This window comes from Pinus tabuliformis, chromosome 7 (genome assembly GCF_031772625.1).
Source record: "Pinus tabuliformis cultivar Carrire ecotype Pingquan chromosome 7, CPIR1, whole genome shotgun sequence".
NCBI lineage: Eukaryota > Viridiplantae > Streptophyta > Pinopsida > Pinales > Pinaceae > Pinus > Pinus tabuliformis.
In genome coordinates, this window is record NC_142293.1 from 743,359,859 (window position 1) to 743,431,947 (window position 72,089).

A 72,089-nucleotide genomic window follows, 5' to 3' on the forward strand; every position below is an offset into this window, starting at 1 on the left:
GTCAACAAATTAAATAACACCATCAATATCATAACTGAAATTTTCAAAAAAAATATTGCCTAAATGTCATATGACAAGTGGATCCTGAGTCCAAAATATAACTATCTTGTGATGAAGAAAACACAGTGTTGAAAACATCATTAATAATAAAGTTATAGTGAGCAATGATGTAATGTGTAGATTCTGATGATTTTCCTTTATCTGGTGGTGGTTGAGTTTTCAATTGTTCTCTCCTCTCCCTGACTTCCCCCAAGGGATTTTATAGCTAGCTGCAGTATGACCAATTCTACCACGTCTAAAACATTTGAATGTTGGTCTATCATTAAAATTCCTTTGTTGTCTACCATTTTGATGTGTGTCTCCTTGATTATTCCCCCTTGCCCTACCTCTATAATTTCTCCTACAACGACCTCAACTACTTTTATCACCTCTAGAAGTTTCAGCATGAGACTTCTGATCCTTTTCTGCAAGGCACAAAGTTTCTACATTAGAATTAGGTGGAGACTCTTTCTTTCCAAAGGCCTTTTTCCTCTTAGCTATTTTGTTTACAAGTTTATCAAATGTAATGTATTTTAAATTCCCACTAGCTTGGGGAGATTCCAAATAGTGTGAATAGACAGGGTGAAGGAATTTTATAAAAGCTATAAGTTGTAAATCAAATTCAACTCTAGTGGCTTCTATATCATGAAAAATGGCTTTTATTTCAGAGGCACTCTTTAATGGATCATTATATTTCATCTCCAAATTGAACAACTTCAACAACAACTAGATAATTTCGAGTTTTGAGTGCGAACCATACAATTATTTAAACTTATTTAATGCTTTGAATGCAATATCACAAGAAACAATATATAAACTTACCTCTTCTGTTACCGATGTAGTTATCAATGCATATGCCTTGTTGTCTTTTATCTCCCAAATTGCACGGTGCTTCTCATTATCAATCGACTTCGGTGCAATTTATTTTTCATCTTTATCTGTTATGCCTTGAAAAAATTCCCACAAATCATTAAAAACAAGGGAACTTTTAAGATTTCTAAACCACTCTTGATAATTCTCCTTTCCACTAAGGACAACTTAAACTATGGAAACTATTGAAGTCATAATTGTTTTGCAGCTAAATAAATTATTCAAAAGAATCCTTTTCAAATTTTGAAATATGTGAAGTAGCCCTCTGAAAGAAAATATAAATCCATTTCTCCTTTTGTTTTAAATAAAAATTGGATTAGTGATTTGATGGTGGGATCTAAAAATAATTTCTTTTTCTATTGCTGGCAACTCTTGCAGTCGGTTTAAATCACCCAATCGAGCATGTTAATTCATTCCTATTCCAAGCACACAATTTAGATTAGACTCAAATAAATTGAAATAACCCCAAATCATACCTCATTGGTAGGTCGTCAATAAGGTACATTTGCAATCTAGTTCACTTCTAGTCACAACAAGTCAAATTATCATTTTTGACCAAATGAACATGTACAAAAATATCTCATTAGATTAGATCAAAACATAACCATCATAGACTGAAATCATAAATCACATGTAACCATCATAAACTAGAGTCATAATTCACATGTAATCATCACACACCAGGATCATAAATCACATGCATAATAAAACTGAAATAATATACCGATACTTACCCTTTAATTGGTCCTTACTTATGCCTTTGTTCTTATTTCATACACACATTGGATTGGTTGCCACACCCAACAAACGCCTAGTGCCTTGTCCTCAACCAGAGGCACATATACATAGTGTGCATCACACACATATGACCACATACAACATGCAACTCCATGCAATACATGCATCTACACCTGACATACAACACATACACCTACACCACTGTATATAATACATTACATATACCTACATCTAGTGCATAACATAATACATACACCTACACTTGTTGTACAACACAAAACAATACATCTATATTCGATGTACTGTTGAGAAATAGTAACAAGAAATTCCAGTTTAATTTGTCCTTGAATTAAACTGAGAATTAAAATCGAATTCTATTATCATGTAGCAACTTGTAAATAGTTAATTAAGTTTAATTGACTTAATTAGCTTAGTAATTTTGAGTTGGAAGTCTTTCTGTAGTCATGTATATGTTCTCCCTAAGTTTTAGGGGTCCAATGTGAGTTTAAATTGAGTTGGAAATTAGATCACTCAGTTTACTGAGTTAAGTTCAGTTAAATTAGGTCCAAACTATTTGAGAAACTATTAGAGAGTTAATAGCTAGTTGGTGCACTAGTGCATCCACTAGTGCTACTCCAGTTAACTGAAGATTCCCTCATCAGAAACTCATGCATGTCAATTTTGAGAAAGATCTAGTTGAGACTAGAGTGTAGGGACATTGTACTATCAGTAGTATTATTTACTGGAGTGTAAATATCATGCCTGCATCAAAGATTGATCCTATGTTTGTATTGCACAATTTTGGAAACATGAATTTCCTTTAAATACGGGCTATTAATCCTAGGAATTATGCAAGAGATTAGGGGCTTGGAGAGTTGCATAATTGGCTCAGCGTTGGCCAAGAGCCTGCTTGCGAGCTGAGCGAGTTGAGCATACTTGTGCATAATTGCTCTAGTGAGAACAAGCTTTGTATCTTCACTCATATTTCTAATATATGCAATACAGATAGCGAGGTTTTGAGCAGTGGCTTTCCCCAGATACATCTTGTGTTATGTGCCATTGATTTATCTTCTTTTTGTTCTTATTGTTTTGATCGATCTATTGGCTTCCACTAGTTGAAAGTAGAAGTAGATTTTTGTCCTGTGCTTTGGTACATTGCATGAGCTTGTGATTCTACAAGATTTTCTACTTGGTATCAGAGTTGAAGATAATACACTAGAGGAGATTGTGAAGTTTTGAGTTTTGGGTTATAGGTGAAATTCAAATTTGCAATACATACTTCAGGATCGACAAATGGCGTTTTACGATTCGCTGCTCGAGTATGCCTTGGAAGGAAACTCAAATTTTATAGCCTGTAAGGACAGAATAGAGGCTATGCTAGAGGATAATGGCTTGAAGGAACTCGATGATTAAGAAATTCCTAAGCCAAAAACATTGGATGCACAGAATTTGGCCGAATGGAAGAAGTTTGTGGCAAAGAAGGGGGGGTAATCCTTGAGGGAGTTCGAGACCACATTGTCTCAAATCTCCATGGCAAGGAAACTCTGTATGCTATGAGGAAAACATTGACGGACTTGTATCAGAACATTACTGACCAAAGGAAATTGGCACTAATGGACAAAATTCAAAAAATAAAAATGGAGAAAGGAGAGAATATTCCAAAATACTTGACCAAGTTCACTCAATGTCGTGATGAACTTGGAAGTGTTGGAATCACGGTTTCCAAGGATGATATGGTGAGTCTCGCTCTTCTAGGACTCCCAAAGAGTTGGCATACATTAGGGGAATTTTGAGGTCTAAAATGGGCCTCCTAAGAAAAATTTACAACCAAAATAAACTTTATAAGAACCAATAGGATTCAAGATGATGATGTCAACCATGGGGGATGATTCACCAGTTTTGGAGTAAAAAACTGAAAAGATTAAAAAGTAATAAAATAATAAAACTACTTTTTCAATTCATATTTTCAACTTCTCCCTAAGGTTTTACTCAAATTTTGAGCGGGAGTACTCATTGGATGTAAAATTCAATTCCTCATCCTAGGATTACCCATGTTGCATACTTTTGATGGACCCTATTAGATAGAATATGAGAAATACATGAAAAAACATGATTGCAATCACGTTTTTCATGTATTTCTCATTTTTCATGTAGAAGAACCCATCAAAAGTATGCAACATGGGTACTCCTTGGGTGAGGAATCAAATTTTGCATCCAACGAGTGTTTTCGCTCGAAATTTGAGTAAACGCATAGGGAGATATGTTGAAAATACGAATTGAAAAATAGTTTTTTCTTTTTTCCCTCTAAAATTTGATGATGTAATCTAATCTTATTTTATTATTTCCACTATTATTTTATAATTTCCTTAGGAGGCCCATTTTAGACCTCAAAATTCCCCTAATGGTTATCATGACTCTATCAATGGTCAGGAGAAGTTGTTAGATTGGGAATGATTGTGGTCAGATTTGATGCAGAGGAGATCAGGAGGAACAACAGGGATGGCTCTTCATCAAACACTGATGATGAAGAGAAATGTGCCTTAGTGATTAGGGCGAAGAAGGGGAAAGGGAAAGATTCCCATTCCAAATTGGATTCTTATCATGGAGGTAAGAAGAAATACATGACGAAAGTTAAGTGCTTCCATTGTCATGAGCTAGGCCATTTTGCTACAAATTGTCCACTCAAGAAGTCCAAGAAGAAGTCCTTAGGAGGAGCAACAGGTGAGGCTTTGGCATCTCAATTAGAATTGGACTCTTCCTTCATTGCATGCATGGTGTCATCAATGATGGGAAGTGTATGGTACTTAGATAATGGAGCTTCATTCCACATGACTAGCGACAAAGAGTTATTCAGTGACCTGGAGGAGAAAGATATCCAAATTCATATCGAGATGGGTGATGACAGGAAGTATAATGTTACTAGATTGGGCATGATTACTTTTCATAGGGAACATGGGGCCCCACTCACCTTGAATAATGTTATGTATGCGCTCGGGTTGAAGAAGAACTTGGTATCCATTACCATGCTTGAGAATAGAGGCTACGATGTGATCTTCTCGAAAGGAAAGGCATTCCTTCGACACATAGCCACGAGTCAAGTAAAGAAGATAAGGATTGAGGTGAAGAATCTCTATAAGCTAGAGTTAGAGGAGTGTGCTACTTTGAGCACAAAAGCAGAAAGGGTACAGAGCCGAGACGTTGGCGAGTTGTGGCATATGCGATTGGGCCGCTTGCATCATGGAGCTTTGAAGATATTACATTAGATCTCTATCGGTCTTCCTAAAGGTACGCTTGAGCAAGTTGATACATGCAAGTCCATTCGAATGTGTGTGGACCATTCTTGAAAGCATCCATGACCAAAAGCATGTATTATGTTATATTTGTTGATGACTATTGTCATAGATGCTGGATATTTTTCATGCAAAAATGATCAAACTTTCAGAAAGTTTTGTGAGTTTAAAGCATTGGTGGAGAAAGATTCTGGAAAGAAGGTTAAAGCTCTATGGAGTGATAACGGTGGTGAGTATGTCTCAAACGAGTTTAAGAAATACTTTGTAGCTGAAGGGATTAAACGCAAGTTGACGACACCCGATAACCTTCAACAAAATGGGGTGGCTGAGAGGAAGAACAATAGCATAGTAGGGGCAGCAAGGTAAATGTTGCATGATCAGGGCCTACCACTACACTTGTGGGTTAAGTCTTGCAACACAATGTTTTATGTTCAGAGTTGTACTCCACATCGAATACTTGAGATGAAGGCACCAAAGGAGGCTTATTTTGGTAAGAGGCTAGATGTTGGTCACTTCAAGATTTTTTGTCATCTGTATATTGCCATGTGACCAAAGATGCATGGAAGAAGCTTGAGTCAACAACAGAGTTAGGGATATTTGTGGGGTACACTGATACACCTCACAACTATCGGGTGTACTTGCTAACTAATAAGATGACAGTGGTTCACAGGGATGTTAGGTTTGATGAGGAGAAGACCATGTGAGTTTCCCTTGAGAGGGAGCTTGAGCTACATGTTGATGAGGAGCCTCAGATTGATGTGGAGCAGCCACATGTAGAGGATTTGGGAGTGGAGACATCCACTCAGGCAAAGTCATCCATAGAGGGAAGAAAGCACACTAGAGAGGTTGAAAGACTATTGGATGATGCACAAGAGAATGTGGGAGCACCCACTTCTCAACGCAGGCAGAGAAGGTCACCTGAGAGGTACACTCTATACATGGATCTTATGGGTGAATGTGTTGTGACAGAGTCATCTTCCTTTAAGGAAGCAATGCAATAGCCAGCTTGGGTTGATGCCATGGTGGAGGAGTATGACTGCATTGTTCATATCAATGTTTGAGATGTGGTCCCAATACTGGAGGACAAGTTAGTGGTGAGCTCCCATTGGCTTTACAAGGTAAAACAAGCTACAGATGTTAGTGTGGAGAAGCATAAGGCTAGATTCTTTTCACAGGAAGAGGGGATTGACTATGATGATACCTTTGATCCTATTGCAAGTTACTCGGCAATCAGATCTATGTTGGTACTATCAACACAGATGGGTTGGAAGATACATTAGATGGATGTGAAGACAACCTTCCTTAATGGCATGATTGAGGAATAGGTGTACATAGAGAAACCTGAAGGTTTTGAAACCTTTGACCATGAGTCACATGTGTGCTGGCTCAAGAGAGCATTGTATGGGCTGAAGCAACCACCCCGTGCTTGGTACACCAGGATAGATAGCTACTTAACCGGGTTGGGCTGCACGAAGAGTGAACCAGATGCAAACTTGTACTACATAGTGGTGGAAGGTGAGTTGTTGATCATTGTACTTTATGTTGATGATCTCATACCGACAGGTGATGATTAGCTAATCAAGTCTTGTAAGGAGGACCTTGCAAGAGAGTTTGAGATGAAGGACATGGAGCTCATGCATTACTTTCTTGGAATGAAGGTATGGCAGGGAGATGGAGAGTTATTTGTGTCTTAGGGAAAGTATGTCATCGAGATACTCAAGAGATTCCACATGGACAGCAACAAACCCATGGAGACTCCTCTAGCAGATAACTGGAGGAAGGAGGATGCCACTTTAGGGGAAGTAATGGAAACTACTGTTTATAGGTAGCTTGTGGGTTCACCCATGTACTTGGTGAACACATAACCAGATATGTGTTATGAAGTTAAACAACTTAGTCAAGTGATGGTTAGGCCTACCAAGATGTATTAGAAGGCAAAAAAACATGTGTTGAGATACCTCAGGGGAAATTATCAGTATGGATTATGGTACAGACAGAAAAAGGGAGTTAAGCTTCAAGGCTTGACCGATGTAGATTGGGTAGGGAGTCCATTCAACATGAAGAGCACATCAAGAGGGATCTTCAGTATTAGGCTAGCGACAATTTCTTGGTACAACAAGAAACAAATATCGATTGCACTCAGTTCGAAAGAGGCAGAGTACATGGCTAGGAGTCAGGAAAAATGTGAGGCCATCTAGATGTGGAAGATCCTGGTTGGTTTGTTTCATCAATAGATGGATCTAACTATGATTTATTGTGATAATCAGAGTTGTATCAAACTCTCTGAAAATCCATTTTTTCATGATCGGTCCAAGCATGTTGATATCCAATATCATCATCTCAGAGATTGTGTATTGAGGCGGATTATGTTGTTAGAGTACATTCCCACGGAGGAGTAAGATGCTGAAATTTTGAGAAAGGCATTGTCAAGATGTAAATTCAAGTTTCACAGAGACAGGATTGTGGTAGCTGATAATCCATTTCTTGTTGAGAGGGAGTGTTGAGAAATGGTAACAAGAAATTCCAGTTTAATTTTTCCTTGAATTAAACTAAGAATTAAAATCGAATTCTATTCTCATAGCAAATTGTAAATAGTTAATTAACTTAATTAGCTTAGGAATTTCGAGCTGGAAGTCTTTATGTAATCATGCATATGTTCTCCCTAAGTTTTAGGGGTCCATGTATGAGTTTAAATTGAGTTGGAAATTAGATCACAAAATTTACTGAGTTAAGTTAAGTTAAATAAGTTCCAAACTGTTTGAGGAACTAATACAGAGTTAACAGTCAGTTGGTGGACTAGTGCATCCACTAGTGCTAATTCACTTAACTGAAGATTCCATCATCAAAAAATCATGCATGTCGATTTTGAGAAAGACCCAGTTGAGACTAGAGTGCACGGACAATGTACTATCAGTTGTATTATTTACTGGAGTGTAAATATCATGCATGCATCAGAGATTGATGCTATGTTTGGATCAGTTTTGGAAGCATGGATTCCCTTTAAATATGATCTATTCATCCTACGAATTACGCAAGAGATTAGGGCTTGGAGAGCTGCACAATTGGCTAAGTGTTGTCCAAGAGCTTGCTCTTGAGCTAAGAGAGTTGAGCATACTTGTGCTAAATTGTTCTAGTGAGAATAATCTTTGTATCTTCACTCATATTTATGATATATGCAATATAGATAGCGGGTTTTTGAGCAGTGGCTTTCCCAAGATGCATCTTGTGTTATGTGCCATTGATTTATCTTCTTCTTGTTCTTATTGTTTTCATCGATCTATTGGCTTTCGTTGGTTGAAAGTAGAAGTAGATTCTTATTCCGTGCTTTAGTACATTGCATATAACTAGTACCACATGTCCTCAACTTAGCATGTATGACATGCACACAATACCATATGTGCACTAGTACCATATGTACCACCTCACCACCTACACAATGTGTGAACAACATCACATGTATACGGCACCATCTGCACAACATGTGCACAACACCACATGTACACTGCACCACTTGCACAACGTGTACACAATACCACATGTACATAGTACCAAATGCATGACATGCATGCGAAACCACATGTACACAATGCCATATGCATGACATGTACAAAAAACCATCTGCACACAACGCCACTTGTACAACATGTACACAACACCACATGCACACAAAACCACTTTTACAATCATGCACACCACACCATATGTACATAGCACCACATGTACAACATGCACGCAACACCACCTGTACATAACACTGCATATCCAACATGTACATAACATCATTTGTACACAACATCGCATATCCAACACGCGCAGAGCACCATATGCATACAACACCGCATATCCATCATGCACATAGTACAATATGTACACAACACCATATATCCAACATGTACATAGCACGATCTATACCCAACATTGAATATTCATACAATAATATCTGTACTAACACCATGTACATAATATTGCATAAACAACATGTACACTACTACATATGCACAATATTGCATGCGCACATTCATCACAGATGCAACATGTACAACATATACCACATATGCATACCAGTAATACCACACATCTGAAACCAAACTTCCCTTATCAAGAAACATTGCTTCCAGTGTCTTATTCTTGCCTATCCTAGCATGCCGTAGATCACACTGCTTTCATTCCGCTGATGTATCTCTTGGTATAACCTGTCCATAACATAGACATATTATAATCACATAATATCAACTCATAACCACATGATACCAACCTCATATATTTTTCATGACTACTCTTCCCAATTGATTCCTCCTAAGACCAAGAACCTCTTCATATCATTTTCCTACGTAAGCAATCATTCCTCCATAAGAATGATTCCTGATGACCCTGTCAGATAGTGACATAGATACATGTACACATACATACATCCTAAAATAATAATGATATCGGCAGTCAACGCCATACATACATACATATGTACATATAAACATTAACATAAAATAATCATGATTCATGATCACCCTGTCAGACATGACATACATACACGCCTACATGCATACATATATAAACATCAAGATAATCATGATCAAATTTTTTTTCCAGATATTATAAGATCAAGGTTAAGAGAACTTCCTTTATTCATGGAACACATGTGAAATATTGAGAACAACAGTCTCGAGATAGACAAGGCATTTGACATCTCATATCCATTTACTTTACCTTTCTGGTTACCTTTCTCATGTCTGTACTACCACCGTCACCTTGGACCCAAATAGTCCAACCGACTGTCATAGTCTTTACCTTCTGTTGCACTTACTCATGCACCAAGATTCATTCGTGTCTTACATTACCTGATGGATTTCATTCAGCTCTCCCTGAGCTCCACTAAATTTACTCTTTCCCAACCAGTTCCCAATAAACTGAAAACATAAAAGGAAAGCACAAAAAATAAACAAGAGAAAAACCATGAAAACCAATAACAAAATGAATCCAGAAACAAAGTGGTATGTCCATACACTTGACATAAACAAAGCCGAAAATCAAGAACATCAAATCAAGAAAGAACAAAAGCACAAGACTGACAACAAACACCATGACTCAATCCCCATGGTTCCCAGGGAAAGCTCAACCTGAGCTTTCTTCGAGATTTCATGGAAACCTCTATTGTCATGCAACTCCCTGCATCATGTTGTCATTAATGCTTAACTATTAGTGCATAAATAAACATAACGTTACACCAATTACCTCATTTTGTTGTGCCAAGCGCATTGCTTGCAACCGAACAAATCCAAACCATCTCTTAAGGGACTCCCGTCCTTTGACAGATCCACCTGTAACTAAAGACTAGCTAATATACCTGTCAAGTACATGTTCAAGAATATAACATGTATCCACATAATGTTAGACAAAGTCAAGGTTAAGAATACTTCTTGTATGTAGGGAACTCATTCATTTAGAATTAGGGTTTCCAAACATAAACAAAGGAATTCTTGTCCAATTCCTTCATCTTACCTTTTTACTTTGTTGGAATCAAGGCTTACTATGTGCTGTCACACCAACCACTTGTTAGTTATACAAACACATCAATTATTACCTTGTCATGCTAGTACCTAGCATGTTACCTTGCAACTGCTCACACATGTCAACCACATGTTCCAAATATCAAGACAATCATATCTATCAATTTGAAATCGACCTTTAAAAACAATCATGTCATAACCCATAGTCAACTCATAGTCATTAGACATAATGCTACAATTGTCACCTACTATACTCAAGTACATATCAACTATCTCGACACATATGTGTTAGTAAAATCATCTTAAAACAAGATCATTTGAACAAATATTCATATTATGTAATTCATCAAACATTCAACCAACTTGCAAACATACCATGTTAAATAAGTCAACTACGCCCCAAACACTCAAACACCAAATAGACGTCATAATCAAGAATGAAGCACCAAGTATACTACATAAGGAAACTCATACCTTGGTGTACCTCAGGGGAGGCTATCTTTGTGAAGCTTTTCTTCCGGATCCATCGCATTCAAATTCTTTTTATATCAACGTTTTGAACCTACAATGGTGGTTCATCTTCAGGTTGTGAAAGAATTAGTTGCAAGACTAGTCTTATTTGTTAAATATATATAGAGATGCAAGAGATGCTTAGCCGACACATTTTTGAATTATTTTTAATTGTTCTATTTAATTGTATTATTGTTAATTTTATTAGTATTCATTATTTCATGTTTTAATTCTATCTATTTTAATTATATTTGCTTTAATTAATTTAATTATATTTATTTTTAAATTAATTGTTTCTTTTAATTATTTTAATTTTAATTAATTAATTAATTAAAATTAAAATACATATTCATGTTCTATATATATGTATTTTAATTAATTTATTAATTAAAATTAAAATACATATATATGGGTTATACTACATTTATTTCATTATATTTATTTATTTTATTATTTTAATTGATCATTAATTTTAATTGTTTATTAATTTTAATTGTTATGATCCTATTTGTTTATGTTTTTTTTTAGTTAGTCTCAGGATGCGTTGTCCTATTCTAATGACTGATTATTTTAATTATTTTAATTTTAAGTAATTTATAAATTGAAATTAAAATACATATCCCTATTCTAATTAATTAATTCTTTAGTTAATTCAAATTATTTTAATTCTAATTAATTTATTAATTAAAATTGTTTATTTATTAATTAACCCTTTAGTTATTATGTTTGATGAATTATTATTTCAAGTAATTTAATCCTAATTAATTTATTGATTAAAATTATTGTAATTCTAATTAATTTATTAATTAAAATTAAAATACATATCCATGTTAATTTATTAATTAAAATTAAATATGTATATGTACATATACATATTTATTTATTAATTAAAATTAAATATGTATATGTATTTTAGTTAATTTATTAATTAAAATTAAAATTAAAATACATATGTAAGGGTTATAATTATATTTATTTATTTTAATTAATTATTAATTTTAATTGTTTATTAATTTTAATTGTTATGATTCTACTTGTTTTTGTTTTAATTTTTAATTTGTTTTAGGACGATGTCCTATTCTAATTGTGTTAATTAACCCTTTAGTCATTCTTTTTGATGAATTGTTATTATTGTAATTGTTTTTACTATGTTTATATCTTAATTATATTACTTTTAATTATGTGTTTTGATTGTTTATTAAGGCTTCCTATATATTGTCCTAGGTTGCGGATTTATTATTGTTAAGATATCTTCAATTGATGTTTATTGTTAAATTATATTTTAATATGGTCATGGTGTGTTGATTTAGTTAGAATGGATTAGATTTTTAGGTTAATTGGAGGAGGATTGTCGTTGGGTAGGGGTAGATTTGGAAGATAGGATTGGAATCCAGTTTTCGCTTATGGTCCATCCATCGTCTCTATTGAGGTTATTAGGGTGTTTGCTAATTTCTATGGCTTCTCTGAATTTCCTTATGAAGTAGTGATCACTTCTAGCTAAGATTCGGGTATCCTCTATGCATATTTGGTGCTTAGTTTTTTCAGAATGTTCAGCAAGGGCTGAGGATTTGGATCGATTGTGTTTAATGTCAGCTGAGTGTTCCTGGATTCTTGTGCTAAAGGATCTCCCAGTCTCACCTACATAGGGTTTTTCACAAGAGCAAGGAATTAAGTAGACACCTTTATGGTGTTTGGGATCAATTTTGTATTTGACTGGATTAAGGCAGTTGTAAATAGTGTTTAGGGGTTTGAAGGTGGTTAGGATTCCATTATTTTTCATGATGAGGGAAATTTTGCCTGTAGTCCCTAATATGTAAGGGAGGTTGACTTTTCTTGTCTGCACAATCAATCTAGTTAGCAAGATATGACTTTACAACATGTCAACTCAAACAAAAATAAGATCACAATATCCATAACACTAACTAACTAACATGTTCTCATCATAAAGTCATAAGCATTTATCGTTCATGCATAACAACCGCGTGTGCAAATTCATCACAAATATGTTGATTCATACTTGAATATCGTAACCATAACCATCTGCATAGTCCAATCCAATTTAGCATGATACATATAACATCAAGATATTAATGTTATAACCTTACTGGTCAACTTAACTAACATATAACAACAACAAGTTAACATATAACATACTCATCAACAACATATAACATGATCATCAAGTTATCTAACATAAAAAAAAATAGCAATGCATACAACCACAGGTTACTATCATTCTTGATTATCTGACACGTGCATATGACTACACTAATCAACTATCATCTATCATGTATGTAACCATAAAATCCAAATACGTCTACATAAATCTAATGTATATAAACCTAATGCATATGACAACCCTTACATTACATACCTACATGCCAAACATACAATACCTGCATGACGATCTGCTCTTACCCCAAAGTCTATTGCTGCAACCTCATTATGATGATATGCATATCCTGTTCTACGTCATTCAACACATTAGCATCATAACATACCAATAGCACCATGATGGCCTAAATTGCATACAATGACTACACAAGGCATATTTGACCTACTATTCAAACTATAACCAAGACCATACATGCATAACAACTACATATAAACATGAGTGCAAAACCATATACACACCATTTTAGATAGAGTCCAGCATCAATGCATGACCATATCAACTACACACACCATGACCTCATGCATGACAACAATAACCACCTCAAGTGCACTTGATAATATGTGACCACTAACATGCATAACAATGCATAATCAACCATACACACATGAAGACATACTCCATGACAATACCATCGACCTTCACATGGCGACATCACTACAACCATGATCAACACCATGCAAATGCAACAATCACATTAAATACATGCATAAGGAACACATATGCAATCAACATGAAATCATAATCAACACACAACCCAAGGAGAGCAGAACCATGCTCTGATACCACTCTGTAACACCCTCCTCCCACATCCAACCAAGTAACAATGCTAACCGGGGTAAACATGAGACTAGAGGCTACTATGATCAGATTCGACCTCCAAGGTGACCATAAGGAAGTGGAATTGATGGAACATCACATATAGTCATCCAACATCATTAAAAAAACCCTCAGGAGATAAGTCAACCACTCAGACAACCTATCCCTGGGTCCCATTGTTGTTATGGACCTCTTAGGCCATAGTCTCTCTCATGCTATGGGCAATGGAGTGACTAGAAACCCAGACTCGCTCTCATAGGCCTACATGCTAGTGAATTTGGACCAAACTTGCCAGTTTTGTGCCAACGACCCCAGGATTAGGCCACTTTTTCAGGCCTAGAGCCTAGGCCACTGCCCAGAATGGAATGATTGCTTGAAATCAATGAAAGTACAGGGAAACAATGCGGCAAAAGAAATAATCTCAATAAGCCCTTAACCAAATCCCTACTAGCCATGACAGGCATTTCATCAAACATATTGTCAACATGTAACTTACATGTGTAAACAACATAATTAAGTGTAGGGATCTCATACTTATCTGAGAATTTCTATGAACCATTGTTCCATCATGTCATTTTCTGCATTATCATCTATTAGTCCATATATACATTATCCATTCACATACAAGTAAAAACATGCTGAGAGCCAAACATAACTACTGTCACAAAATGTAAATATAACCAACATAATAGGAACATAAATACCATAAACATATCAGCCATCAAAATCCATATATACATCAGTATATTTTCACATGAAAATCAAGGGAATGAATTTCCCATTAATCAATGTAATGAACCAACAGGAGATGGGACTACCACATTCCATCCGACCATAGAATGGATGAGCCAAATATCTCTTCAACCATTCACCCTCGTGCCATATTCCAAGCATGAATGTGAGACTCAAAGAAAATGAACCAACCACGTCATACCAGGGCTAAACTACCTCACCCTCATCAACATAAACTAGGCTTTACAGTAATCCATCCGGGATCACTAGGCTAGCACAATGAACACATCATAATAGACTTTATCGTGATCTCCACCTGATCACTAGGACAAAAAAGCATGGATGCCACCCGATTTCTCCACCTACACCATGAGGATTTTTCCTATATCCTACTCTCTCAGGCTTTATCGCAATCCAAACCCAGATCACTAGGCCCTAAACTGAGACCCCAGTCTCTTAGGCTTTACTACAATCCACACCGGATCACTAGGCCCTAAAACGAGAACCACTCTCCAAGCTTAATCATATATCCTAACCCGAGATTACTAGGCCCAATAGAGAGAAAGCCACCTCTAGGCTTTGCTGTATATCCCACCATTCACCGGTAAGGATTCCTAGGCCTTTTGAGGCACCACAATCCTGGCTTTACCGCAACCCACAGTTTAGCTCAGGGGTCATTAGGCCAGTGGCTTTACCATTATCCACAGTTCAGTTCAGGGGCCACTAGGCCATGTGCTCTATCATTTTTTAGATCCATCTCACTTAGCTTTGAATCCATCGAACAATCCATCTTAACCAAAACATGAGAACCCTATCACACCATGGCTATCTGGAAATGGCAAGGCTACGCTGAAAACACTGTGACACCTAGAAAAAGCTAAGCCATGATAGAGAAGAACCACACACAATACCATGCATGCCATATCTAGAAAGGAAAATAGACATGTAAGTCGATGCCTGCAATGAAGCTTACTGTAGCTGCTTGATTTTGCCTTTCCCTACTTGATCCTTGCTTCCTCTTGCTTTCTTTTCCTTTCTTGTTCCAATGCCAAAGTGCTCCATGAAAAACTCTAAGTATCCAAGAGTATGAGAGAGAGAGAGAATAATGAGATTGCTCCAAAACTAAATTGATCAAGTCTTTCCCGGTGATCCTAAGAAGCCTTTTTATTAATGAGACCTCTATTTTCTTCATTTTCCATTATTTTCCTTCATTTTCCTCTTCACATGCAACCTGTGACCTTTCACCTTCCTTTTCTCCTAATTTCCATTATTTTCATAAATAAAATGCCAATAGATGCCTCATGCGTTTCCAAAGCTTTAGCCATTACCTCTGCCAATTTCCTTAGCCATAATAAACCGAATGAACACCCCCACTAGGATGTCCCATCCAACATTCAACTTGGAATACGTGTCCCATCATTCGTGGTATTTATATATTTTTACATAGAATTTTCACCAGTGATGTTACATTCTACGTGATGTCTATTGATCCAACACTAATTGCATTATGAGTGAGATATCGACCCTGAGCGAGATATCAACCATGCGCTGATCGTGATATTTCGGCAGATTAAACCGTTTTTTTTTTTTTCCAGTGGCATAGTACCTAAATTTACCAACCATCCACCAAATCCTGTAGCCTTTTGACTCGAAACTTCTTGAAGTCCTCCTCATTTCACTTGAATGACTTAGATTACACTAAACGTACAGGCTCCATAGAAGGAAAGGACTTCTTTGTGGCTAATTACACCTGATTATGGAAGAATAAAACATTCTCTACAACAATATGCAACACATAGACTCTACAATGATTTTATGAGGATTACTATAGACATATGGCATTCACTAAGTAGTGAGACCAATGTAAGTGTTATATGGCTCGAGTTTTCCTACATGTTAAGTTTATCAATGAATTAAATTTCCTATTTGATGTGATTTTGTAGCATGATAGGTACTGAGTTTTGTCATCAAAACAATATTTATGCGTAAAGGTCAATAAAAATCATATAGAAGTACCAATTTTGATTTCAATTCTAGGGGTATTAAGTCATAGAAGGTGTGGCTCACAATTTAGAACTGAGTTGTCTAACTATTTAAGTTCTTGGGTTTTTGGTTGGAATCTTGCCAAATATTTTTTGGTTAAATATTGATTTTTTTTTATTTGAAAAGTGTTTTTGATCACATATATGGATTCAACACTCATCACTATGAAAAACCTTGGGGCAATTGGGTTATAGAGAATTCACATCTCAAAATTGTAGTTTAAAAAAATCTATGCAAAATTCTAAACAATTTAGACGTGATAATATGGCTAGAAAAGCTCCAAAATGTCAAGTAGACTAAGGCATTAATAGCACCATGCTTCCTTTCTTTATTTGTGCAGATTTTACTACTGTCTTTAGTTACCTCTACTATTTTTGGCCTATGGTTCTATATCATGGTAGAGGCAATATTATGCCTAGATAAATATATATTTTAGAACGTTATTTCTCCACGAGGAATTTATTTCATAAATTTTGTCTTCAAATATATATCTCCCTAAACAAGTTAAATTATATAACATATATCCACATTACCTTATCTACCAACTTGGTCTTTTTCCATTTTGTCTGCGACTACATCTACATCAAGAAAATAGAATTCCACTGGAATTAGTCTTATGTTCCTTTTGATTTACGACAATCTCTGTATGAAGTAATGCTCAATAATTTTAGGCCTTCCTTTGGTTTCATGGCATCATCAATAGTTTATTAGTCTCACACCTTAATATCTATGCAATATTTGGTACAATGTCGAATGCATTGGTGAAAAGCAACTCGGTCGATTATAATTGCTATGATCTAGTTGAACCACTCAAGAGGAATGCATGGGTTGACGTTCATTTTAGCTTATAAGTGGCTGAAGTTTTGGATTTTATGTTTCTTGGTTCTAGGAGATGTTGTACATCTATGGCATTTTGACTGATGACTGTGTTCACAAACAAATTCAAATGATCAGAGCACAATATGGGAATTACATTTTCTTGTCAGCGACTATGTTGTGGGACATTATACTTGGAATACTGCTTACATTAGTATATAGGTAGGATTGGGTTGTTGGTTTTTGGAGTTTTGTTGAGAGATTTTCTCAATAAGCAATTCCTTGTTTGGAATCCGTTGGATCCAATGAGCACTATTTATGTGGCTTGTAATTTGGCTTTGTGTGCAATATATGAATTGCTTTGAGTGATCTGTCCACAATATTTGTTTTACCAATTTCTTTGTGTTATTTCATGCAAAAATTCTATTAAGTAATCTTGTTCCCAACTTGATGTTGGGTATTAGTCATTTTGGTGGATCAATTAGCTTGTATGAGATAGAATCTCTCTTTTACGGTTTGTTCACTAATAACTATAATGATACTTGTACGAGATTGAGTGATGATGCTCCCAAGTAGAAGTTGGATATTAGTCATTTTAGTGGATGAATCAGCTTGCACAAGATGTAGAGAGTTTGTTTTATAGTGTGTTCAATACGAGCGTTATTAAAATAGTAGCTGATCTATTGGTATGGATTGAGGGTTTATTACCATCACTTATGTAAATCATACTTTTAGGTTTTTATGGCAAGCAATGTTCACTTTCATATAATTAATTAATTGGCATAGGATATGATGTTGATTTATTTTATGTTATCAAAATTTATTTTATTTTAATCATTAGTGTCTTGCTCGATCATAAAGTTCGCTAATACAGAGTTTCCATGTGCCAAATTAATCACATTTTGATTTGGATCTGTAATAGTGCCTTTAATATGTAATGTTGTAGTAGTAAATATATTTTCATCTAAGACATCATATATACCACATCCTATGTATCATTATGATATGCAAAGCCACAATTAAATTATTCCAAAGATTTTGGTGCCAATTTCTCGAAAGGAAAATTATAATAATGTTCAGTGATGGGACATTGCATGCCAACATAATCCATTAACATGGTTGCTACCAGCTTCCACACAAATGAGGCACCACACAAATGAGGCACCAAATAGTCGTATGGTTTAGTTAAGTACTTCATGATTAAGTTGTACAACTATGCAACTGTTTCAGCTTAGTGGATTTAATAATGAATTCAATTATGGGTGCAAGAAATTTATCTCCTTAAATTGATTGAACTTTAAAGATATTTCCAATAGCATCAACTATTCATTGCATTCAGTGATGGAAAATATGAATATTAAAGTAATAGTACTTCATATTGATCAAATTCATCGGACTCGAATCCTAATTTTGAGCTGAGTTGCCTATCTTTATGCATAATCTTTCACGTTTTTCTTTTATTTCAACCTGCCTAATGTTTGAAGTGAATTGATTTCTGCAAGTACGAGGCTTTGAAGACGACAAAGGCTTATATATGATTCTAAATGACATAAAAAAATTCAGCTCATTATTGTTGAAGGAGAATTGGAAAATTGATCAGTTTTCATTGATTGTTGAAATATGATATCATTTAGAGATGAGAGTGTACGAACGTTTTCTAAATCTGGCTTGAATTCAAATGTTATAATTTACAACGTGGTTCAAGTATTCCAGCTTACCTTTGGCTGAATGAAGCGTTAGTATGGTCTTACATTTGTGAGTTAAATACATTGAATAGGGGCTGAAAATGAGATCCCGAGGTAAGAAATCACTAGCCAATGGATATTACGTGTCCTCCGTATTAGAACGATCAAATCACAAACTCTACGATGAATTCCATTCTCCGTTGTCCACGCTATGCAGAGATATATAAACAGGTGTTTCTATGATATCCACTGGAGGTGCTATTGGACATTTGTAGAGAAGTAGCCTCCCACGTTTTAAAATAAAATAAGCACATCATTCTACCATTTTATCACAATAAAGTAGCATATATGTATTTAACTTAATTTTTATTGGTTCATTATATAAAATATTGAGAATATAAAATATTAAAAATTACAAGCTGTAGGTGAATATATCTCAAAATATCTCAAAAAAGGTGATCGTGGTTAATCATGCTGCTAGAAAATATATACATCTCAAAATATCTCAAAAAAGGTGATCATGGTTAATCACGCTGCTAGAAAATTTATCAAATATGATAGGATAGATCAAGTATCAAGTCCATGAGAAAATCATAAAAAAATACATATGTTATGAGTCTAAAATAAATTACATCGGTATATCAAAAAATACAGATGCTATTAATGTAAAATAAATTGCATCGGTATATAAAAAATAGTAACTGTAGTGAATTTGCATGTGAAAGATCATGTAGGAGTTGCATCTTGTGTTTGGTTTTCATAAAAAGGTCTATGATAACACTGATAATGATCTACACCATTATGTTTTATGATCATCCAAGTACCAAATACCTATTGTGTTCCTTCCTTGGATAGATTGTTGGAAAGTTGGTTCCTTTCCCTGTAAATGTGATTACATGAAACATAATCAAAATGAGTTTTTAGTAATGTATCTTCGTCCAACATTTCTGAGTGTGTGCACATGATGCACCGACTCATGATTGAACCACTTTATGATAATTTTAAAATTATCAAAGCTCTGTAGATGCCGACACCCTTTTTCGATGGCAAAAATGTGGAGAATTTTGAGACAGTATAGTTCTGCATAATTATTTGTTCCCTTGCCTAGTCCCATTTTCATTTAAGTACTACACCATCGTCACATCGACCTTGTTGGAATGATCCATAAAAATATGCCCAAGGAAAAGAATGATCAATAGTTTCAGCAATTACATTTCATGTATTCTGATGTTGGTCTTCATCAAGAATCAAATTATAAATAACATTTATTTGGGCACCGATAAGATCCCAATGCTTGAATTATTCTTTGAAATTTTTGTGATTTCTACCTAACCGATGCCCCAACAGACCAATAGAGGAACATTGTTGAGTTTTGGAGGTTGAGCCACATCCCACCAGGTTTTCTAGGTTTCTCACTGAGAGAGTCTCGTTGCCATCTAATGCAAATTTCCATTGACTGATATAGTAAATTCCATATTTGTGCAGAGAAAGAACAATGTAAAAATAAGTGGTTTACTATATCCTCACTGTTTTGGCACATCACACACCAAGATGGGCCCTGAAAGGATCTCCACTTCAAATTTTCCCCAGTCGGAACCTTATTTTTTAGCAGGGACCACATAAATAGTTTAGCTTTAGTTATGCTTTTTAATTTCCATAATGGTCTCCACCACCAGGAAAACTCTTCAGGTTCGTGATTTGCATATATAAATTGATAACCTTGTTTTGGAGAATATCTTCCACAGGGAGAATGAGTCCAGATAAGTTCATCATCATGATCAAGGATTCTAATATGAGATGCAGATAGATAATTTTATATTGAAGCCATACCTGATGCCAATGATTTGGAAGCTAAAGCTCTTGTGCTGATAGCCATTTTTGCTCGAAAATAGTAGAATTTTCCCTATCAGTGACTTGGTCCAATGTCTGTTTCCCAATTTCTGCTAGGATTTTTTTCAATTCTAGAGGAAGAAGATGAGCAGTGCCACTTTTGGCCCATGAACCAATTCCAATTTAAACCTTCACTCCAAATCCAACCCGCCAGGCCAATCCTGATATGATAAAGCCAAAGGAATTTTGAGCCACCCTCCAAATCATCAAGATGATTGATTTGTTCCTATTTGGTAGCCCAATCCATTACGCCATAGAGAGAGTGTCAATATACTTCATTTTTACCAATTCAGTACAAAGGCTATTCGATGTTATTAGTTGCCACCCTAATTTCATGGCCAGAGTTTGTGAAAAACAAAATAGATTGTTCATCCCCCATCCTCCCCATTTCTTTGGGAGAGAAATTTGATCCCATTTTACCCATCCTTCCTTCTTACCATGCCAAGGAAACATAAAACATATTTATTGTATTTTGTGAAGGATGTCCTTTGGGATCCAAGATAAGGACTTTCAATAAACAAGGGTGGCCTCCAAAATAGATTTGGTAAAAAATGTAATTTAAACTTTATTATATTTATATAAAATAAAAATAATAAATAAATAATTATATTTATATAAAATAAAAATAATATATAAATAAAATAGTTATTTGGATGGGAGTGTTTTGGAATTCTGTTTTTATAAAGGATTCTGATCAGAAGTAGTAAAATATAATAAAAATATTTTTAAAAATAAAATATTGTTCTTTCAATTTGAAAAATATAATATAAATATTTTTTCCTTCTCATCACTTATCGACCTCTTAAACATGCAGGGATAAAGGGTTCCTATTGATTTCAGAAATAATTATGGTATTTTAGTTTTTCAATTTAAAAAATATAGGAAAAATAAAATTTTCTTCTCACCCTGCCCACTTCTTCACCATCTATTCTCTTCCCTTTTAACTGCATCCAAATCTGGTTCAAATTCATTGCATCTAATAATTAATCTCTTTAGTGGCCTAGGTAAGGTTTGAGGCTGATTATTTAGGAGTTGTTTAACTATTAGACTTTTGGAGATTTTGGTCTGAATGGGACATTTTGTTTTTGTCATTTTTGTTGTTGTTGTTGTTTAAACTCAGTTTTTGATTGCATATATAAATTCAGCACCTTAAAAAACCACTACAACACTTGAATTATGGAGAGCTCACTACTTAAACTTATAATTTCAGCAAATCTTGCTAAATTATGGAAAATTTTAACTAGAAGTTAAGGTGTTGGAAAACCTCCACAAAATATAACAAATATACTACCGCTATTTGTTATGTGCCAGATATAGAGTGTTTTTCATAGAGATATGCAACAACCTTAAGATTTGATAAACAATAATCCTTAGTGTCATCACGTGGAGCTAAACTTTTAATTTTTTCTAACAAATTTAACTAGACACTTGTTATTTCGAAATTCATTGTGTGTCCAAATGTCTTGTAGCATCGATGAGAGACCTCTCAATAAATGAAAAAATCTTATATTTTATATCTTGAACGCTCAGTTATATTCTCCCTAGCTTTCCTTTGCCATCCAGAAGCGATGTAGTCACTTACCCTCATTGCTCCCTACCTTTCCTTTGCCATTCAGAAGAGATGTGGCCACTTACTCTAAGCAAATGATAGTTGTAGGAGGCCAAGGTTTGATTCTAGGGAACCAATACCCCTCATCTTTACTAGCAAATCATTACTCTCTTTTCTTTTTGTAGCGAACACAGAAATTTCCTTTTTGAGTGAACAATAAAGTCTTATATTTTCCTTCAGTTGCATTTAGTCACAGTGAATACCATCTAGGAGAAACATCTAGATGGTTCTTGTCATTTTCACAGAGTTATTGTTTACATTTTGGTTTTGATTGGAGATGTCACCATGGTTTGAATGTGAAAGCCTTTAATTTATTTTTTCTTGGAAATAATGCTTACATTAGTAAATAGGTAGGATTGGGTTGTTGGTTGTTGGAGTTTTGTTGAGAGATTTTCTCAACAATATTCTCCTTGTTTGGAATCTATTGGATCTCATGAGCACTATTTATGTGGCTTGTAATTTGGATTTGAATGTAACGTACAAATAGTTTTTATGTAGAATTTCTATACACCAAGTTTGCTCCTCCATTTTTCTTGTTGGTATCAGAGCCTGTATGGGCTTGAATCCCTCAAGGGAGTGCCTAGAAAGATGAAAGAGATGTGTTATTTGATTATATGTACATAAATTAGAATAGATAAATGTTATGAAACTAGCTCACAAAATAATACAAGAGGTATATCAACGACTTCAAAATAAGCCTCTTCGAGGGGGCAACCTCCTTTACATTACATAAATGAACAATTCTTGGATGATACAAATGAAAAGACCTCCTCTATATATACGAGTCTAAGGGGTCACAATATAATCAAAGCTGACATGCCCCTCTCCTTCAAAAAGTGTTGTCCTCAATGCTTGGGCATTTTTGGATGCTTCTGTATAAAATTTTCATCCTCCCATGCACAATCTTCAGGAGTTAAGTTCTTCCCCTTGATGATATACTTTGAAATTGATCGATTTCGTAGCTATCAAATTCTTATTTCCATGACTGCTTCAGGGTCCAATATGATTTTTCCTTCCTCATCAAGTTCCAACAATATCGTTTAAACTAGGAGATTTTCACCTATAACTTTCTTTAAGCATGAAACATGGAAAACTTGGTGCACTCGGGAAGACGCAGGAAGCTCCAATTTGTATGCCATAATACCAATCTTTTGCAACACCTTGTAAGGACCATAGTACTTTGGTAATAATTTGTTATCCTTATTCGCTTACTTGCGGGACACTCGTTTGTATGGGTGTAGCTGTAAAAATACCTAGTCGCCTACATCAAAACTTATTTTGTTACGATGTTTATCTACCTGTTGTTTCATTTGATTTTGCGCCAAAGTGAGGTTATCCTTTAAAAGTTGGAGAACTTGTTGTTAATGCTTGATTTGATATTTCATTGCTTGAACCTTTTTCTTCTTGATATGTCCTTCTATCTTGAGAGTTTGAGGAGGGACAATTCCTGCCAATACATTATAAGATATGGTTAGATTCATTTCTTCTTTCTCTGAAGTTGGTTCCTGGTGTATATCCTCCTATTTTGACGTTTCTTGATCCTTTTCTTCCCCCTCTTCACAATCTATGTAAAATAATTTCTTCTCAGCACACTTATGACCTTTAGTGTATTTTCTTTCACAACTGTAACAAATCCCTCTTGCTCTTTTTTCTTCCACTTTTTGTGGTGTCACCCTTGTAGGTTGTGGGAGGATAGGAGAATCAACACTTCCATATTTATAGCTATGAGTGGTCAGATTCCTTTTTGCCATAATTTTTGTTTCAATTTTTCTTGCCAACTTGAATGCCTTCTCCAATGAATTAGGTTCCCAAAGGCGAACCTCATGCTGGATGCTATCCTTTAAAGTCCCTATGAAGACTTAAATCCTATGCTTCTCTGGAATATCATTTACCCTTATATTCAATTTTTGGATGTCCTCAATGTGCTCTACCATTGAACTCTTTTGTTTGAGATTTATCAATAGGCTAAAGAAGGTGTTGCTCTTTGTATCCTCATAATGTGTTATCATTTCCTTTGTGAAAATTGACTAGGCGAAAAGTGGTTTACGAGAACAAATCCCTCTATACCATATAAACTGATTCGGTTCTAAATATAAAGATGAAATACATACCTTTTGTAGCAGTTTCACATCATGTAGATCAAAATATTGCTCTATTTATAGTATCCAAGTTACGAGATTCTTGCCATCAAAATTCCTCATATCTAGCTTTGAAATATGGTGGGTATTCAATCCAACATTAGATTCTATGAAATCATGATTACCATTTATTTTATTCTCATCATGAGTTTCCTCTACTACCTTTTCGCCATGACGAAGCCTTTCTTGTAGAAACTTTGTCCCACCTTCCTTCAAACCTTCCATGTCTTTCTTCAAATCTTCCATGTTGCCTTTAATTTTTTCTTCTAAACCATCATTCTTAGCTTCCATGCCATAGATATAGACATTTATCATAGCTTTGATCACATTCTTCAAATCATCCATCCAATTTTGCTTACAAGATGTTTCTATTTTCTTGATTCGAGTCATTCTTTTTCTTGCTTTTAGGAACTCGATATTGAAACGATTGTAACTCTATAATTTTAGATCTCCAAGTTCTGCAATATCATTCTATGGTATCCCTCTGAGTCTTCTTTTCAATGCCACAAGTCTGATCGAGATTGGATTCTCCAAGAAAGCGCTATGCCTAATCTCCCACAATGATGTGATTATAGACAAGTTCAATAGAGTAAACTTGTATGAAGTACCACGTGTCCCTGTTTCCACCTCTAACCCTGAAAATGATACCCAACGAACTACAGTCCACTCTCTTTCTATCAATTTTTATTAAATTTGAATCTGATGCTCAGAGATAGATTTATGATGATTTTCCCAAGGTCACTTGTTTGAGATGGAATTCTAAATCCTACAAAAATCCTAATGTCCTCGGCTCGTATCTCTGAAAATATAGCAAAACAAGATCTGAAATGTGTACACAAGGTTCAGTACGATTTCATCTCAAATGCATTTTAATTTCAATTTCTGAAGTTTCACAGAAAAAAAGTTATAGAGAAAATTCCACGATGGCCTGTTTGAAGCAGCGAAACCCTAGCATCCAAAGCTATGATACCAAATGTTATGAAACCAACTCACAAAATAATAGAAGAGATAGATCAATGAATTCAAAATAAGCCTATTCGAGGGGGAAACCTCCTTTACATTACACAAATGAACAATTCTTGGATGATACAAATGACAAGACCTCCTTTTTATATATAGGAATCTAAGGGGTCACAATATAATGAGAGCCAACATAACAATAATAATGTAAGCGCACAACAATAACAATAGTGGGCTTCTATGTGGCACAATAATAACAATATGGGGACTACATGGGCACAAAAATATAATAAGGGGGTTGCACTAATAACAATAAGGGGCTACACTAGTAGTATAGGGACCTAACATCTGTGGAGGTGTGTCTAAGTGTTTTGTGTGGATGCAGATATATTTATTATTATTTCTTTAATGTGATGCTGTAATGAGATTTGTGTGTGAGAATGTGTTATGGTGGTCATATGTTTTCTCCCACAAAAATATGGTGAAAATGGGACTGTAAAATCAACTTAAACCAGAAGAGACACTTAGTGGTCTCTACTCTGGAAGCCTCTACGATCCCTGCCCTCGTCATGGACCGAGGTCACAGGATCGAATCCATCCCAGAGTTGCTACTCATTCTCAGTGATGGCATCGAAGGGGTCGAGAAAACCTCGACTGCTCTGAAGGTTTTGAAGAAGGTGGGTGCTTTTGCTGACGTGGAAAAGGCCAAGAAAAGTCAAAGTATTCGTGCCGGTAAGGGTAAGATGAGGAACAGACGTTATGTTTCACGCAAGGGTCCTTTGATTGTTTATGCCACTGAAGGGGCTAAACTTGTTAAGGCTTTCAGGAATATTCCATTTGTGGAGATCGCGTGCGTTGATAGATTGAATTTGCTGAAGCTTGCTCCCGGTGGGCATTTGGGTCATTTTATTATATGGACAAAGTCTGCTTTTGAGAAGCTTGATAGTACTTTTGGGGGCTTTGAGAAGGAGTCTCTGTAGAAGAAGGGATATGTTCTACCTCATGCGAAGATGGTCAATTCAGATCTGGCAAGGATCATAAATTTTGATGAAATCCAGTCTGTTGTGAAACCCATCAATAGGGAAATTAAGTGGAAGCCACTGAAGATCCAGACTATTTGTTTCAATTAATTTTCACCAACGAACCAATTTTGAAGAGATTTGTTCGCATTGTGTAGGGTGGAATAGAGGAGAGTAGTTATGGAGTGTGATTGGTTTTGTTGTCTTCTTTGTTAAGTAGTTTATTTATTTGTAAAAAGTGCAGAACCAATTAATGAATAGAAGAATATAATTAAACTAGTGGTTCTCAATGTTCTGCGGTGCCGAGATAATGTATCGCTAGTTTGATTGTATGAATTTGTTATATACTGATGGATTTTGTTGTGCTTTGGGTTTAGGGGGCATCAATTACATGTTTTTTTATGAGATCAATGTGTGTAGAAAGGTTAGTTGCATAATTAACTACTGGATACTGTCCTGTATCGAGATTTTCCTTTGGGAGATCGAGAAGAGTCAATTATACAAAGTTAACCAAATATGGTTAGAGGCGATTATGTCTTAAATAAGTTGAATGGAAAGCTCGAAAATTGTGGTGGTGAGAAGAATGTTGTCCAGGATACTTTAGAATGGGGATAAGTGCTGAGGAACACTAGTTAGATAGATGAGACATGTGAATTGTAATTGGAAATTTTTGTATTAATCTTTGTGTTAGTGTCAATCTTTGCAGTTTTCCACCAGTGATCGAATATGCTCTTATAAAGTGTTCTTGGGGTGTTGAAATCAAATTTTTGTCATTTCAGTGAGTCTTCAAGTAAAATTTGGTCACTAGGTATTAGGTCTAGGATTGTTTTCACTCCTTCCAAAGTTTTCCAAGTACTGGTCCATGTCACCATTCGGCTGAGTGTGCCATCATTCAAAAAGTTGTCATCATTATTTCAAGTTCCAATGGGTCATTTTACACCTTGTTTGTGCTTCAATTGTGCTTAGGTAAGGCTCATTTCCCTCTCCTATGGTTTTGAAGGTAATTTTTCTTGGATGGTCAAATCATCAACAAAACTTGTATCGTGATGCTTATACACCTTCCCCTATCCTAAATATACCTTCTTAAACACTTCCCATCACTTATATCCCTCAAATTCATCATTTTCCCACAAACCCTAGCCTATTGATACAATTTGACACTTTTCTAGGTTAGGCCTATGTTTTGCCCTTTTTGACCCCTTCCCCTCACTAAATATTTGAAATTCCACTTTCCCCTGCTTCCTAACATTCCTCCCTACTTCCAAATTTTTTTTCAAGAAATTAGAAGCCCCTCATCCCCTTCATTTCCCTTCATTTCTAAAAATCCCCTGTTCCACACATCGGGATAGGTTTTATTCAAATGATGTTTCTGAGCAAGAAAAGATAAATTTGACAAAAGTGAGAGAGGTTTTTTTCCATCATAGACACAAGAAGAAAAACTCCATTTTTTCCACGGGTCTCATGGTTTGGGAGAAATGTCCAAAACATTATTTGCCTTAGGAGAGTTGCTGCACTTCTGGAGTGACTTTGAGAAAATCAAGATTAATCTTAGCTGAAGTGACCAAATGACTTTTTTGATGAGTGAAATGATAACTAGACACTGACAATGTTCCAATGAGATATCATGAGCTCAATTTGGAGTTGAGGAAGACCTTCAAAAGTTGACTGCAACATCACTTTGCATTTTGGCAGCCTCACTCTACACATTTTGACCAGTCTTGGGAAATTGCGCTTTTGATAGGGAAAATGAACTCTAGATTGAAAAATTCAAGATGTTCTCAAAAGGCGACTCGACAAGCTTTCCAACAAGCTATCCCTCACCCAATTTGGACATCGGGAAGGCACTCAAAAGTTGATTTGAAGTCTACGCTACGTGTTTCCATAAGGTGCTGCACATTTGTCCAGGAGAGGCACTGCACGTTTCCTTAAGGCGCTCCACACTTGACAGGCAGCCAAATTTTTCACTGTTTCTTTGGTTTTTCACTTTTTGCCTCAGGGATTTTGGTTTTTCACTTTTCACCTTAGGAATTTTGGTTTTTCAATAGTGTAATGTAAAATCATGATGTAATTAAAGTGTATTTATGTTACCTAGGGTAGATACATTAGATGAAAAGCTTAAATGAGATGAATGAATCAGTTTGCTTCATACTAGGGATGTTTCAATTTCAGCATCGTAGTCTTCAGCTGTCTGCTCAACTTTTTGTGCAACTAATTCCTCCTCTCATGGATTTGACCCCTGAGGCTTGGATTTGTTGTTTTGAAGCCTATATTATGTATTTTGTTAGACATTTGTTGGGGTTGGACTCACTTGGATGCTCAGTGCTTGATTGTACATCATTGTAAGCAGTTTGGCAAGGAACTTAATAAGATTTGCAACTATTTTTATGGGATCCCTGTAGTATGAAGTTTTAGTACAGTTTCTTCTTTCATGATCATTTGTTTAAATGTTTTATGTATGCCATCATTCATTCCATTACTTCTAGTTGAATGTTTTCAAGTATGATAGGTAGAATCCATTGTATCAGTGCTCTGCCTTAGAAAATCAGTCAACATTTCATGTTTTCTACTGTTTAAGAAGGATCCATGATTTTCACATGCCCTTCTTAGCTCCTCACCAGTATTAAACACCTCACATGATCAAGCCTAAAATGTTAAAGCCTATGCCTACCTTGCCCCATAAAACACCCTGCATTTCTGACCTAATTTCCCAGACCTAAACTACCTAGCTCCATCTGATCTGGAAAAACCCTTACAAAATCGAGTCAAAAATTTCGTACTACTATATCTAGCTTAAAACCCTTTACCTGATCCAGTCATCTTGATTGAGATCCTTACGGAGTGAGCCCTCTCCTGGCCTAGTAAGGCTAGCTACTTGGCTAAGCTTGGTTTGTGGTTACCCTGGCATTGCCTCCCTTCAGCCTGAGGTCAATCTAGGTGATAACATAGTGACGACCATACTGGGGAACGTAGTTTTATGTTCCCCAGCAAAATGTATCAAGTTCAGATCTGATTATTGATGGTGAATAGCAGGGAAAATTTTAAGAACCCCCCCCTAAATTTATAAATATAATAAATGGGCGAATCTCCATGGTATATAGGAAAAATGGAAGGCGATTTTATCAATAATATAATATGTATATATAATTTTTTGGCGAATCTCTCACCAGGCATGGAGAATATTTTACTCAATTATAAAATCTTGTAAGATCTTGGCGAGTCTTTCACTAAATAATAAAACTTTGTAAAGTCCTAGTGAATCTTAGCATAGGCTACATGCTGGTTTAATTCCCCCATTTAAATAGGCTACATTCCACGTGAATACCATGGGTCAATACCATGTGCCATTTTGGTGAATACCATGGGTCAATACCATGTGCCATTTTTATTTTTATTAATTCTAATATTAGGGTTAATAATGGTTTTTTGCATGGTATTAATAACAATCCTATTTGTCCCATGGTATTTTGGCCATAAGTTTCACCTAAATATAACCCATTTTTTGAGTGTTTGTAATTATAAGGTGACTTATGGAGTAAATATAAAAAAAAGTTTTATTTGTTTACCATACCTCTCGTTTATTTATATTTTTATTAATTTACCATACCTCTTTTACAAATATGGTATTTGGCCCATAGGATTCACTTAAATAAAACCTCTTTCTTGAGCCTTCATAAATAGAACGAGGGTTATGGACTAAATATAAAAAGAGGTTTTATTTATTTACGATACGTCTAGTTTATTTATATTTTTATTTATTTACCATACCTTTTGAGTAAGTATAAAAAGACGTTTTATTTATTTACCATACCTCCACTTTACTTATATTTTTATTTGTTTACACCCTTACATGTATATAAGGTGACTTATAGAGTAAATATAAAAAATGTTTTATTTATTTACCATACCTCTCATTTATTTATATTTTTATTAATTTACCATACCTCTTTTATAAATATGGTATTTGGCCCATAGGATTCACTTAAATAAAACCTATTCTTGAAAATGGCGAATGGATTCACTTAAATAAAACCTATTCTTGAAAATGGGTGAATGGAAGGTTGTAAGTTCTAATTTCAAGGGCTAAATTTACCTTTTTTACCCTCTCCCTTAAAATAAGGTGGGCTATTTGAGGTGATTTGTAAAAATGTACTATGATACAAAATATTCGCCCACTAAAAATTTAAATCCCCTTAATTTCGCCAAAGGGCGAACATTCACCCCTAAAATTATCCTTGGTGAATAGTAGTTAGATGCATGCGAAGGTTGAAATATTTCACTTGGCGACTCCAGTGTCGAAAAATCCCAAGGTTCAGAATTTTTATGGCAACTCCACTCTTCAAGAACCAGTAGCTTGAAGAATTTCTTGGTGAATTCATTGTTATCAAAATGGATTTGTTTGCTTGAAGGTATGCTCCCATGAGCCAAGATCACATTCCAGGTTTCCCAAATAAAATTCCTAAGGTAGATTGGCAAAGGAATTTGCCTATGTTTAAAGATGATGATAGGAATGATGCTGCTTTACATCTGGTTAGATTTCACATGCATACTCGCAAGTTGAAGGTTGATTTTCCTCAAGACTGCTTGATGATGATATTCATGGCCACTCTGGAAGGTGAAGCCTGATCTTGGTATGAAAATTTGCCGCCCGCTTGTATTTACTGTTTAGAGGATTTTCATACCATGTTCTTTGAAAGGTATAAAGAATCTTGTCCATCCTTAATATTAGTTCAGAACTAATGTAAACATGTTCATAGTTTTATTGAAAATCTTGAGAAAGTTTATGAAGATGATGACTTCATGGACGATGAGATCATGGAAGCCCTGTATGAAAATCCATTTCAGCCGCATAAAGAGAGCTTAGAGGATACTTATCAAGATGCTCAGGAAAATTTGCAGTAGGTTCAAGATCTTAGTACAATGGAAAATGATGGAAGACAATGTCTTATTTCAGATCTGCTCATAGCAGAAGATAGTATGCAGGAAAATCAAATTCCAATTTCAGATTGTGATAAAGTCAAGTTGGCTATTTCAGATCTAGATTCAGATTATGATGATGAAGAAATCATTGAAGTCTTCTTTGTTTTTTCCCTCAACAACAGTCTCAAAATGCCAGTCACTTCGTTACACAAGATCATAATCAACATACAGTAGCTTCTTCTTTGCTTGAAGATGAAGGGATTTTACATCTTGATAGTCAACATGAATCACATGAAATGAATCAACAGTTTGAGGAAAATTTATATACTCCTTTGCTTGAAATTAATGAAGATATTCGACATCCTTGTCAAACATTAGGAGGGAAAGAAGACAATTATTGTTTTAGCAAAAGAAAACAAAAAGTATTATCTCCTCTATCTGAAGATGAGATAGATCAACTCCTGAAAGGTCATGTTACAGCCCAAGCTAATGCAGGTTTGCAGTGTTCACATCGTCAAGAAGGTGTTAGTGAAGCTTCTTCCACTTTTGAAAATGAGGAAAATATTGAAATTAGATTTGTAGATCAGCGAACAGATATTGTTTTCTTTCATGAAGATGATAGGGCAGACATGTTTGATAATCTTGAAGAACGTTTTCTATTTAAGAATGACTTAGACTATGAAATTAAGGAGTATGAGCCTGAGAGAGACATTGTGCCAGAAATCAAGTCAGAATTTCTCATGCTCGAGGAATTTATAGCTAACACTCAGATAGAAGAAGCTTATACTTCTCTATGCCTTCCTATCAATCAGCAACCAACTATTCTTTCAGATCAGAATGAAGGGAGTACTTGTATTTTTGCTGCTGGATCTCAAGACAAGCTAGTGCTTCAGGATTTTCAAGATCCCTTCGCCATTCTTTTGCAAGCATTGGAGAAGATGAATGTTGTCTGGTTTGTTAGCATAAGCCTTGGTTTTAGTTTTTATTGTGAGTTTCCTACATGTACATTGTTCTGCCTGCTCGGGGAAAGTGAGAGAAAAATTTCAGTGAGTAGCCATCTGTTGGATTGGTTACATTGGAAGGTTCACTTCACATGATTGTACATATTTCTTCAGTAGGCAGGTGGTTGTCATCAGTATTTGAAGCCCTCAAATCTCGATGGTCTGCTGCCATTAATAAGTTTTGTAAGTACTTGTTTCAACTAAGTCTTGAGTCATTTTTTTAGTCAATTTCAAGTCAGTTTTAGAGTTAGTTTGTGTCATCAAGTCATCATTTTTCAGTCATGCATTTCAGTTTGTGTTTTTGACTGTATTGGCCCACATGGTTAGGCACTTGGTCTACGGTGTTCTTGACACCTCCAAGGAGCTGCCATCCCCAATAAGGCCAATGTTAGTGTCAGTCTTTGCAGTCTTCCACCAGTGATCAAATATGCTCTTATAAAGTGGTCTTGGGGTGTCGAAATCAATTTTTTTTCATTTCAGTGAGTCTTCAAGTAAAATTTGGTCACTAGGTATTAGGTCTAGGATTGTTTTCACTCCTTCCAAAGCTTTCCAAGTATTGGTCCATGTCACCATTCGGCTGAGTGTGCCATCATTCAAAACGTTTTCATCATTATTTCAAGTTCCAATTGGTCATTTTACACCTTGTTTGTGCTTCAGTTGTGCTTAGGTAAGGCTCATTTCCCTCTCCTAGGGTTTTTAAGGTAATTTTTCTTGGATGGTCAAATCATTAAAAAACCTTGTATCATGATGCTCATACACCTTCCCCTATCATGAGTATACCTTCTTAAACACTTCCCATCACTTATATCCCTCACATTCATCATTTTCCCACAAACCCTAGCCTATTGCTACAATTTGACACTTTTCTAGGTTAGGCCTGTGTTTTGCCCTTTTTGACCCCTTCCCCTCACTCAATATTTGAAATTGCACTTTCCCCTACTTCCTAAAATTCCTCCCTACTTCCCAAAATTTTCTCAAGAAACTATAACCCCCTCATCCCCTTCATTTCCCTTCATTTCTACAAATCCCCTGTTCCACACATTGGGATAAGTTTTATTCAAATGATGTTTTTGAGCAAGAAAAGATGAATTTGAAAAAAGTGAGAGACATTTTTGTCCATCATAGACACAAGACGAAAAACCTCCTTCAGTTTTTACACAAGTCTCATGGTTTGGGAGAAATGTCCAAAACATTATTTTCCTCAAGAGAGTTGCTGCACTTCTGGTGTGACTTTGGGAAAATTAAGATTTATCCTAGCTGGATTGACCAAATTAATTTCTTGATGAGTAAAATGATAACTAGACATAGAAATATTTCCATTGAGCTATCATGAGCTCAATTTGGAGTTGAGAAAGACCTTCAAAAGCTGACTGCAACATCACTCTACATTTTGGCAGCCTCATTCTGCACATTTTGACCAGTCTTGGGAGATTGCACTTTTGACAGGGAAAATGAATTCCAAATTGAAAAATTCAAGATGTTCTTGAAAGGATACTTGACAAGATTTCCAAAGAGCTATCCCATGCCCAATTTGGACATTGTAAAGGCACTCCAAAGTTGATTTGAAGTCGGCACTGCGCGTTTGCTTAAGGCACTGCGCGTTTGACAGGCAACCAAATTTTTCACTGTTTCTTTGGTTTTTCACTTTTCACCTCAGGGATTTTGGTTTTACATTAATGTAATGTAAAATAATGATGTAATTAAAGTGTATTTATGCTACCTATGGTAGATACATTATATTAAAAGCTTAAATGAGATGAATGATTCAGTTTGCTTCATACTAGGAATGTTTCAGTTTCAGCATCCTAGTCTTCAGTTGTCTACTCAACTTTTTGTGCAACTGATTCCTCCTCTCATGGATTCTACCCCTGAGGCTAGGATTTTTTGTTTTGAAGCCTATATTATGTATTTTCTTAGACATGTGTTTGGCTTGGACTCACTTGGATTCTCAGTGCTTGATTGTACATCATTGTGAGTAGTTTGGCAAGGAAATTAATAAGATTTGCAGCTATTTTTATGGGATCCCTATGGTATGGAGTTTTAGTATAGTTTCTTCTTTTGTGATAATTTGTTTACATGTTTTATGTATGCCATCATTCGTTCCATTACTTCTAATTGAATGTTTTCAAGTTTGATAGGTAGAATCCATTGTATCAGTGCTCTGCCTTGGGAAATCAGTTAACATTTCATGTTTTCTGCTGTTTAAGAAGGATGCATGATTTTCACATGCCCTTCTTAGCTACTCACCAGTCTTAAACACCTCACATCATCAAGCCTAAAGTGCTAAAGCCTATGCCTACCTTTCCCCATAGAACACCCTGCATTTTTGACCTAATTTCCTAGACCTAAACTGCCCAGCTCCATTTGATCTGGAAAAACACCAAAAAATTCAATCAAAACCTTTTGAGCTACTATACCTAGCCTAAAATCCTTTACCTGGTCCAGTCATCTTGATTGAGATCCTTATGGAGAGAGTCCTCTCCTAGCCTAGTAAGGCTAGCTACTTGGCTAAGCTTGGTTTGTGGTTACCCTGGCATTGCCTCCCTTCAGCCTGAGGTCAATCTAGGTGATAACACTTTGTAATGATGTGAATTTAAGAATTAAAGGGGGAACTTGGAAATAACGCTTACATTAGTAAATAGATAGGATCAGGTTGTTGGTTATTGGAGTTTTATTGAGATATTTTCTCAACAATATTCTTCTTGTTTGGAATTTTTTGGATCTCATGAGCATTATCTATGTGGCTTGTAATTTTTATTTGATTGCAATGTACAAACAGTTTTTGTGTAGAACTTCTGTACACCATGTCTGCTCCATTTTTATCATTTTTTGATGAAATGAATGGTAGGTTTTGAAATCAGATTACTTTGTGTGAGAGATGGAGTGTCTGTTACAGAGAAACAACTTCACGATTTGATATACACATCACACATTATTAGTTTGCTCAATTTTCTAGGGGATTTTACTACAAACCCCCCCTTGTTCTTGAGGTTTTTCTTTTCCTTTGAAATTGGACTTAAATTTTTTGTCTAAGCAGTTAAATTCATAAAGCTTGGGAGAGTTTCTCACAACGCATCTTGCTGACACATCACACACTATAAAGAAAAAACATAATTTTCATTGCACACTATTCGCTTGCTCAAATTTTTAGGTGCTTTTACTACAAAACCTCTCCCATCCTTCAAGTTTTTATTTTAAAATTGGACTTATTAGTTTTGTCAAGGAAGTTAAATTTAGAAATATTGAGAGACTTTATCACAACGCATCCTCCTAACACATCACACACTATTTGTTTGCTTAATTTTCTAGGCCCTTTTACTACAAAACCCCTCCTATTATTTTAAATTGGACTTATTTGTTTTGTCTAGGTAGTTAAATTACATCCTCCTGACATATCACACACTATTATCTTGCTCAATTGTCTTGGGCCTTTTACTAAAAAACCCCTGCTATCTATTAGCTTGCTTAATTTTCTAGGCGCTTTTACTACAAAACCCCTTTTGGTCTTGAGGTTTTTCACTTCAGCTTATTTATTTTGTGGTTTTTTCTTTTTTCAACTTTGACTTATTTGTTTTGTATAGGTAGTTAAATTTAGAAATCTTGGAAGAGTTTCTCACAACATTTCCTCCTTCAAGGCCATGATAATTCATCTTTTTTTTTTTCTATCTGAAGTAAGTCATGGTGAAGCCCTTCAGTGATAATGATTTAAATACAATTTGTATCCCAAAGAAAAGTGTAGCAAAATACCAAATTAATAGAAGAAGAGTGATTAACTATATCTAAAGTCAACAAGAGTGATCATATTTATGTGGTTATAATTTGATTAATTTTTATGATTTCATTCATCTTGGTAATGTGAGATGTATCATGAAATGTGTGTTTTGATGCATATAATATTTAACAACTATTTAATTTTTATGGTTGTGCTAGTAAAATTTTTATTATATAAAATTATCACCAAAATAAATATATATTCATATTTTTTCTTTTTTGGTTCTTCAAACTCATGGGGATTTTTTTACCTTGATTCTCATAGTTTACATAGTACTTTATAACATGACAATCACCAATTGAGCTGCCCCATGGATTTATACATTCATAACTTTGATTTTATTTATTTGAAAGATATTTGTAATGTACTTTTTTTGTAACAAACAATTTTATGAGAAGAAAGTAGGAGCATATCTATGTAATAATTTATTTCAAGAACAATAACAATCTTAGTTATTTTGATCTATATTGTAGATTTGGAGAATATTATGGGAATTTCATGACTTCATTTATGTTCGTTATATTTTGGAATGTTCCTAAAATATACAATCCACTTAAATTAAACTATTAATAGATATTTAAGAAAGCAATAATAATTTTTCGGGTAAACATAAACAAAAGCTGTAGAACATCTAGTACCTCAAAGACTTATTTCTCAAACTAGTACAACTAATAATCGTGTTCACACCTAATCCGAAGGCGGTTGGGTAAACTGGAACGTGAACAGTCATCAAGAAGATGAACTGTTCCGTCCACTTTGTGTATATAAACAATTGTTCTCTTATGAAATAATATCTCAGTTTTCCTTTGTTCAATGTGGAGTTACCCTGGCCTGACATGGTATCAGAGCACAGGTCCCAGAAATAGTTGTAACTCCTCTGCTCTCTGGCGCACTAGCGCTGCATCTGCCTGAGCGTTTGCCTGACATAACGCTCTCTGCTCTCTGGCGCACCAGCGCTGCCTCTGTCTCTGAGAACGTTGAAGATTCTTCCGTTGAGGAGATTTGACGCCGATTTGCAGCACGTTGCTCTCAGAAACATTCAGGTACATTCCGCTGGTATCATCGAAATTCCTAGGATCAATTTTACCCAAAAGAGGCTCCGGTTCTCCTGTGGGCTCATGCGTATTTCTGGTTCTAGAGTCTGTAGTTAGAACTAAACTGGAATTTGCTCTGTATTCATACTGCTTGAAACGGGCGTGAGCCTCGGCTCCTCCCCCAAGATGTGCCATTGACTGCAAATTCGTAATTGCCTTCACCTCTTGATAATCGCGCCCCACTTGCACAGCCTCCCCGACTTAAATATCGTTCATCCCTGTGCTTCCTCACAGCAATCGGTTTTCACTTCTCGCCTATTTGTGTTTTCACCTTGTGTTTGTAACAAGCTATCGAGGTTACTGTGGTTTGTTCCTCTGAATCCAAGGGAGCTCGCGTCTTTTTGCTGTGTGATAGATAGAGAGCGTTAAAATGGCTTGTTCTTTTTCTTGGCTTCGACTGTCTGCCTTGCAGCTTTGTCCTCGGTGTGATACCTCCGGAGCTGGGGAAACGAGCAAAGTTACAGATTCTATTTGCTCGTTCTTGTAATCTAGTGGGTAATATTCCAGATTCTGTTGGCAATCTGTCGTAGAACGAGGCTCATTCCTGTCTGCTGCTATTTGGAAAGAGTATTTTTTTTAGTCTAATGTAAACTTCGCAGATGGATAACTTATAAACTTCGCAGAGTCTGTACAATATCTTATTTCTGATTTTATATAAAAAGGGAACGATCATATCCCTTGACGAAGGATGCAAGATGGTATATTTCAAACTTGATAGCATATAATCTCTAAGATACCACTGAAAGGACATCTACATAGAATGAGGCTCATTCATGTCTACTACTGTGTCGTTTTCCATGCTGCTGGGATAGTTGAAAGTGTTGAGTATTGCGCTGTATCATTCAAAGCATTCAGTGTATTACGCTGTTTTTCAAAGCGTTTATATATATATCATTCAAGGCAGTTTTCAAAGCATTCAAGTTATATCAGTCAGAGTGTTTATATTTCAAAACATTTGTAGTGTTGCATTGATATATTGAAGTGATATATTAATACATTAAAGTGATATATTGAAGTGATCCCTTGCGCTTTTTTTTCAAAACATAATAGTGTTGCAGTGATATAAGAAATGCTGATATAAGAAATGATGATGCAAATGTTAGAAGAAAATAAAGTGCATAAGGCTATGGCATAAGGATTTTTTTTTTCAGCAGAAGTCTTTTATCAACAGAAGTTTCTTTGGCAGAGATATTTTTTTTACAGAATGCATTCAATCATTTCTATGGTAGGAATAGTTCTCACTGGCAAGGAGAACTATTCAGAATGGTCTCGAATGGTAAAACACACCCTCATCTACAATGAGTTGTGGAAAGGAGTGTGTGTCGGAGAAGAAGACAAAGACCCTGTGCAACCTACATCAGATAAAGAACTTGTCATTTGGGAAAACAAGAACAACAAAGCCTATGCATTGATCGCAACATCTGTAAATGAAGAAGTAAGTCGTCATATTTCATCCTATTCCACTGCCTTTGAAGCTTTACAAAAGCTGAAAGAACTCTATGATACACATTCTGCACTTGAAGTTGTTCATCTCATGATTAAACTCTTCACTCTTGAACTGAAAAATAATGATCCTCTTGCTCTTGCATCTGAAATAAAGTCCATAATGCATGATATTAAATCCACTAAGGTTGAGCTGGATATCTCTCTTATTGCCTTTCTCAAAGCACTCTATCCTACCTACTCCAATTATCTTGAGTCATTACAAGCAAATGGAAATCTTAAAGATATAACCTTTGACTCTCTTGTGAAAAAGTTTGCTGAAAGAGAGAAAGCCTTTGGAAAGAAAACAGTCCCTGAATCTTCTGAAGAGACTGTTTGCCTTGCTCATAAAGAAAAGCATCCTGCTCAAGATTCTACAAGAGGAAGAGGTGGACGAAGAGGAAGAGGAAGATACTCCAGAGGCAGGGGGGCAGACATTTTCAAGCAGAAAAGGCAGATCTGCATTGCATTCGCTACAAACGAAATGGATCACATGATGCTTCTACATGCAAGCTACCATGGGACAAAATTGAGCAGAGAAGAAATCAGCAGAAAGGTAAAACTGATGACACAGACAAAGGTAAAGCACCTGAATCCGCTCACTATATTGAGGCACAATGTAACATTGGAGTAAATGAAGATTTGTTTAATGCTTCACTTGCTTCTTCGAAAAATGACTGGTTGCTTGATTCAGGAGCAACCTGTCATATGACTCATAGGAAAGATTTTTTTGAAGATTTCACTGATAATGTTGATGGAGCAGTATACTTTGCAGATCAGTCAAAAATCAAGCCATCAGGGCTTGGCACAATCAGGCTTAAACTGCCTGGTCTTCCAGACTTTCTTCTGGATCATGTTCTATATCTCCCACAGCTCAAGAGAAACTTGCTGTCCCTGGTCTACATCCGCCAGCAAGGTCACTCCATTCACATGTTTGATGGCAAGCTTGAGGTAAGAAAGGCATCTGACCACTCACTTGTCATGAGGGGTATAAAAGAAGAAAGACTTCTTAAACTGCAAGGAACTTCTGCTCATGCACAACATTTCTCATATATTTCTCATCATGAAGAAGGTACACTTCCGTCAAGTTTATTATGGCATGCTAGATTTGGACATTTAAACTATGATAGTCTCCGCTTGTTGAAGAAAAATGGTGTTGCTGGTTTGCCTACAATTCCTAGAAAACATAAGCAATGTGATGCTTGCATTCTAGGAAAGCATAGCAAACAGTCTTTTCATGATTCACATTCAAGAGCACATAGGAAGCTTGAACTCATTCATTCAGATTTATGTGGTACAATGCCTGTTTCTTATGCAAATGGAAATAAATATATCATGACATTTATTGATGATTACACCAGAATGTGTTGGGTTTATTTATTGAAGAACAAATGTGATGCTTTTCAAACATTCAAGAATTTTCATAAGTGGATTGAAAATGATGCACAATCTCATATTTGGTCTATTCGCACTGATAATGGAAAAGAATATACATCAAATGAATTTGAACACTATCTTCGCCAACATGGGATTAAACATCAAACAAATGTACCTTATAATCCCCAACAGAATGGTGTAGCAGAAATAATGAATAGAACAATCTTGAATATGGTACGATCCATGCTTTTCTTAAAAAATGTAAAGACAATGTTTTGGACTGATGCTGTTCTGTGTGCTGCATATATAAAGAATAGATGTCCATCTAGTGCTATAAGAAACAAGACTCCTTATGAATTGTGGTATGGACATGTTCCTTCGGTAAAACATCTCAGGATCTTTGGTTCCACCTGTTATGCTTTAATACCAAAGGTACATAGAAACAAACTTGGTGCTAGAAGTCGTAAGTGTATCTTCCTGGGGTATTCAAACACATCTAAAGCATACTGCCTCTATGATGAAGTAAATAAAAAGTTTGTTTTATCTAGAGATGTCATTTTTCTTGAATCATCCAAATCTGACAGTGTTGTTGAGCGGCAACTTGATCGCTTGGATAGATTCACAAAACCGAAATCATTTCAAGAGTTTGATAATCAGATTCCACATCTTGAAGGGGGGATTCCTATACTAGATCAACATGTGGAATCTTCTTCTGAAGAACAATCTCCCTTGCATGACACTCCAACAATGGATGATGCTTTAAGTGATGTAATTGATAGAATTGGGAGACTCAATCTTGATTCAGACCCAACTCAATCAACAGAGTAGCCTGGACCATCTCAGAAAGGTCCCCCAAAGTGGCTGACAAAGACACTTGAAAGTGTTCATCCCGATGAAATTGGAAAAACAGGAACCATAAATACAAACCGACAAGATGGAGGTGATGTAGATAACTCTAATTCACCTATTGATATGGATGTTACTTATGATTGTGAATTGAACTTGTCTACAGATTTTGAACCAACTTCCTTCAAAGAAGCTGCTTCTCATGATGAATGGAAAGAAGCGATGCAGAAGGAGTATGATGCCCTCATAAAGAATGGCACTTGGAAGCTGGTTGATCCTCCATTTGGAACCAAACCAATTGGCTGCAAGTGGGTCTACAAGAACAAGTACAAAGCTGATGGCTCACTTGACAAGCACAAAGCTAGGCTTGTGGCAAAAGGTTTTGCACAGAAGGAAGGGGTTGATTATGAGGAAACTTTTGCCCCCACATCAAAATGGGCAACCATCCGGACACTCTTTGCACTAGCTGCTCAGAACAGTTGGAAAGTCCATCAAATGGATGTAAAAACTGCATTCTTGAATGGAGATCTAAAAGAGTATGTTTTTATGTCCCAGCCTGAAGGATTTGCTGTGAAAGGACAAGAACACAAAGTATGCAAACTTGTGAAGTCCTTGTATGGCCTCAAACAAGCACCACGAGCCTGGTATGAAAAACTAACTGAGCATCTTCTGAAACTCAACTTCAAACATTTTGATCTTGATGATGCAACTTTATTTGTCAAGAAAGTTGGCAAAACAGTTGTATATCTTGTGGTATATGTAGATGATCTTTTAATGACAGGGAACAATGAAAGCTATATTGCATCCATAAAGAAAGAATTAGGAAAAAGTTTTGAAATGATTGATTTGGGCTATGTTCATTACTATCTTGGCATTGAAGTAACCTAACATCCAAAATCCATATTTCTTTCTCAAAAGAAATACATTGGAGGTTTGTTAAACAGATTTGGCATGACAGAGTGCAATCCTCTTTCTACTCCAATGGAACAAAACTTGAAGCTCACATCTATTGAAGGAAAGGAATTTGAGGATGCAACAAAGTATAGACAGCTTATAGGAAGTCTCATCTACCTCACTACTACCAGACCAGACATTTCATTTGCTATTGGAATCCTCTCCAGGTTTATGCAATAGCCTTGTGAGGGACATTGGTCTGCTGCAAAAAGAGTTCTAAGGTACTTGAAGGGAACTCAAGACCTTGGAATGAAGTATACACAGGTGGACGACTTCAACTTGATTGGATACTTTGATTCAGACTTCGATGGAGACAAAGAAACTGGGGTATCTACTTCAGGATATGCTATGAGTCTTTGATCAGGAGCTGTCTCCTGGAGATCACGCAAACAATCAATACCAGTAGATTCCACAACAGAAGCAGAATACGTGGCAGCAGTTGAAGCAACGAAAGAAATTGTGTGGCTCAGGAAAATTCTTGAAGATTTGCAGGTAAAACAAGTACAATCAACTCCACTCATGATTGATAACACCTCTGCAATAAAGTTGGCCAAGAACCCAAAGTTTCATGATCATACTAAGCACATCAATACTAAATATCATCTGATCCGACATCATGTTGAGGCTAAAACAATCCATCTCCGTCATTGTTCCACAAATGAGCAAATTGCAGACATCTTCACCAAAGCGCTTGGAAGAGAAAAGCTTGAAAGATTCAGAACGATGCTTGGACTCACCAACATCCCTTTAGATTAAGGGGGGGAATGTTCACACCTAATCCGAAGGTGGTTGGATAAACTGGAACGTGAACAGTCATCAAGAAGATGAACTGTTCCGTCCACTTTGTGTATATAAACAATTGTTCTCTTATGAAATAATACCTCAGTTTTCCTTTGTTCAATGTGGAGTTACCCTGGCCTGACAAATAGAAAACAACATATAACCAATAACATACTACTCTTAGATTCATTATAAGCAATATAATCTATATCAAGTTGTGATAAATTCTATTTCATTGGCATATGAAATAAATGACATTTCTCTAATAATTGTCATGGTGCTTTTTAAGTAATCACTAACCTTGTCTTTTTGGGTGAACTTACATCTATATCAAAGATATAAGTATGAACACTAAAGTCCTATAAAATGAAATTTACCATAATTTTATATAGCTATTTTTTATGACTAAATCAAACCAGGTGCACTTAATTCCCCTTGGTGAAACTGTTTATAATATTCGACCTATGTTTCAAGCCTCCCATGATACCATGAACATTATGTTGAAAATGAAAAGAGCTCAAAACAACTGTGCAATGAAAGTGATCAAGTTATGCTCCTTCCATGTCTTTTATGCTCTACATTATAATTATCTATCATCCATCATTATGACTGGTGTAATCATGAACTATCCTTCTTCGGAAACATTCTTTAATGGTGATCTCTATTGGTTTTGGTTGAGTCTCTAGATCTATGGAGGAAGCGATCAAGTAAGTACCTTGATATATGTTGGACCTAAGGTCCGTGGTATGAAAAAAATGTTATTCTACATCACAATTAATCATTTTCTTGCCGCAATTTCAAAAATACCCTCCAGAATGCTTAGATCCCTATCTTGGCTCCATGAAATTTTTTGAAAATGAGGTAGGGACTATCTAATTTTCATTTATTTCCCTTATTCATTATATAATTTATGACGAAGAAATCACATTTTACTTTCACTTATTTTAACCTATAAAATAGAAAGCATAAATGGTAGTAATTTAAATTGATTATGTAATAGAGTAAGGGATTTGTGTCAACTAGAAGGATTCACCTTATGCAAAATTTGTGTGGGAGAATGATTGAATGGAATGGGGAGACAACACAGAGGTTGAGATTGTGAGTGGATTATATGTTGTGACTACCCTTGGTATGTATTCTATTTTCTATTTATTCATAATTTTGGAGACAAACTCTTTAAGAGTTCTAGTTTCTTATTTCACCCTAGCTTGGAATGGAAAATTTGAAGACCTATTTTGTTAGGGAAGTGAATGAGATATTGGTGCAAGGAGACAATAGAAAAAACAATACATAAATTACATTGAAGAAATGGAGGCAAATATGAGGAATTGTGGTGCATCCTCCCAAACCATGAGCGTTGAGGAGGAACTACATATAGAGATTGGTTTAATGAGCATAAATGTTGACAGGTTAAGTGTTTAGATAAGCTTTGTAACAAACATCCTAACATCACACTACCAACAACTACATTATCTTAATACTGAACTATGTTGCCTTCAAGCTTTGCTACATTCTATTATTATGTCAAGGTAGGAGGGAGAACAACGCTTGGGAACTTAGGCTTCTTTAGCGAACCAAGTGAAACTATCTCAAAGTGGAAAATTTGACCTCAACCAGGAAACTTTAGCAAGAAAATTCATAATAATAGATGATTAGTAGATGTTCACTATTTAAAATTTTGATATATGCCCTCTAAATGTGGATTTGTACTAGGAAACTTCTTCAATCTATATCTTTATAGGCATATATGGAGTATAAATCTAAGATTCATTGGGAGCTTGAAAAGACAATATTTTATTAACTTTTAAAACATTCGTTATTTGTAGTATCAAGAAACTATGGATGCATTTCTTAAGTTCCTTGGCACATTTTTGCTAGCATATACATACCCTGAACTTCTCTCTCTCTCTCTCTCTCTCTCTCTCTCACTCACTCACTCTCTCTCTCTCTATATATATATATCTATATCTATATATCTATATATATATATATATATATATATATATATATATATATATAGGTAAATAATTTTACGAATCAAAAATCAAATGATATTACAAAAATGACTATCTTTGAGTTTTAAGCCAAATTTCCAGTTCCTTATTTTCTAAAAACTTAAAATACTTATGATCAGAAAAATATTATTTGTATATTTCTTATATGAGTAAATGATTAAAGACCATTGACATAATAAAGACCAAAAAAAATTCATGACTAAGTTTTCTTATGGGATCAACTTCTTGTCACCATTGGATTTGTCATTGAAGGACACTTTTTCCTTTTTATTTCAATTGTCAACATTTTCTTTCTTTGATGAGATTGATATTCATGTTTCTACCAATTTTTCTAGATGTAGGGGTTCTAATTTATCTTGTAGCTCATCTTCTTCATCCTGGTCTACCCAACTTTCCTTAAGAGGTTCTACATTTTGAGGTTCCATTAAGCCTTGTTGTGTGGGTTCATGCTAAGATGAAGGGCTTTCATTTAAGGAAATATCCCTTGACTACTTGATCTCTATTGAGGTATCTTTATTTCTTCTAAATCTAGTTGTTCTCTTCTATATGTACTTTAGGTTTTATAAGAGAGCGTAAAAACATAGTGAAAACCCAACTTTTATTAATAAATAATTGGTAAATAGCTATATTAAGTGAAAATCAAATGATATTACAGAAATCATTGTACTCTCTGGGTTTCAAGCAAAATTGGCAGTTCCTTGTTTGCCAAAAAGTTAAAATATTTATGTTCACAAAAACCTTGTCCCTATATGACACAACCCAAGTGTCTGTGGCTTTCATAGCAGCTACAAAATCTGGATTTCTATTATAGAGCACACAAATCAGATCATTGGAATTTGGATATTATATTAATTAATGTAAGGACTAAAACACATATCACAAACGAAGAGTAATTTGAGTATGCTCACAAGAACACAAAAATGATTGAAATACTTGTTATTTATTTGAAATGTGTTGTTATAGATATGAGAGTGGAGTCCTAAATCCCCATCTTGTTACACAACAATACCATGTACAACAACCAAACACCCTCGTTTGACTTGTACAACAACGAGTTGCGCTCTTAGAAAATTGTGCAGCAACAAAACCAACGCCAAAAGCCAAAGTGGTAGGAGCCCAAAATGACCCATGGAAAATTAATAAGACAAAAGAAAAATGGAAAATCCCAAAAGTGAAAAGCCCCTTTTCATTTGTATGCCCATAAATTATTATCATGTTTCTGACCTCTTTGCATTACAATTGAGACAATTCATTTCCTATGCCATTGACCTCTTCACATTCTTGAACTGAATCAAATCAATTCCTCTCAGCATGCGAACAAACAAAATTTGTAACTTATGTCTCATTCTCGCTACATGTAGAGTTGTGGTTGTCCAATAGCAGTGTGACTAAATAATTACTAGTTTTACTTTATCAGCAAGTCCATGCAGTGGGAGTATCAACACACGATACTAGGAGTGTCAACAACTCAAAAGTAGTCGTTTCTTCGCTAAAATGTGGTTATAGGAGTAGAAAAATCCATCTACTATGTGTACCAACGACTAACATAACATGTCTATTAGCAACTTAAAATACATGGGTGTAACAACACTTATTACAAAATCAACAAAAACTTGTTTTGGTTGATCAAGATTTCCCAAGCCTAAGGATGCTCCTGCATTAGACACCCTTGGTAAGAAAATATAAGACACCAACTCATGTGGTATTTCATTTAGAGTTTGAAGTCCCTTTTAGTCATGTTAACTCTTGTTTAGTCACCCATGATGTATCTTAAGATACCTCGTTTTTCCATTTGACTAAATACTCCAAATACTCCCTGCGACGAGTCTTTTTTCCAACCCTAGTGGCTATAATTTATTTCACTTCTTTAACATGTTTTACTAGTAACTGTTCCTTCCACTTAGTGGGCATACCTATCTCTTCACTACTGTCTACTTCATGGAACTCATATAGATCAAATATATTTAATATCGAAGAGATATCCAAGTCTCTTGGTGTTGGAAAATTGTGATTCTTGTATATTATGTTTGAATTTCCTTGCTTGATAATTACTTGTGATGTTAGTTGGAATTTTATTATCTTTTATTTCTTGTTCATCAAGAATTTACCAAAACTATGAAGATCAAAAAGAGATAAAGTACACAAGATATAGGCTCAAAGCTAGGGAAAAACCCCTCTAAGGGGAAAACCTAGAAATAATACTTCTCTTCTTGTAGAATTAGTTCAAGATGAGAGTTATAAGACCCAAGAACCAAGCCAGAATTACTCCCAAGAACCAAGCCAACCCCTTCAACAACAACTTGTTAAAACAATATGAATTCTTCCAAGAGCGAATATTCTTCAAGTTTTCTCCCAACAGGTCTCAACTTCCACTTCAGATCTGCACTTTTAGCCTACAATTTTTGGCCCTGCATAAGCCCATAAACCCTATATTTTACATGTTTAGAGAGATTTATATCGTCCTTCATCTTTCCTTCCCTCCTTTTCTAGGTGATTCTCCTTAGTTTCTAGCCCTTCACACTTCCTTTTCTTCTTCTTCAATTGTAGATCAAACTAGTTGTGAGTGTGTGTTCCAAATGAGTCAAAGTGTTATTATGAGGTTGAATAGTCTTCCTTTGAGCCAACTTGTCATTTCTTGGGTCAACTTGGTATTATAGGATAAATTGGATTTCTTTACTTAAAAATAATTATTTTCTTTGATTACAATGAGTTCAAATGGGACTATAATACGTGACAAAATACTTTATTTCCTTAGAAGACCCTAGAAGCATGAAGAACATTCTTTGACCTAGACTTAAGCATGAAAAACATGATTTGATAAATAAATAAAATTATTTTTATTCTTTTCAATATAAAATATACAATTTCATGTTTACAAAGGTAATGATGAAGACCAAATCTAGTTACATTCTCCAACACTCCCTCTTAACTAGGGAGGTATTCATAATCCAATCATATGGTACAAGGAATCTCAATTTGAAGTATTCTCATAAGAAGAGTCAGATTAATAAGCCATGTTTTAAGCATATATAACCAACATTGTTAACAAGGCCTTAAATTGACAAGCTCAACTTATATTAGAGTAACATACTGGGATACTTTACATGAGATGCCACACTACCTCTAAAGGCACATACCCCATTTGAATATTCACTAGGTATGTCTTTTTAGGACCATTATTATCTTGGATTCCCAATCCTCAAAGAATATTAGTCCTCTTCAACTACTCTTGTTTTGGATACCCTACCTTATCCTCAAAGAATATCAATCTATAGGTTCACGTCGATCTTATATTTTCTAATCCTTAAGAAGTTCCAATCTCATATGCTTATCCAATCCTCTGGACCCCATTCATTCTTCACGACCTTCACTAAGAGTTACGACTGTTAGTCTTGTTCTAGTGCATGACACATAAAGAGAAGAATATATTGTACATCATCCCTCCCTCTTAATCAAGTAGGAGATATATACCAAACCAAGCTTACTTCTTAAGTACTCAAGCTTATTGTTTGGTAATGCTTTTGCCAAAACATCAACTACTTGTTCATATGTAGAAATATAATGTAGTTTCACCACCCCATCTCATACCAGGCTTATAATGTAATGGTACTTATTGTTTATATGCTTTTTCCTATCATGAAACATTGGGTACTCTATCAAATTTATGTGGCTTTCATTGTGTCAATGTATACATTTAAGGTTTAGTGATCCTTAAAATAAATCAAATAATAGCTTCTTGAGCCAAGCATCTTCCCTGTAAACTTCACTTGCAACAATGTACTCAACTTCAACACCACTCAAAGCAATAGTATCTTGGTTCTTTCTCATCCATGAGATCATAAAACATCCCAAACTTAAGCATCCACCTATAGTGCTTCTTCCATATATCTCACTTCCACCACAGTCAGAATCTATGTATCCCACGAGATGAATTTTATTAGCATCATATCGAAAATAGTGATATATGGTTCCATGTAGATATCTTAAGATGTGTTCGGATACTCTAGAGTGGTCATGTTTTGGATCTATATGAAATTGAGTGAGGACATTACTGCAAAATAAATGTCTAGTATTTACGAGATACATCAAGGAGCCAATAAATTCTTTGTAGCAAGTAGGATCCACCAGAATAGAATTTGAACTCCTCAAATTCTTTAGATTAGTAATCATAGGAGTTGTCATTGGCTTGTTGTCCATCATGCCAAATTTTTGTAGTATCTTTATCACATATTTTCCTTGACCAAGATAGATCTCTCTTGGTTTTTTCCAAACTTATAAGCCAAAATAGTAATGCATGAGCCCAAGATCCTTCATGTCAAATTCAACTTACAACTACCTCTTGCATTCCTAAATTTTATGTTCCACACATGTAACAAGTATATCATATACATATAAAAGTATGATCATTGGTTCATCCTTGACCACTTTGATGTAGAAGCTGGGATTTGTAGAACTCTTGAAAAATCCAAGTCTCAACAGGTATGCATCCATCTTGGCATACCATGCTCTAGGTGTTTGCTTCAAGCCATATAGAGCCTTCTTAACTTGCAGACGTGTGTCTCCCTCTTATGGACTTCAAATCCTTGGGGTTACTCAATGTAAACTTCCTCATCAATGGTCCTATTCATAAAAGTTTTTTTTTTAAATCCATTTGATGAATGTGCCATCCCATTATGGAAGCCAAAGATAAAAGTGATCTAATCATTCTATATCTAGCTATAGGAGAAAAGTTTTCTTCATAATTGATACCTTCCTTTTATGAGAAGCCTCTAGCCACAAATATTGCTTTATACTTGTCAATGCTCCCATCTGTTGGGTTGTGTTATATTCTTTCCACGACTAGCCCACATAGTTAACCAGGGGGTTAGAAGGGGGGTGGAGACCCCCCTTCGTTGCACCGATTGCGCAGCGGGGGGGTCACAAGGGAGGCGGCAGCCCCCCTTGTCCGGGGGGTTTGAGGGGGGTGGGTAGCCCCCTTATACGGGGTCTAGGGCAGCACCCCGGGAAATTATTTTTTGGACCCTATATTAGGTTGGGCAGACCTACCTATGGTTTTGTGCATGGTTTTCCGCACATGGTTTTGGATGCGATGGTTTTTGGTCCATGGTTTTGGACGCGATGGTTTTTGGTCTATGGTATTGGATGCTTCGGCATGTATAAATATGTATTGTAACATTGAAAGGAAAATAATGAAAAATCACGCTGGTAGTCCCCATTTTGGGATCCAGGGGAAAATATCTGTGTATATGTGTTTTATGTGTTATGCTCTCGGATTGTTTATTTTCTGTTCTTAGAATTCGTATTTAGGTAATTTCTGTACAGGGTTAAAACCTACACGATCCACAACATGATTTATCTTATATATCCATTTGGAAGTGACAATATATTTGTCACTTGGTCTGAGAACAATATCTTAGACATGATTCTTCATAATTGACTAGTATTCTTTCTGCATTGCATTCTTCGACCCTTGACGTTTAGTTGCATTGTTATAGTAGGAGGGTTTAGCTTCAATGAACTTAGTCATATAGGCTCCATAACTAGAAAACCTTTTATCTCTTTTACTCTCTCTAAAGCTTCCCTTCATTTCTGCATGTCCCTCGACCTCTTGTAGAGTTTTCCTCAACCAAGTAGGTCTCTTATGAGTTTATAGAATAATAACATGTTGCACAGGTTCACTAGGTCCTTCAACATTTTTTTGAACTGGTGCAGAGTTTTGAGTATTGTCATCCTTTCAAATATCCTCAAAAAAGGGTATCTCTTCCTCATTAGAATCAACTAGAATGCCTTTGGATCTCCTGTAACCTATATTTTGATCAAACATGACATCCCCACTTACTTTAATACGAAGATCCTATTTAATGTAGATTCTGTATGCCTTTGATGAATCATTATAACCAACAAATGTGCCTTTTGATACTGGTAGGATCCAACTTCTTCCTTTTGTCCTTTGCAGTGTTTATATAAACAAGACATCCAAATATTTGAAGATGATCTACATGTGACTTCTTTCCTGTAAGCACTTCTTTTCAAGTCACGTTGTTAAGAATCTTATGAGGACTTCGATTTTGTAAGTAGACAACTATTACACCTGCTTCTCCCCATAGTAATTGAGGGTGATCTTGATCATGTAGCATGGCTTTGACACATTCTTCAATTGTCCCATTCTTCCTTTCAACCACACCATTATTTTTAGGATTATAAGGAACAATTACCTCCTTCGTAATCCTTGTTTCCTTGCAAAATTATATGAGCTATTTGGAGGCATATTCTCCACCATTATAAGAACTTAGGGTCTTAATCTTCCTTTCTATCATATTTTCTACTTATTTCTTGAATTCTTGAAACTTCTCAAATACCTCATCTTTATTCTTGAGAAGGTATAACAAAGTTTTCCTTGACAAGTCATCAATGAATGTCACATAATATTGATGATCTCCAAGAGATTTTACTCCCATAGGTCCATACATATCAAAGTGTATGAGATATAATATTTCCTTTTATCTAGTGTCACTTTTTGCAAAGGGTTTATTTACATTCTTTCCTAAAACAAATCCCTTACAAATTCCTCCATGTTCTTCCTTCAATTTGGGGATGCCATTGACCAGTTGATTTAGAGATGGAAAAATATTGTAGTGAAGATGTCCATATCTTCTATGCCTTAGTGCAGAAGGACTAAAATATAAGTGTAATTGGCCTTGAGAGAGGTGTAAGAAGTCTATATAGTTTCACCTCATGAATCCAAAGTATCGTAGCATGTTCAATACTAGAGCCCTTAGCCCAAACTAAAACTTTTCCATCAACAAAAGCAATTCTATCACCTTTACCCTCTAGAAAAGAAATAGAAAGCAATTTTTTCTTCAATCCAGGAACATATAGTATGTTGTTTAGAAGAATTCTTCCACTAGTCTCTAGCTTCAATGAAGTAGACCCAATTCCTTTCACTGGATAAGTCTTCTTTTCTCCAAGTTCAATTGAATGAGAAGAGGTTACTTTCGAAATTTTTTGAAGTTGAATGCATTCTCCTATCATATGTATGGAAGCACCACTATCAATAACCCATACATTCTCATATTTGAAAGTGCTGCAAAGAGCGAAGAAGAAAGTTCCATCCATCACTTATTTTTCTAGCTTCGAGATGTTTTAAAGATGCATTCTTTGATAGTTACAATGAGGTTCATAAGAAATTTTAAACCCTTCTTCATAAGCCTTGCCATTGAAAATAAAGTGCCAAATAAGATGTGATCTTCAATCTCCTTATTGCACCTTAGCTATGATACCATGTTGGAAAATCGACATTCTTGTATATTATGTTTGACTTTCCTAACTTGATATTTAATTGTGATGTTAGCTGGCATTTTATTACCTTTTGTTTATTTTTCATCAAGTAATTATCAAAACAATGAAGATCACAAAGAGACAAAGTACACAATATATAGGCTCAAATCTAGGGAAAACCTCTTTAAGGAGAAAACCAAAAAAAAATACTTCTCTTATTATAGAATCAGTTTAAGATGATACTTACAAGGCCTAAGACCAAAGCCAAAATTCCTCCCAAGAACCAACCCAACCCATTCAACAAGATCTTCTTCAAACAAGATGAATTCTTCTAAGATCGAACCTTTTTCAAGTTTTCTCCAATAGGTCTTGATCTCCACCTCACATCTACACTTTTGACTTGTAATTTTTGGCCCTGCAATAAGCCCAAAACCCTAGATTTCACACATGTGGAAAGATTTATATCTTCCTTCATAAAGTTCCTTCCTTCTTTAGGTGATTCTCCTTGGTTTCTAGCCCCTCACACTTCCTTTTTCTCTTCTTCAATTTCAAATCGAACTAGTTGTGAGTATGTGTTCTAAATGAGCCAAAGTCTTCTTATTTATAACCTTTTTGTGAGGTCGAATAAAATTCCTTTGAGCCGACTTTCTTTTGCTTGTTTCGACTCTATTTTGGAGGATAAATTGGCTTCCTTGACTCAAAAATAATTATTTTCTTTTATTATAATGAGTCAAAATGGCACTGTAATACATGAAAAAAATCCTTTATTGACCTAGAAGACCCTAGAAGTATGAAGAACATGCTTTGAACTAGACTTCAACATGAAATTGATGGTTTGATAAATAAATAAATTTCTTTTTTCTTCTTTTAAATATAAAATATGCAATGTCATGTTTACAAAGGTAATTATGAAGACCAAATCTAGTTACATTCTAAAACACTTGGCAACTCTAGCTTGTAGGTGTTTTCATAAAATTTTCAAAGAATTTTGCATGGGCCTATTTTATTATATTTTAACTTATTGTAGTTACCCCTAGGAAATGTTTATTTCCATATATGTACCATTACCATCTCTCCTTTGGAAAAAACCTGTACTCTTCTTTTCAAATCTTCCTTCCCCTTATACTTGTCATTACTACGATGCAATATTTTCCTCACCTGTTCGTGCACCAACTGCATGTTATTTGTAAAATAACTTGCATCAACACTCTTTGTTTCCTCCAAATCTAGAAAATGTATCAGGTCCACAACACCTTTCTATGACTACCCATAAACAATATGAAATAGATTATTACCAGTTGATCTGTTCACTGAGTTACTGTATGCAAACTTTGCCTGTGCTAAGACCATATACCACTAGTTGGTATTTTCACCACTCAAGCTCCTCAACAAATTCCCAAGACTCTTGTTCATTACTTTAGTTTTCCCATTTGTCTGCATATGATAGGTTGATCTATATAACAATTTAGATCACATCTTCTTCTATAACGTCCTCTAGAAGTAACCCAAAATCCTTGTATCTCTATCTGAAGTAATGGTCCTTGGAAACCCATGAAGGCTCACTACTTATTTGAAGAATAAATAGCCACTTCAATAGCATCATTTGTTCTCTTGAATGCTATGAAATGTGCCATCTTCGGAAACCTTTCTACAACAACCATCACTAGATCATGCTTCCTTTGGGTCCTTGGTAACCCCAAGACAATGTCCATGCTCACATCTTCCCAAGACCTTTTTGATAGCAACAATGGAGTATATAACCCCATATTATGAAATCCTTATTGATGCTAGGCCACAAATACCTCTCACTTATCAATGTTGTAGTCCTATCGATGCCAAAATGTCTACCTAGGCCTCCACTATGTAGCTCCTTAATAATATTTAGCCTCATTGACCCTTGAGGAATGAACAATTGATGTTTTATAAATAAAAACCCTTCTTGGGTGTGGTAATCCAAGAACATGGTTATATTCACAATCCAAGGTGCTTTACAAGCTATCCAAGCTTCTCTAAAATCAATATCTTTTGCATGCAACTCCTTGATGATTTCCAAACCTACCACTTCTACTGATAAGTGTTGAATATCAACACTCTCCTACCCCAATATACAATTTTATTTGACTGTCAAGACATATGGTTCAGAACAAATGTATAACTTTTCAAGAATTAAACCCATTTAGAATGCCTTTGACTCAAATTACCTTAACTGTTGATATATTGTAATGCCTTATGATCAGTAAACAATACAAATTCCTTGGGAAAGAAATAGTGTCTCCACTTCTTTAAGGATTGCAAAATAGTATAAAATTCTTGATCATATACATAATACTTCTTTTTAGCTTCGTGTAAATTCTCACTGAAGAATGTTATTAGCATGTGTTCTTGAATTAAAATTTCTCCAATCATTGTCCCATTTGCATCATAGTAAACTTGGAATACTTTATCAAAGTTTGGAAGCTCCAAAACATGTTTCTTTGTCACCTTCTTTTCAGATTTGAAAATGATTTCCCTATTGCTACTTTCCATTTAAAATTCCCCTTATTCATGCACTTAGTAAGAGGTGCATAAACCTGACCAATATTCTTAATGAATTTTTGGTAGAAGCTTTCCAATCCATGAAAGCTCCTCACCTCAAAAGTAGACAAAGGTGTTGGTCATTCCAAGATAGTCTTCATCTTCTTAGAATCCATCTTCCACATTTCCTTGGAAATCACAAATCCCAAGTACACTAACTCATCCTGCATGAATGTACATTTCTTCAAGTTTATCAACAAATTCTCTTCAATTTCTACAACACTTATCTTACATGTTCTAAGTGATCCTTTTTATTTTTTCTAAAAATATTTTTTTTATCTAGGTATACTACAACACATTTTTCCAAGAATGGTTTCAAAACCTTATTCATGATCCTCATGAATCTTCTATGGGATTTAGTCAACCCAAATGGCATAAAAAACTAGTCAAACAATCCATCCTTCATTTTGAAAGTAGTATTCCACTCATAGTGTCTCAAATCCTGATCATTGTCCATCCTTCCTGAACTCATATGTATTTTTTCGACAATCATGGTGAAATTTCTTTCAAGCACTCATGGTCTTGCTAGAAGTATGTGGCATGCATCCATATCAACCACAATTCATAATAAATGCTCCTAAACACTTTTGATTTGAAAATTTAACAAGCATTGCTCAGTCAGAATCACCCGCTGCTCCTTTTGTAACCATGAGACTCTGTAAGGATTTGGATGGACCAAAGTTTTGAATTTCAACTTATCCATGACTTCAATGGACACTATATTTTATGTAACTCCACCATCTATAACCAGCTTACAACATTGTCCTTGGACCTTACATTTAGTTTTGAAAAATTTCCTTCTTTGCTCTAGTTCTTCCACTATATTTTTCTTAGGCTTGAGAAATACTATATGAAACGACAAACTTTCTCCATATTATTATTGAAGCAAGTCACATTATCTCCAAAAATAGAAGCTTCCTCAACTTGCATAACTTTTGTTCTAGCTTCACCTCTTCTCCCTGAACTTTGTCCTCTCGAGAACTCAAATTTTTATGTCCTTCAACTCCACAACAATAACATGTAATTACATACTTTCCCTTTCTTCTTTCGAGACTTCCTTTGCCCCTTCTAGCACTGTTTCCACCTCTTTCACATTAACCACTGGTTGATTCTTCTTTCTTTTCACTACCTCTAGTATCCCTTGTTCTACCTCTTCCTCTACCTTTCTACTGTGTTCTCCTATTCAGTTTCTCCTCTACCTTAAGGGAAATGTGATAGGCTTCATCCACAATATGGAAGTAATGCATAATCATTTCATCTTGAATCAAGTATTTTAGTCCATTCACATATCTTGTGACTCTTTGAAAATATGGTTCATTTATACTTAATTAAAGTGACAGTCTGAAAAAATCCTTGGTTTACTGATGAGAAAAGGTCTCCTTTTGTCTTAGATTATGGACTTGTCCATACAAAATTTTCCAATAATCAATAGGTATAAATCTTTCCTTGATCTTCGTGACCCTGTTCTTCCAAGTATTGATCTTTTCTAGTTGATTATTCACTCTATCTTTCTATAGCATGTCCCACCATATTGGAACATGACCTTTCAACTTCATAGAAAATTTCACCCGATTTGGGTCTTGAAAATTTTCATAATTTCCATAATAACAGGAAACTTCAACTCTTGCACTGGCTCTATTGCTTAAGTATGAAATCGAGCTTGCTATTAGGTCTCTCTCTTCGACATATTGTCCTTCATCTATTTCTTCTTCGAGATCTGAATCTACTTATGCAGCTCCATTTCTTCTATTATCTAACTCTTATATTCTTTGTCTTAACTCTTCCAGTTCTTGATTTCCCACACCTCATTTTCATCCTCCTCTTCTCCTCAGTGGCATCCTTACAAGTTGTAAATGTCTCACCAACATCCACAAAGCTCAACCTAGGTTCTATGTCCCAACTTGTACCTTTAGCACTTTTGTTGTGCAACCACCGAACAAGGTTTCCTGGTACCTTATTACACAAAGCAATTCAAGATGTAAATCCTAGAATGAAACTTTATCTGATACCACTTGACACAACCCAAGTTTCTGTAGCTTTCATAACACCTACAAACTATGGATTGCTATTACATAGCATAAAACTCAAGCCATTGGAATTTTACTACTATATTAATTAATGCAAGAACTAAAGCACATAACGTAAACAAAGAGTAATTAGAGTTTGTTCATGAGCACACAAAAAGGATTCAAATAATTTTTATTTGTTGAAAATATGTTGTTATAGATAATAATACAAATATGAGAGTGGAGTCTTCAAAGTAATTGAAATTTCCACGTTGTTACAAAACAATACCATGAATAAGAACCAAACACCTTCACTAGACTCATACAACAACCCATCGTGCTCTTTAAAAATCGTGTAGTGGCAAAGCCAATGCTAGAAGTCAAAGAGTGAGGAGCCCAAAACGACTTGTAGAAAACCAATAGGAAAAATGAAAAAATAAAAATCCCAAAAGAAACAATCCCCTTTTCGATCTGTGTGCACGCAATTTATTATCACACTGCTAACCTCTTTGCATACCGACTTAAACAATTCATTTTGCATGCCATCAACCTCTTCGCCTTTATATACTAAACTGATTCCATTTTTATCAACATGTAGAAAACCAAATTTGTAACCTACGTCTCATTCTCACCGTGCATCTAGTTGTGGTTGTCCTGTAGCAGTGTGGCTAAACAACTATCGGTTTGACTTTGTCAGCAATGCCACATAATGAGAGTATTAGAACATGATCGTAGGAGTGTCAACAACTCAAAATTAGTCATTTCTTCGATAAAACATGGCCACATGAGTAGAAATAACCATCCACTTGGTGTATCGAGAACTAACATAACACGTGTATCAACAACTTAAAATACATGGGTATAACAACACTTATTACAGACTCAACATAAACATGTTTTAGTTGATGAGGATTTCTTGAGGCCAAGGATGCTCCTGCATCATTATATTTCTTAAATGAGTAAATTATGACAAATAATTGACATAATAAATATCACAAAAATTTCATGGCTAAATTGGCTTACGGGCTAGACTTATTGTCACCATTGGTTGTGCGATTGAAGGGTATTTTTTCTTCTTTATTTCTATTGTCAAAATTTCCTTTTACTTTGATGAGGTCCTTGTTATTCCCATGTTTCCCAATTTTTATTGATCTAAGGGTTCTAATTTCTCTTTTTTAGGCGGACTAATCCTTCTTACAGATAAGATGGATCTCTCTGGATCTCAAAAGAAATCTAGTAGTAAACAAGAAAATAAATTTTACCTTTCCTTAGCTTATGATTAACTCAAACAAGTAATATGTGAGGGATCAGTTACAATTTTAACGAACACTAGTACAAAATGGTTAATTAGTTACTAAAAAAGGACTAAAATTCACATATAAAAGACCATTTTTTAGTCGGTGACAAGTAGTAGCTAATTTACAATATCTTATAACATGACCAAATTTTAGTCATTTGTAACTTAGTCATTAATTGGTTGCCTCAATTTTGTCATCTAGTAGTATATTTAATCATAAATTTGGTCATAAATTTAGTCATTAATTGTCACAATTAATGACCAAATATACAACAAAATATATTACTATATGATCATCTGAGAAAACCAATTAATGACCAAAGAAATATGACCAAAATGTTGGTCGTGTTATAAGATACTGTAAATTAGCTACTAATAGTCATATATATGCAAATTTTAGTCATCGTTTGAAACCAATTAATGACCAAAGAAATATGACTAATTTTTCGTTGTGTTATAAGATACTGTAAATTAGATACTAATAATCATATATATGCAAAATTTAGTCGTCATTTGTAATCACAAATTTATCATTTGCAGTATTCATTTATCTTTTTTGGTAGTTTCATATTCATTATATAAACGACTAATTTAGTAGTTTATATTCATTTCATTTACTTTCATTAATAATTATTATAAACGACTAATTTAGTCATATATTCATTTTATTTGTGTTCATCATTAATCAATATGAACTATTAATTTAGTAGTTTTAGATTGATTTTATGTGTTCATTATTAGTCAACATAAATTAATTAGTATGATTTTGTGACTAAATTAAAAAAATGTCATACAATGCACATGTTCATCTAATGTGAAAACACAAAGTTACATATGTTTATTACAATACTAAATAATATCAAATACAATTATAAATAATTTCAACCACATAAATTATATTATATGAAATTTCAATTATTACAATACGAGTTTTCAACTTAATATTGGTTGGACTACAATTCAGATATGAAATAGTGTTTCATCACTTCAATACATTATCATTATTTTGCCAAAGCCTTGTAGGTAAATTCACCAACTCTAAAGACTTGACCATCAGTATGTATTTGTGTGTCTCATGCGAGATATTGGCTTTAAGGGCATCAATAGACTGGTTCTCTTCTCTCTCTTTCTGCATTTTTCACTCTAGTGTTATTGTTCTCTTTCTTCAATCCCTGCTTCTTACCATAAATATTGAGTTCATATTCAGAAAATGAAAAAAGATACAATGCAGAGTATATTACATCGAGGACGATGAACATTGGAATATAAACTGAAGCACACTATAAAGTATTTATACGACATATACCTCAACATCAATAATGTCAATGCCATTTTTCCCCTAGAAAAGTAAGAAACTCAAACAAGTTTTCTTCAGTTGGGAAATAGTTTTTAGTTGGGCGATAGTGGCCACTATGCGGCTAGATGACTTGTATAAACAAAGCAAATAAAACGTTACCATAGAAAATAACACCTTAGGAACTTAGTATTCAACCTTCAAGAAAATCTTAGGCACAATCATACCAACTAAAGTACATGCTAAGAATATGATAACTTGTGAAAACAACTGGAAAAAAAAGTCAGTGTAAAAAGTCTTCTTATTGCCTGTCCCAAAAGAGTCATGTTCCTTAAATTTGGAGATGCTTTTGCCCACGGTAAAAGTTATTGTCTATTATGACCTATGTTTTTAGGATCATGAGATTGATACAACATCATATTGGATTGTGGAGAAAAAATGATTCAACTTTCCAAGATGAGTACCTCACTTGGTTGAATGAAGGTGCTAGCTGTGAGTAGTGTCAAAACCTTAGGGAAGAAGAACACTAAGGCCCAAGAAAATATATCACCATGGTCCAATAAAAGAAAAATATTCATCCCACAATCACCTTTTGTAGTACATTTTGTGGGATGGATACCACACTCTGAGATATTATTGTCTAATACAATGAGAAGTGTACATATATTGTCATAATGCCCCTCACAGTTAGACCCTATAGTTGTGTCCTATAATATTAATCATATTATACTATTTAATTATAAAATTATGACTATCAGATAATTATTAGTTTGAATAATTAGTCTGAAATTGCGTTTTGAGTATTTATGTATACATGAAAATATTTGAAAAAAGGTACTTTTTGTGACTAGTTAATTTCGAGTGAATCTAAATACACAAGAAATTATGGTGCCTTAGTGTTTCTCTAGTGGTTATCTGCTCATTGTACCAATTTCTCCCATGTCCTCTACTTCTTTTGGTGAAGTCCTCTTTGATGATTTCTAATGCCAATGCAATGGACATTTATCCTGGATGTTTTTCTGAGCCAAAGGGAAGCTCCACAAGTAACAACCAATAAGTAGCCTCAAATATATTATTGGGGTCCAAAATGTAGTAATTATATGACAAGCCAAGAAACACTGCATGTTAATCATCTTCCCTTTAATATTGATTAATAATTTCTTTGCATGATCATGTAATACTAGAGTGTCAAGTAGGGACATTTAAAGTTAGTCATCCATCAATATCACCTTTGAGAGTTCTTAATAGTTAATACTTCCTATTACACACACAATAGATTACCAACTTCAAGGATATTAATATAAACATGACAAAAATGAAATTAAAAGGAATGTTAGGAAGTCAAATGTGAGTAATATTGAGTCAAGAAAATAGCAATCCCTTCACATTAGCAAGACATTATTAGGCACTAAAATGGAAAATCCTTCCATTGCATCATTTTCACCTTTTCTTTAATTTCGTTAATTGAGAACATAATTTTCAGAAAAAAAAAAAAAAAAAAATTCAGTGAAAAAGGTTTCAAAATCCTAAGAAATGTTGGAGTGATTGTCGTATCAATTAAATAGAAAGGAAATTGTTTGATGTGCTTTTAACTTGCAGAAGAGATCGAATAATATGAAGAATTCTCATCCCTCGGTTCTAATCAAATTGTAACCTCTGGGTTCCAGTAAAGTAATCACTTTCCCTCCAGGATAGTTAAGAGATCACTTTGGAGAAGGGATTCTAGAAGCACTGGTATAGTAGAAAGGGAATTAACTAGGAGGAAAATGAATCACTTTAGTGGGTGCTCCAAAATATTTGAACAAGTGAAAATGATTTTATACTCCCTCCACGTATTTTAAAACATAAACCCTTCAACTACATCTCATTTATTTTCCACCTTTCTGTAATCTATAATTCTTTGAGAAAGAATAGAGCATTCATAAATATTCTCATGAAAGAGGACTCTTCATAATCCTAATAATTTGGGCCCTAACAAAACAACAATTTCATGTAGTGAAGAAATCTTACATGGTAGATTCCAGTGATTGAAATGGAAACTTTATCCTTAATCTCATTACAATAAAAACAAATTCAACCCTAACTAGTTGGGATCTAACAAATCAATAATTTCATGTAGTAAAGAAAACTTACATGGTAGATCCAATTTTTTTGCAATGAAAACTTTATTATTCATCTTATTACAACATAGATACAAGAGTACATACATATTTCCTTATCTGAGACAAACTTTGGACACATTATGAGATTTCATAGAAAATAAAAAGATATGATTTACCTGTAGGACATGATAAAACTAAATGATACAATTTACCTATAGGACATGAGAATTCTATCTACATCTACCACTAGACACTAGACAATAGTGTTATTAGATACCATATCATGGGATTAGAATCATGTAGATGGATAGTGTTATAGAGAGACCTTGCAACACCTATTCAACACTACCTTCAAGCTTCAAACTCATCAATTGATTTACTTCAGTAGAAAATTCTAGTGAGATCTCATTAAATACAACCCGACAAAAGCCATTTATGATAGTTGTCGCTACCTTCTCTAGATATATCCCCCTCTAGAAATAGAATAACTAATCTTCCCCAATTTTTGAGGTACTTGCTTCATGTTCAACACAAGATGTTGGGTTATTCACCTGGAAAAAGTTGCAAATATTAGATGCATAATGGAAACAAGCATGCAATTCAAGATTGCTCCTAAAGTCTCTTTCCTGAATTATAAAACACCATCTAGTTAAAACTACCTACCCAAGATCCCACTTAAGAATTCAAAATGTTGCAAATAGGAGATGTCTTAAACAATATCGACTATTTAATTGCATAATCACACTAAACTAGACAAACCTTTAAAATGTTGAAAAGTGTGAAAAAAATGGAGTTGGAATATTATAGTTACGTCAGGGTAGATATAGCTACCTGAAATGTAACTTCTATATAACATTCGAAATAGCCTTTTTCAATCATTTAAGAGACTAATCTTGTCTTAATAACTTAATACTCCACCAACAATAGCAATGCTTCTGAATTGGTTCTATTCATCAACCAAGGGGAAATTTTAAACCAGTGTGAAAATGATTAATCATTCCCTACCATATTTTTGATATTTTATTTGTGTGTGGATCTAAGCTACCTGTAAAGTAACTTCTACATATTTGACAATTTTAAATGTAAAAAATTACCCACACTGAAGTTATATTATTAATATATGCACAATAATATACAATATGCATCCACTGTAAGTAATATTAAGTTTATATGTTATATTAAGACACGAATTTTCTCATCTAAGCTATGTGTAATGTAACTTCTACATATTTGACAATTTTAAATGTAAAAAATTACCTACACATATTTGACAATTTTAAATGTAAAAAATTACCCACACTGAAGTTATACGATTAACATATGCACAATAAGATACAATATGCATCAATTGTAAGTAATATGAAGTTTACATGTTATATTAAGACAAACTTTTTCTCATCTAAGCTATGTGTAATGTAACTTCTACATATTTGACAATTTATAAATGTAAAGAATTAACCAGACTGAAGTTATATGATTAACATATGCACAATAAGATACAATATGCATCAGCTGTAAGTAATATGAATTCTACATGTTATATCAAACGTTTTCTCATCTAACCTACGTGTAATGCAACTTCTACATATTTGACAATTTTAAATGTAAAAAATTACCCAAACTGAAGTTATACGATTAACATATGCACAATAGGATACAATAACATCAGTTGTAAAGTAATATTAGGTTTACATGCTATATTAAGATAATTGTTTTCTCATCTAAGCTACGTGTAAAGTAACTTCTACATATTTGACAATTTTGAATGTAAAAATTACCCAGACTAAAGTTATACAATTAACATATGTACAGGAACCTGAAACCTTAACCAAAGCACTTACTAGAACTCCACATATTTTCACCTGTTTAATCCACCACCATTCAAATCAAGCTGAGTGCCCACTGCTTCTGGTTGAGTCAACCAATGTTTATAAAGGCATAGAGTTAACCATAGATCTGCAACTACAAAAGTGTGATCTATCAAAATGGGAATATTCACGCTAACTGAGACCCATCTCTCCACACATAAATTTTTCAAGCCCACTAAAACAAGAAAATTGCAGAAGGGTGATGGATCTGGGGTTTTGAGTGAGAGATCCAACGTAGGGAGGAAACCTCCAAGAAAGGAATTCACGAAGTCCGATCCAGACTGCCTTTATCCCACCCCTGCAAATCTATCTCCAGATATCCACATCGTTTGGACTTTAGTTGCATTTCGCCAATTACCCCATTATGGGAAAGTTGTTCGTAGCTTCTAAAATTTGTGAACATTTGAACCCTGCGGAGATACTTCCTAACCAAATCAAGATATTCGTAACCTGTGAATATTTTATATGAATCCCAGTCTAAACGTGAAATGAAAAAGAAAATAAATATTTATTCTGGCATTTCCACGTAGATATCTACAAGGCAAAGAAAAATGCAGTGCTAAAATGTGATGTTGTAACTTGTGAACATTTTATTTGAACCCAGTGCTAAACTTGAAATGAAAAAGAAAAGAAATATTTATAATGGAAAAAATAAAAGAAATATTTATAATAGAAAAATAAAATATATAAATTGTAATTGGGTTAAATGATTTATTTTTAATAAGAAATTTTTATTTTTGTGTTAGAGGCTAAATTAAAAAGAAGAAGTTAAAAGTGATATTAGGGATGAGCGTAAACATTTAAATATTGGCTTAATTAATAATAAAAAGTTAAATTAACAAAAATAATAAAACTATTATATTTTGATTTTGTTATTAACTTGTGAATAGGCTTTGTTACAATACCATGGCTTATCAATACCACAAGCCCAAAAACCATAACTTATTTCACAACCAAAATATTTTATAACAATATGACAAGATTCTTAATCATGGATATTCACCCCCACATTACTGTAGATATTATTAACTTGTAAAAAATAGGCTTTGTTACAATACCATGGGTCAATACCATGGATTATCAATACCACATGCCCAAAAAACATAAATTATTTCACAATCAAAATATTTTATAACAATATGACAAGATTCTTAACCATGGATATTCACCCCCACTTTTTCATTGATATTATGAGCTTGTGAATAAGCTTTGTTACAATGCCATAGCTTATCAATGCCACATGCCCAAAAATCATAATTTTTTTTACAATCAAAATATTTTATAACAATATGACAAGATTGTTAACCATGGATATTCACCCTCACTTTACCATGGATATTAACTTGTAAATAGGCTTTGTTACAATACCATGGACCAATACCATGGCTTATCAATACCACATGCCAAAAAATCATAACTTATTTCATAGTAAAAATATTTTATTTTAATTTAATTTTATAACATTTTTTAATTGAATCTAAAAGGGAAAATGTTACAATTTGAGATATATGTAACCACTCTATCCTCACCACCACTAAAAATATTCCCATAGAAATTAAATTAAGGTTTTAATAAAATTAAGCTAACATGGATCTTAGCTAAGGATCCAAGGGATGAGAGCAAGTAAAGTGACTAGCAATAATAGATTAACTATAGTGCATGATATTTTTAAGTTTTTCATTATTTTATTTTCTTTGACATGATTGATCTAAAATAAAGGTTTAATATTTCACAACCAATTAAGTTTTTTTTTAATTTAGATAATTTCTCAAACAAAATACAATGTGATGAAATTTAAGAGAGAGTTGGGGGTTGGGGTGAGGGGGAGAGAGGGAGGGAGATAGTGAAAAATTTGGATGAGAGAGAGAGAGAGAGAGTGATGGGGGTGAGAGAGAGTGAGGTGGGAGAGAGGGAGCGAGAGGAAGGAAGAGAGAGAAGGATAGAGGGAGAGATGGAGTTGGAGGGGGAGAGAGAGGGAGGAAAGAACAAAGACATAGAGAGATAGAGGTGGATATAGAGAGATAGGGAGTGAGAAGGGAGAGATGGAGAGAGAGTGAGGGAGAGAGGAGAGGAGGGAAGAGAGAGAAGAGGAGAGGAGGGAAGAGAGAGAAGAGGAGAGGAGAGAGATAGGGAGAGAAGGGGAAGGGAGAGAGATGGAGGCATAGAGATGGAGGGGAGAGAGAGAAGGAGAGGGGGAGGGAGATAGTGATAGAGTTGGATAGAAGAGAGAGAGAGGGGGGGAGAGATAGAGGGAGGTGGGAGAGAAGGGAGAGAGAGGAAGGAAGAGAGAGATGAGGAGAGAGAGATGGAATTGAAGGGGGCAAGAGAGGGAGGGAACAAGAAAAACATAGAGGGAGAAAGGTGGAGAGAGAGGGGGTGACAAGGGAGCCATGGAGAGAGAGTGAGGGAGAGAGGAGAGTGGGAGGCAATAGAGAGAAGGAGAGAGATAGAGAGGGAGAGAATGGGAAGAGAGAGAGAGAGAAGGGGAAGAGAGGGAGAGGGAGAGTGTGTATGTTTGGGGGGTGAGATAGAGAGAGGGAATAAAAAAGAGACACAAATACAAATATATATATTATATAGTATTATATAACCAATCTAGATCCATCTTAACCCCAGATCTATCAAGTGCCGAGAGGGATCCAATATCTTGAGGTGCAAACATTTCCTCAAGTTTTGCACTAAAAAATTAAGTTTTCACCTCGAGAGATTGGATCCCTCTCGGTGCTTGATAGATCCACAGTTAAGATAGATCTAGGCTAGTTAATATGAAATTAAAGTAGTTTTTGTTTGATATTATAGTGTTAAAAGTTAAAATTCCCCTTCAAATTAATTTCAAATTAGAAGTAGATCTAATAAGATTCAATGAATATATTTTTAAAAAATACAAAAAAAATTCCTTTTATTAAAAAATATATTTTTAAAATTACAAATTATTAGAGATACATATTGCAAAGTTGGCTTAGCTATACACCATGTGAGGATGACGAATTGTTTAAGGAATGATAACCTTTAAGCCAATTTTTTAAAACCTTTCAATCCTCTATCAATTGTAAGTTTAAATTGCTTGACACAATTGGATTGAATAACATAAAAAACTGATTCATATTATTGTAGTACTTGTTAGGTAGTCGTATTTTTGTTCCTAGAGTAAATTAGTCATTCATGTTAGTCATTTTAGTTGTATTGCTTATTAGCTAGTCATATATTTTAACGCACGACTAAATTAGTGATTTATGTTAGTCGTTTTAGTTGGGTCACTTAAGATTGCACATTTTTGTTAGTATTTCGTTTGGAAAAGTTGTGGTATCTAATGTTTTTAGTCACCTAGTCACTAGTTTATCATTTTCTACTAGTGGAAGTGCCTGTTGAAGTCCTTTCAGTGCCTTCCACAATTGGCTTCTCCTTCATTCTTTAGAGACCATTCCAATGCTTTCCACAACTTCACCATGATGTTTCGAAGGAGATCTACATAGACAGAAACACACAAAGATTCAAAGAATCTAGTATATAGAATGAAAGATAAATGAAATTCTTAACTCACTAGACATCATTAATTAAATCAATAACCAGTCATAACCTATGTGAGTGATCATGGAATCTTACAAATGATATCAAAATAGACATGATTAAGAAATAACAATTTCTTTTTATTGAATAAAAAAGGAGAACAAACTTACAACCTCAATGCCTTGATGTTACAAGCCTCTTCCCATGATCTCCAACCTTCTCCTTGGATGAAAAGACTTATAGTGCTATTTTTGTAGCATAAGCCTAATTTCAATGGTCCTCCTTAATCCTCTTTCCTATGTTTGATTTATAGGCCAAGAGGAGGAGGTTTGGGATCCTCTTCCTAGGGGATGAGATCCACAAATTGTGGGATAGGGGATCCAAAAAGAGAGGGAAGTAGCTCCATGATGGGAGGGATCAGGATTGAGTAAGCATCAACTTAAAGCTGTTAGTTGGGAATGATTCAACTAACAAAGCTTCTAGACTTCTACTTTTTATTTTTTACTTACGTTGAGTCTGTGCGCAGGCCATAGTGTAAGACAAAGCACACTTTTGCACAAAATCTAATGGTCTTTTCTTTGTATGAACATAAAATGATTAGGGCACTGTGCAGACAGTCAAAAATAGGTTTTTGGGACTTGAGATCCAGGAATTTCATTCTCTTTGGGATTGTTTAGGTTCTAGCCTTGCAGGGGGATGCTTTGGAACACTTTGATGGATAACGAAATATACAGACTGATGGTAATTTTCCTAATGCTACAAAATAACGTGTAATAAATTCCCCCCTGAAGTGAAAAGTTAAAAGAGACGTTTGATGACTAAAGCGCTTTATCATTCCAAGGTTTGGGTTAGAGACCATAGTTGGAGACTTGAAATAATCAATCAAATGTGACAATGAAATATAAAATCATTGTTGAGATAGGCATTCCCATACTCAGAGCATAAATGTCTCAAAGAACCAGTATGAAAATACATCTAAAAATCCATTTCAATAGGCAATACAGTATGGACACAACCATCGATGGATATATCCTTACAATCATGAATATTTAATAACTCCACATAGTCTAGATGGATGAAACTAGATCCAAGGTTGTGATCTCCATCTCTTGATCCATAATACAAATATAACCATGTGAGTGAATGATTCATAGTCGAACATGGTAGAAACCACTTGATTATCAATCAATTATGTGGAACATTAACAAGTGCAATAAAAAACACCAACAATGACAATGTTTCTGAAGGTTCTTCTAGTACAATCTATGAAGTGTGAAAATATGTCCTAAATTCGAACACTCATAGAATCATTTGATCGAAGGTGAATGATGAAAACTTGTCATTGAAGGTGAGAAACCTTCCATTAAGGAATGCAGAATCTAAGGTATTGGAGAAGGTTTCTAGAACAAATTCATAGATAGTGAGCTGAAGTCAATAGGAAGTGAGCCATCACAGAAGGGCCTATGACATGAAACTCATGTCAAGTTTTGAAGAACAATAGTTTGGAGTAATCCATGACTGACTTAGGGATGACCAACTTGATTGAAGGCTATAAATTGCAAGGTGATTTTGGCTGAGGTTGGACTTCTCTTGAATATATTGGCAACACGACATTCTGACTTGGCAACATTTGACTAAAAAATGGGACCAACAACTGGTTTGAAGACTTTCAATGAGGTGTGGTCAACTACGAGGAAAATTGATTTCCCAACCCAGACACACAAGTGACAGACTGTCATCTTCAAGAGTGACATACTGCGTTTTACAATATAAACAAACATTCTTTCCCAATTCCCCCCCATCATTACTAGAAAGTACTTTATTTTTGTGCAAGCTTAAGGAGGATAACATATTCTTGTCATTTAAGATCATCCTTTAGAGTATTTTTAATGAATCCTAGGAAGGAGTGGTTTGGCCTCATTATGATTAAGGAGTCCTACAATGTTTAAATTTTATGAGTCCAATGAAGGGTTAAGTAAATGTCCTTTTCATGTTTAAAGAGTTTGAAAAGACATGAAAATAAAACTCATTCAGTTCTTTCAACATAAATTTTTAACGAGCCTGGAGAAAGTAAAGCTTAGTGTTTTTCATTTTTAGGAAGTCAGAAGAAAAACATAAGTAAACTCCACATTGTCCGTTTTCGTAAATTTAGTCTCTCAAGCCTGGAAAAGGGTAAAATAATGCATGGGAGAACTCTATTGACCATGATTAGTCAACATATACCCTTTTTCCTAAATAGTCTAGTTCAGTCCATAAAATGGAAAAAACTTATACTAAATAAACGAATGCTCATTTATTTTTACGAGTTCGAATAGTCAAGTACTCGACAACCTTTTCATGTTTAGGGAGTCTAAAAATGGCTTAAAGAAAAATCACGGGTTTCACTTTTTTGTAAGTTTTTAACGAGTTTGAAAAAGTGATAAAAATGTAATCATCTCAAAAATGGTTCATTTTCGTAAATAACTTGTGTTCTGCACATTTAAACTAAAAAATTATCATTACTTCAAAAAAACATAGTAAAAACATTAAAAATTTGGATTTCAGAGGCTAATAGGAAAAAGTAATATTTTAATGGGCATAAAAAACTTATAAAAATCCAAAAAGTAAAAAAAAAACTTTTACCATTTGTGGTTTTTGTCATTTGAGAGTGATTGAGTGCATTTTTCACCAAAAAGCTTAGAGGTGGATTTTGGGCAAACCGGTGGACCAAATCATGAGCCACTTTCTCTAGGTAAGAGCTCTCTCCAATATCTTCATTTTTATTTCTTTTAGTTTTCTTTCAACCGTGTATTTAGTTTTTTTGGGGGGTTTTATTAATTCAAAAATCTCCCTCGGTGTGTGCTATTACTCTTCATTGGGACTGTGCATACCGACCTGATATTTTACACATAAAAATGAGATTTGTGCTATTTCTAAGGCTATAACCATTCAAACCCAAACTTCTCTTAAAAGCTGTCCTCGGACAACATCGAGCGCTTTGAAAAATTTATGAAAAATGCCCATTTTTTTTGAAAAAAATCATCACAATGTTTAATAATGATTTTCCATGCTTATTAGCAAGGTATTGATCTACAAAAATGGAGTGGAGGGAACATGAACATGAAGAACAAGATGTGGTAGCTTTGAACCATCCATAAATGTTATAGGCTTTGATAAACTTTGGCCTCTACAATTTTTTCACAATCCCAGGCATGAAGGCCTGGCTGGGTTTGTTGGAATGGATTGTGGGAAAAAGGAATGTGCATGAAGAGTGCTTACTAATTGGGGATCATAGACTCACGATAGATGATGATCACATATATTTCTTGTTTGGGCTCCAACACCATGGAGTTGACATTTATTTTTATGGTCATAGATGAGGTGGTGAAACAACTGCCACTTACCTAGTGCAACATTGTTCTCCAGGGTATGAATTGAAATATGGATGCATTGATATCAAAACCATTGTTAGACTTCCTTTGAGGACTATTGCCTTTACTGTTTCATGATTATGTGGGAGTGAAGCACTTCACTTACTCACCAAGGATCAGATGCATATTTCTGTAGAGTGCTCGCAACCTACAATATTTAACTTGTGTGAAGGGATAGTTGCCAACCTCAAAGGGAAACTAATTAGAGTGAAAATTGGTAAAATTAAAAATTTTGGGTATGGGGCCATTGTTATCTCATTTTCTCTAGAGATGATCCCCCTTCTTTGCCCACAGGTAGCCATAGATGCAAGTGGACCACGATATCCTCACATGCTGAAGTGGGTCACATTGATGGTGCACCACGAAGGTGGTGATGTCCCAACTGTTCGATATACTCTTGATTTCTTTGGATGTTTGGAACGTTAGATCATTATTATCGAGGAATTTCCATATGAAAGCATGGATTACATGAGTGATCTAGATATCCCACTACCAACTGAAATATAGTGGGGTGACCTAGGTAAATAATTCACATTTTGGTTGTTTTTTGTTTTTGAATTTTTAGTTTTTTGGCATCGAAAACTAACTATTCAAAACAATCATGCAGATGTAGTCCCAGTGGGACTAGTAGGATTACTCCAATTCAGCAGATGTGGTGAGTAGCCAACATCTCCTGTAGTACAGAAACATGATACAACAGAGGATTTGTCTGAACTGGAGCACAACCTAGAGACGTTGACCCTAGATATCCTAGGTGTTGGGATTGATGACTTTCCTCTCCGCTACCAGAGGCACACCATGGGCATTCCTGGATTGATTAGACACTTGCTACCATGATCATTATGCATAGCGGATAGTCTTAGAGCAAGATCTTGTTTTTTGATGATGTATGAACATGTTCACATAATAAAGGCCATGGGGCCTCATGTGATGGATGACATTTTGTAAAGCCACACTTTTTACAGACATTTTGACTAATGTAAATTACTACTTATTATCTCAGTTTATCTTATGCAATATGTGGATGAATATGGTTTTTATTTTTTATAGATGTTACAAATTAGACAATGCATTAGTAATCAAATGTAACACAAGATATGCAAGAGAAGTAGCATAAAATCATAAAAATATTCTAAAAAATTGTTGCACACAAAACATGACACAACAATTTACATTGTACCCATGGAGAGGCACATGCACCCTGATCTTTGTTTGATCTGCTTAATTAAATGGTAAATTACTATTAGGCAGATGAAATGAAGGTTACTGATAAAATAAAATAAAAGGCTCAATTTAAAAAGGGACTTGATTCAATTTTTAATGAGCTTGAAATATAACTATGCTCATGAATTTCATAAATTGGTTCCATTTTTATGCGAGCTTGAAACTAAAATAACTATGCCCAGAGTTTGTTTCATTTTTTAGCGAGGTTGACATAATAAAGATCTATCCTCACAAAAACTTGTTTCATTTTTAAATGAGGTGGACGCAACAAAAGAACCATCCTCACAGATATTTGTTTCATTTTTTAATGAGGTTGACATTGTAAAATATCCATCCTCATAGGGGCCTATTTCATTTTTTAACGAGGTTCACACAGTAAAAGAACCATCCCCATAGGGATTTGTGTCATTTTTTAATGAGGTTGACACAATAAAAGAAGCGTCATTTCAGGTATTT

General features: G+C 34.8%; 1 pseudogene; it reads left to right on the plus strand.

The window, feature by feature from the left end:
• The first annotated feature begins 26,256 nt into the window (after positions 1-26,256).
• On the plus strand, positions 26,257-28,222 carry LOC149249674 (large ribosomal subunit protein uL4 pseudogene; annotated as a pseudogene).
• The last annotated feature ends 43,867 nt before the right edge of the window (positions 28,223-72,089 follow it).